Source organism: Protopterus annectens, chromosome 1.part0 (genome assembly GCF_019279795.1).
Source record: "Protopterus annectens isolate FY-2018-M chromosome 1.part0, PAN1.0, whole genome shotgun sequence".
NCBI lineage: Eukaryota > Metazoa > Chordata > Ceratodontiformes > Protopteridae > Protopterus > Protopterus annectens.
The window spans coordinates 740,842,826-740,914,914 of NC_056725.1; positions in this window are offsets into that span (position 1 = coordinate 740,842,826).

Consider the following 72,089-nt stretch of genomic DNA (forward strand, 5'->3'; position numbering starts at 1 on the left):
TGATACATTCTGCATGTCACAGTACAATACAGTTGTATAAGTTGAACTTACCATAACAGTAGATGTTTGAATGATCCCTAATGCAGTAGTCTTAGCTATATGGGATATATCCTGACAAGGATATAACAACCAGACAACTTATAAAGCTTCAAGGCACCTTCCATGTGCCCAAACTGTTAAGCAGTTTGAGCTGAGCTGAGCTGACTAAAAGATAAGTTTAGTTGGGAAGCCCTTTATAGCTTTCTTGCCAACAGAGAGAGAGAGAGAGCAAGAGAGAGAGAGAGAGAGGGAGGCTAAGCCTTGAAAGGATAATGCTAGGACCGACAACAAAAAAAATGTCCACTCTTTGGCATTAAAAAAAAACACAAAAAAACAAGGAGGAATGGAGAGAAGGAACAGCTACCGCAGCAGTGATCATTCAAACATCTACTGTTATTATAAATTCATCTTACACAACTGTACTGCAATAGCCTTAGCTATATGAGTAGATTACCTCAGCTTACTACGTTTGGGAGGTGGAAGGAGAAGAGTCCAGGAACCCCTGTAGAATGGTCCTATCAAAGTCTGATCTGGACCTAGAGAAATAATCAAGCTTATACAGCATTATAAAAGTATGTACAGGGAACCAAGTAGCAGTTTCCAGAATACTTCTAGAATCCATCACTTTACAAAAATTATAGATGAAGTCAATGCCCTGGTAGAGTGGACCTTCACCCTGCCTGGAATAGTTTTGATATGCTAAGTATAGCAAAAGGTAATAGCCTTAGACAACCATTTGGAAATAGCTTTAACACAGGATGTCTCTTTCTCTTACCTTGACAAGAAATGAACACTTGATCTGAATATCTGAAAGATTTAGTTCTGTCAAGACAGTACCTGAGTTTTCTGTGGAAATTTAAGGTATGGAGTATCCTTTCAATCTCATTTTAGGTCCAGAAAAAATAGGGAGATGGATACTCTGGCTTAAAATAAACACAGACACCACTTTAGGCATAAAAGAAGATTTAGTTCTTAAAGTAGCCCTATCCCTATGGAAAATGAGAAAGGGTTGAGACACTGTAAGAGCTTTTAACTTAGACACCCTTCTTACAGAGGTCAGAGCAATCAGTAGAACTGTTTTCCATGTTAAGAACCTCAAGTCAACCAGATGACATGCTTCAAATGGAGCAAGTGTTAGTTTCTCGAACACAAAATTAAGATCTCAAGGAAGGGCCACTGTTTTACTTGGAGCCCTCTTATGCAAAACTCCTTTCAAGAATATTTTGACATGTGATGGCATTGAAAGAGGAGGACCAATGGACAACCATGCTGAAATGGCTTATAAATGAACCTTGATATAGGAGTTAAGAAAGGCCACAGTATAGTAACTCACACAAATATTTTAAAACCAGAAAACAGGTAGCTTCAAATGAGTGATGATTATGTTGTTGGCACAAACTAGAAAATCTTTTTCATTTGCTAATATATGATTTTCTAGTAGCACACTTTATTGCCCCCATTAGTACCTGTTGCATGTCCTCAGTAAAAAGGTGCCTAAAAGGAGTTAAGACCCTAACATCCAGGAATCAACTGAAGATAATTGATGGTGTGTATCAAACATACCTCTTCATGTGAGTAGATTCAATCTGTGAGGAAGCTTGTGGTAAGTTCCCTTAGCCATTTCCAAAAGAAGGAAAACCACAGATGCCTGGGACAGAAAGTAGCCCCCACAAGGATCTTCGGGGATCCCTTCTGAATCATCAGAAGTACCCTGGATATCAGTGGAAAGGGTGGAAAATCATACAGGGACATTCCTGTCCAAGAAAAAGAAAAGGCATCTATCTGTCTGGCCTTCCTGGATATAGTCTTGGAACAGAATCTTGCCAGTTGATTGTTCAGAGAGAAGGCAAAGAGGTGTACTTGAGAAACTCCCCACATATGGATCATATCTTAAAATACCCCCTGATCTAGTTTCCAATTGTGAGGGTCTGCACTGGTCCTTCTCAGTTTGTCTGCCACACAATTTTGCTCTTTCAGAATGTAGGATGCCTGTAGAGTGAGATTGTGCTGTGAAGCTATATCACAAGCTAACATGGCTAGTCTGCAAAGGGGTTATGACCTGGATCTCCCTTGCTGTTTGATGTACTACATGACTGTGGTATTGTCTGTAACTACTTAAAAAGCTCCCTGGAACCAAAGATGGTTCAGAGAGTTGAGTGCCTTGATCTCCCATACAGTTATTTGCTTGCATCTGTCTTTGCTATCCCCCACCCCTGCACTTTTATCCCTCCTGAAGCTTCTCCCCAGGAAAACTCTGAAGTGTTTATAGGTACTGAATGTTTTGGAACAGGGAGGGAGAATGGAACACCAGGGTTTAAGGATATATGCCGTTTCCACCAAAAGATTTCTCTTCTGACAAACTTCAGCAGTGGGATTTGAAAAGATAAAGGGTATTGCTGTTGGGACCAAAGATATTTCAGATATCACTGTATATTTCTCATACGTAGTCTTGCTAGGGGTATCATGAGAAACATAGATGCAATGAGACCCCAAATCTGGAGGTAGTCCCTTGCAGTGACCAAAGCCAGAGTGGAAAACCTTAGAAATAGAGTTAAATAAGGATGTATTTTTCCCATAAAAGAAAAGCGCTTTGAACAGATGAGCCTTCTTCACATCCCAGGGACAGAATCCTGTGTAAAGGATTAAAGAAATACTTTTGAATGTTCTCTTGGAATCCTATCTTGTGTAACAGATGTTTCACCCAAGAGAGAGATTGCTGACTCTTTGAAAACAACTCTGCAAAAATAAGCAAGTTGTCTAAATGTGGGAAAATGTTGATACCTTGTAGACTGCAATGAGCTATAACTGGAGCTAAATACTTTGTGAACAGTCTTGGTGCAGGAGATGGTCTAAAAGGTAAGGCAGAGAACTGATAATGTGACCTAGACCCACAAAACTGTAAGAAATGTCTGAAGTCCGGAAGAATAGAGATGTGATGATAAGCATCTTTTAAGTCTAGTTTTACCAGAAAACTTGAAATAGGAGGAAGAGGTAACAGGTTGTGACGTGACATTATTTTGAATTTGGGCACTATCACAAACTGGTTTAGGAAGGAAAGATCCAGCTCTGGTCTCCAGGCATTTTCTTTCTGTGGCATTAAGAACATCCTTGAATAAAAACCCTTCTCCACCTGTGAAGGAGTAACTGATTCTATTACTCATTGGGACAGCATGTGATGAAGAGCAGGTGGAAACAAAACAGTCTGATCTGCAGGATGAGGAATGACCCCTGGAAAGGAGGAATTTCCTCCCATTGCCATCTGTAACCTTGCTGAATGATTTTCAGAAACCATTTGTCTGAAACAATCTGTTGCCAAAGAGAAAAATGGAGATTCAGACTTTCTGGAAGTAAAAAGGGGTCAAGCTGGGAGGGGGTCACAAGGTCTCTTGAATAGTTATTCAGACATGCTAGACTGTCCTTGGTTTTGGGAGGTCTGAGACATCTTTTTGGAACATCCTTACATCCTTGCCATTTCTTAAACATCTGTTTACCTGTATCATGTTGAGACTATTTATTTATTTTTTTGCCAAAAGTGGATGAGGAGATAGAAAAACCCTTGAAAATCAGATTCCTTGGATCAGTTTATCCCTTTCATCAGACTTTTTGATTACCTCTGCAGCAGATGGGCCCAAACTCTAAATCTCTATCCAGGTGAGAGTTTTAATCTCATTTTTAAAATCATCTGGCAGGTTTTGAGAATGCAGCCATGCAGCCCCCCTCAAAATAGCACCAGTGGTCATAGCCCTTTAAGAAGTATCAATGTAGTCATACACACTGCAAACAATGAATAGTGACATGTGCAATAGAAAAAATTAAGTACCTCCCAAGAAGAAACTGCAGATAATACATTCCTTATACTTTCACAATTTCTCAGAATAAACCTTAACACATGAGCTTGGCAATTCAAAATTCTGAAAAAATCAAAGTTGCAGAAGTATTCATTTTTTCCCATGCCTATCAATTTTCCCATCATTATCAGAAAGATTGGGGTTAGAATTAACAAAGTGCTTAGCAGCAGTGGAATCAGCTAAAGTTATAGCTGCTGGGTCAGGTTTGGGGACTGTGTATAAAAATTTAAAAGACAGAAGAACTTTATATCACCTATTAGCCTTTTAGGGGGCAGGTGACTGACTATCAGGAAAATTGCAGGCAGTAATACACCCATCCTTTGAAGCAGATAGAACAAGAGGAATGGATGTAAGTTGTAGAAAACCCTATAACAATTCATAGTATTTTCTTTTTTTTTTTAAAACAAGTTTATTGTTTTTAACATACAAAAGAAATATCATAACACTTTTATACAAGTAATTAAAATAGATATGATTATAACATTCAACAAAACAACCAAAGTATTTACAAAGACATCCACTACAATCAGATCAATTAATTAAACTAAAATACCATGCTATTGAAATTAAGATTTTTTTAACAAATTTTGTAAATTATCCCATACAATATAATAAGATGTTTTTCTAGTAGTTCTTGACTTTACAGTATTTAATTCCATATGGCACACTATATTCATAACATTTTTAAATTCATTGAACGAAGGAGGTGTATCTGAAACCCAATTTCTGGTTATTATTTTTCTAGCCACTGCTAGAATAGACCATAACAAGGGAAGCTTAACCTTTTTAACACTTTGAGGTACAGGTGTGTTAAATAATATAAGAGATTTAGAAATAATGAAATTATCTGTAAAAAGAGCCTGCAAAAATGCATTAATTGACTTCCAATATTCTTTCAATTTTATACAGTCATAAAACATATGAGCCCAATCAGCATTAATTTCTACATTATATCTTTTACATAGATTATCTTTATTGTTTATTTTATTCATCATCAAAGGTGTATAAAAGGATCTATGTAAAAATTTCCATGTAAAAAGTCTCCAGACAATGGAAGACGTAGTTTTATAGGCAGATTCCAATATGTATTGTTTATCTTGTAGATTTGGTGGGTCACCATTAATGGAAGTGAAATAATTCCAGTAGGTATCTACACTGTAAAAAGTTTCTTGTCTGATAATTTTATGTATGTATGAAAGCTTACCTTTATCAGAAACTTTATGTTGTAAATTTAATATCAAATAATCAATCAGCGTTGGAATAGATTCTTTAACTGTTATAGACATTAGATCTATTTTATCAATGAGATGTTGTCTAAAGGTCTGAACCTCAAACCAGCAAGTTTCTCTTAGATCAAATTCTTGTTTTAAGAAATCTAGATTTTTAACTTTATTATCAGATATCAACTGATACCAGTACTTTAGATCATTATCTATAGCTAAATGAGTTCCTTCAGAAGTGGATGACAAAAGCATACCCCGAGTATACATTATAGGGAATATAATAAAATTCCATTCCCTATATTTAGGATGCATGAATATAAAGTTACGATAGCTAACAATAATGTTTAATGGGTAACTAACTATATGTTTAGGTGTAATAGGTGAAGTACAAAATTCCTTTAGTAACCATAACATGGAGTTATTTAAAATCATATTTTTATGTGTTAAGGAGAATTTCATGAAGTGAATATTAATTAGCTCCCAGTAATCTTTCCATTTTGCAATATATGACTGATCTATTAATAAAGTAATAACTTTTACAATAGAAGAGATAGTATATAAATTAAAGTCTGGAAAAGAAATCCCCCCTTGAGACCAGCTATTAATATGTTTCTTTAATGCAATCCTAGGTCTATTAGGTGCCCATAGGAAATTTAACATTAGTGTATTCAATTTCTTGATAATTATTTTTGTAGGTGGGAGTATTATTGACTGTATTAAGTATAATATCTTGCGGAATATTATCATTTTAATAATTGTAAGTCTCTCTTCCATAGTAAAACACATATTATTCCAGGTATTGAAAAGGTTTTGTATATTAAGAAAACAGGTATTATAATTATTATGTATAATAGATTTAATATCTTTAGATAATATTATACCTAGATAAGTTATCTGACCTGAATTGGGTACATATTTAGTAAAATCACTAATGAGAAAATTTTTTTCGTGTATATATAGGTAGTATTTTAGTTTTTTCTTCATTGAATATTAAACCAGAAATACTTTTAAAATTCATCATTTTATCAAATAGAGACTGCATAGAAGAATTAGATCCTGCTGATGTAATTAGAACATCATCTGCAAAAAGTTGAATTTTAGATGTTGTATTTTCATCTATTTCAAATCCCTCTATGTCAGTACTGTTTCTGATCAAATTAGCCCAAGGCTCCATTATTAAAGTGAATAATAATGGAGAGAGTGGACACCCTTGTTTTGTACCTTTAAAAATGGGTATTTTTTGTGAGACATATGTTCCTACCTTAATATAAGCCAATGTTCCTTTGTATAGATGTTCAATTAGATTTACAAATGCATCTGAGAAGTTTGTGCACTTCAGTAAGGTAAACAGGTAGCCCCAACTTACTGAATCAAATGCTGAACTTATATCAAGACTAATAAGTGTTAAATCTTTATTTTTCCTATTTGCAGAATCAATTAATGTTAGAGTTCTCCTTATATTATCAAAGGTATTTCTATTTACAATGAAGCCTGTCTGATCTATATCTATAATGCCAGGGATGATTGTCTTCAATCTATCAGCAAAAATACTCATAAACATTTTATAATCAACATTAAGTAATGAGATAAGTCGATATGAAGTACATCTAGTTGGATCTTTATTAGGTTTTAAAATTGGCGAAATAAATGTATATTGCCAAGATGGAGGTGTTATTAGCTCATTTTGGGCCAAAATAAAAACCTTATGAATTAATGAGTATGTACTTTTAGAAAGTATTTTATATATCTCTGGTATAATACCATCATTACCTGGTGCTTTGTTTGATTTAAGCTTGTTTATTTGTGTAACAACCTCTGTATATGAAATACTTTTATCCAATAGTTTAGTCTGTTGTTTATTAAGCTTTTTATTCATGTTTGTGGTTATAAATTCCTTTATTTTATCTTTAGGTTCCATGTTAATGTTATTATGATTAATTTTGTGAAAGTGATTTCTAAATTCATCTAGTATTTCTGGTAAACTAGAAACATTATTCTTTTTCCTTAGAGAAAAGATTTCTTTGATATGATTTTGTTTATTCAACCTTTTTGTTTTATTTTTAAGTCTATGTAAGCATTTGGGGCTTATTGAGTAAGACAAAAACTTGTATTTCTCTAATGTTATTTTAACTTTATGAGTTAAAATTTATTTGTATTTCTCATTTAGTTTGTTTATTTCTTCAATGACTTTCTTATCCATAATATTTTCTTTATTATTATGTTTATAAGAGTCTAGTTTACTTTGAATATCTAACAATTCCTTATCCCAAGATTTCCTTTTATTATTATACCATCTGATACTTTGTCCATATAGATATGATTTTAAAGCATCCCAAACATAAACAATGGAGACTTCAGGAGTATTATTTATATCTAGAAAATGTTGTACTTCTGAAAGTATATATTCTTTATAGTCTTTTAGCTGAGTTAAGTATGCTGGTATCCTTTTGATCTGAACATTGTGAGTATTTTTTATCATGAACTCAAAAACAATTTAATTATGATCAGATATAGGACAAGAAATGATTTTAGAGTTAATTCTGTTACCATCTGGTTTGAAATAAAGACTATCTATTTTTGAATAAGTTTTGTATCTGTTAGAAAAAAAAGGTGTATGGTAATGATTTTGAGTCTATCTGATTATTAATATCATTTAAATGATAAGAATTAGCAAAATCCTTTAAATGTTTTGCATTAGATGTAATTTTCCTTTTTCCTATAGTGGTAGTGTCACTTTCATGCAGTATACAATTAAAATCACCAGCTAAAATAATATCTCCTATAGAGAATGATATGATCTTATCAAGATGGTATTTCACTGTATTGATACCAATTCCAGGTATCCAATATACATTAATTAATGTATAAGTCTTCCCATTAATTTGTATTGTAACCATACAAAACATTCCTTTATCATCTTGATAAGTCTTAATAGTTTTAGGAATGGGCATACTTTTATTCCATAAAATAGCCACTCCTCTTTTTTTCTGAGTGTGCTCTGAACTAACCAATACTGTATATTTGTTTGTGGCTAGTTTATCAATATCTTTTTTCAAGAGATGTGTTTCTTGAAGGAAAACTAAGTTGGCCTTATGTAAATTAATGTATCTTATTAGACTTGCCCTTTTACACGGATTATTCAGTCCATTAATGTTTAAAGAAATTCCTTTTAGAGAAGTCATTTGGCATTTTTAAAACATAAAAATCTTATGATCAAAATAACAATTAACAAAATAAGTAATGTTATACCTCCTCCTTTAGGTGTGTCTTTAAATATAGCTGTGTTTATTGAATCTCTTATGGGATTTTGTATAAGATTCAATTTTGTTTGTAGTGACAATGAACTTACAAAATGTATTGTGGATGTCAGAACTATATACATACAACAGTGAACAAGAGAAAATGATGTAAGGATTAAACCTTGCACCCAGCCTGGAGTTAAAAACTCCAACTTAGAGTAGTACATACTACTCAAGTTAACCCCCTACCCTAAGCAGCAGTACCTCAGCTACCACCTTATCAATTTAATACTAGTTATATTTAACTTAAATTAACAACTTTCAATTAGATTATCTGATAAGACAAAACTACACATTTGATAGAACAGCATCATATAAACTAAAAGAAACTTTTTTTTAAAAACTATTCATACTACTATATACATCTATTTAATATAATACATTTATATTCAAATAACATTTAAATAAACTTGATATTAGGAACCAAGAAGAGAGAGAGAAATAAAAGACGTGAAAGAGGGAGAGAGAGTGAAAGGAAGAGAGAGAAAAAAAAAAAAAAGGGAGGGCATATTTACATATTAATTTATTCAAAGTTTGTAAAAACAAGTTCTAATGTTCATTCAAATCAACAGCTTTGGCTAATATGGTTCAGACATTACATATATTAAGATGTATCTATTTTCTGTCATGTAAATGCAGTTAACAGCTTCCAAAAGACTTTAAATTACTTGTATCAGAGCTTTTTCTCATACTTATTATTGTCAGTAAAATAAAATATTAAATTTATAGAAATTGTTATAAATCATACTGCATAGTTATGTAAATTCTCAGAAACACTTGCATTATTGTGAAGAAAGCCATCTGTAATTTGTATATCTAAACTGCTGCTTTAAAATATATCACATGACAACTTCTTCCAGAATAGAGTCATAAAGTTATTTATGCTTGTCAATCAGATAAATCAAAAGAATTATAGCAATGTATATGCTTAAATCATACGTTTTTAACATACTTTAATATGCTGCAGTCAAGTAAACTTTCAAGAACACTTGTATAAATGTTTCACTTCCTATGCCTTCTAAAATATCACATTTGCTTACTATGAGAAACTGCATCATTTAAAATCATTATAACTTACATATTTTATAAATTATAACATAAATAATTAAGTAATTATATAAAATAACTCACATTTAAATGTTAAAGAGTTCATTTTCCATCGCAGAGTCGCATTTGCAGCAGTTCTACTTCCTGGTAGAGTGTTCTTCATGAATCTGCGATGTGGCAGTGTGAATTCTGGGGTCAAAGTTCAAATTGACTGCTTTCAGCTTCTCTGCGTGAATTCTGAGAGTTGAAGCTTTTAAAACAACTCGAGGACACTGTTCTCGAGGTAACCCACATCCCAGATTGTCTCCCTTAACATTTTGGCGGGAATTTTGTTAAAAACAAGTGACTAACATTCATTTAGCAGTATAAATGAAGTTAAACATAACAAAACCTTCGCAAAGTATTTTACAAGTTATTACAGCCTCTATGAAAGTGAAACTAAGCCCAAAGTTATTAATATGTAATAGAACTCAATATTTTTACTCCAATTCAATTTTTATACAAATCTTATTATTTACTGTACCAGTATGATCAAAAGCATGTCTATATATTAATATGAAAGAGAATAAAGAGAAAGAACAGAGAAAAGAAAAAAAGAGAGCAAAAGCAGAGATAAAAAAATGTAAAGGGAAGCTATAAAAAGTATTTACAATGGAATATAACTTGCTGCTTATATTAATAAAGATGAAAATGAAACATACTATTTACTATTACTTAATTCTAATTATTATTAATTAAAGCATGACAGATTATATGTAAACAATCATAAACAATATAATCAAGGAAGTATAATTAGCAATAGCATTTAAACAACATATAAACTTTTTTTACAAGGAATAAATAAGTTATTATTCCATTTATCATATTTTCATTACACTTCTCTCTCTGCCCTCCCCCACCCCTTACCCAGCGCATAATCTAAATAGAATGTCATTGTTTAAAATAAAGAAAGGAAAAAAAAGAGAAGAGAAAAAAAATGTATCAAGTTACTAACCTTAATTCTCTTTTTCAGAAAGAGAAACATATTGAATGATAGTTTGTTATTTGTTCCTCAGGTATTTTGACTGGTTATGAAACAAAACTGTTCTTTACACACAAAAAATAACTTTGATTAAATCTTTTTCAGAATATTTGTGGCTTTCTGAAAATGCAGTAACTATATTTAAAAAGATTAATAATGAAAAAAAATAAAGAGAGAAAAAAAAAGAAAAAAACATAGAACAAGTCATTTGTTTTTTAGTCTCTTCTTCTTCTCTGAAGTCTTCCATGAAGTTTCAGTTGCCAACCTCTTTAATGAAGGACTAGCCCATTCCATTTCCTCTATTTTATCCAAAATCTTATTTTTTTGATAAACAGCAACGCAGAATCTAAGTCATCAAAAATTTTTGGACCATCAGGAAGGAAGATTTTTAGCTTGGCAGGAAACATAAGGTAGGTTTTAAACTGTGCTTTTTTTAGCTCCCTTATTAATGGCAGAAAAACTTTTCTTTTAATTATAACTAAAGAAGAATAGTCATTGTCAAAACGCACAGTTGTCTCATTGATTTTAACAGGAGCTTTAGCCCAAGCAGATTTAAGAACCATCTCTTTATCAAAAGATGATAGAAATCTAACTATAACTGATCTAGGATACTTTTTGTTAGAGTTAGTATTAGCTATAGATCTATGGGCTCTTTCGATACCAAAAGAGAGTGCTTCTGGTAAGTCTAAAGTTTTAGGGAGCCATGTTGTTAAAAAAGAAGTAATATTGTTACCTTCAATATTTTCTGGCAGTCCAAAAATCCTAATGTTATTGCGCCTAGATCTATTTTCCAGGTCATCAAGCTTTGTTTGTAGATGTGTATTTTGTTTCAGCAAAAACTCAATGTTGATTTCCTCTACTTGGATTCTATTTTCCATGTCATTTACAGTCTCTTCTATGCCTGTAATCTGGATCTTCTGTTGTTGCAAGTCTATATGTAACAAGTCTATTTGTTTTGTAGTTTTTTCTATGAAGGTATCAATTTTAGCATCCAGTTTATCCATCTTAGCAGTTAGTTGCTGGATTGTAGATATCAGAGACTGAAGTTCTTTCTTGATGCTGGAGTCTTGAGAATTTGTCTTACTGGAACTCATTTCACACAGAGAAACTGACAGGAAAATTTCCAAGGTGATTTCTGACAGGAATATTATTAAAATTTCCTTTCTTTTTTAGATATAGTTCAAGGAATAGATAAAACAAACATATTTAGAAAGAAAATTACTTCATAAAATAATTTTTAAAGTAATTATTTCCTGTCAGTGCAGTGAAATTGGTGGAGCTGAAGAAATCTGCTGCTATCCTGTGTTCATCCTTGGCCACGCCCCCATTCATAGTATTTTCTGAGGAACTGAGAAACTGCAGTGTTCTCTTACTGAAAACACTGGCACATTCTAGAAAAAATCTCAGAAGAAAAATGAGTTTCTGTGCATTTTCAAGGAAATTAGTTTCAGTGCATTTTCCAGGAATTGTAAGCTTCAAGGGAAGAAAAGTTTACTGCTGCTCATGCTAAGCCTGTGTTCAATGTGCAACAGAATTTAAAAGCAGTGTTAATAGCAAAACAAGTCGTATGCTTGCTTTTAATTCAGAAAGCTGTGGGTTCTACTCCCACAACATATAGGTGGATTGTTGATACTGTAACAGCAGCCTCCTATTTGTACAGTAGTTCAATGCAATATATAACTTTGCAGTGGAAATGTTTTTAATTTTTTTTTGTTTGTTTGTCTGCTTAACTGAACCCAGCAAACTGGATTAATCACAGCACAAGTGAATCAGTCGGGGCATTGTGGAATATTGGACAGAAGGTAAAACTTTTATTTTAATATGAATATAATCAGATGTTCTTTCTTATTTTTGGAGAGGGGATGGCTTGGCTAGTGTGTGTGTGTGTGTGTGTGTGTGTGTGCATTTGTTTAAATATTTTTTTCATTGCACTCTTCTGTCTTCTTTTTGTTTTGGTGGGGGTGGGGACAGCTAGTTGGGCTGTGGATTAAAGTAACTTACTCTTTCACTGGCTCAGCTTAAATTCTGCCATTAAGGCTGGAAATTGAATGTTTGTGTTAATAAATTGGAATATTTTCCCCAGGATTCAGCAAGCTCTGCACGATGTGCAGGAATAGTGCAAGAGCTGCTGCAGGCAATATGGCCGATGTACAATCCAGGAATGAGCTCCCTGGACGTGCACAAGCGCTCCTGCACTATTCCTGTGCAGACACAGACCTTGTATGCTAATTACCTCATTTGCTGGAGAAATCCATGCAAATAAGGTGAATTAGCAATCCAGGAAGCAGGGAGGTGTCCATGCAGGAATAGTGTAGACTGCAGAAATGTATTCAGCCAGTAGATGAATACATTTCTGCAAACTACAAAACGGAGGCATGACAACTTTTCAAAAAGCATGTATTGTAAGGGTTAGACATGCCAGTGGCCAAATATATGGCCATAGGCATGAAAAATAGTTTCAAAAATATAAAAAAAAAACTTCATTTTTTTTTGCCAATTTTGGCCGTTTAAGCATAGGGCAGCAGTGTGCAAATTGGATCGGCCTGAAAATAAGAAAAAAGCTGGAAATAAGCTTTTAAACCAAAATCATAATTTTGTCATAATAGTCAATGGGACACATAACACAGCAAATTCATGGAATAGTGGTTGCTAAGGGGGAAGGCTGAATGTTAGTTTTATAACCATGCATTAGCAGTCAATTCTATGCAAATGAGGTGAATGATACTGAATCACAGATTGCCTCTCAATGCTAGCTTGCACTCAGCCATGTAGGTGCAATAACACTATGGTCTAAGCTTAAGAGCTAGATGACCTCATGAGGGGGATTGTCATGACTGCTGTAAGCTTATTGGAGCACAGTGGCATGTGTTTGCCCTTGGATAAGCACAGCTAAGGAAGGGGGAGTGTCTGAGGCTGCCTAGCACTGTTTACTTTGCCTAAATGGATGTGCACACTGCGCACCAGGTTTAAAAAAAAAAACAGGAAATAGCAGCTCCATTCACATCTGAGCAGAGAGTTTGCGCGGCGCACTTCCGGGCTTAAACGGAAAGGCAATGAGAAGGGAAAACAGCAGTAGGAAGGCAATCAAGAAGAACTAGCATAGGTGGCAGGTGAAATGTATCAGAATCAGCCAATTACACAGGCAGCAGCCCAGCCCAGCACACCACTATAAACTGTGCAAACACCTTTTACTCTGTTTTTTCCCACAAACTCTACACTACTGGTGTATACAAATGGGGAAATTTTACCTAACAAAACTAACAAAATGATAGGGGCTGCTGTCGCTCTCATACATCAATATGTGGAAAAGGCTGAGGGTGGTGAGGATGAGAATGCTGATGACAACCCAAAGTGAGGAAAAGAAGAAGAGTGTACATACCCAGGGTAACCTACCAGGGTCTACATCAGCTGGAGATAGTGGAGTGCTATAAGGTGGACAGGGACCTCCTACAACAAACTGTTGAGCTGTGCCAGCCACGACTCACACACAGAAATAACAGAGGGGAACCCATTGTAGTGGATACCAAGGTATGTGTAGGCTTAAGAATATTAGCCACAGGTACCTTCCAAAGGCCAAATGGGGATATCTTGGGGATCTCACAGGCATCAGCATCCAGGATGCTCCACCAGTTCCTGGATGCCATGTCAGCACATGCAGGTGAGCACATATATTTCCACAACACCCATGAGGCATTGACCAGCAATATGCATCTCTTCCACCAAATAGCAGAATACCCTGAGGTAGTGGGTGCTATAGAGTGCACACACATACACATCAAAGCACCACCCGGTAAGCGGGGTAGCGTCCACATAAACCACAAGGGCTTCCCCGCTATCAACTGCCAGGTCATGTGTGATGCCCAGGGCATTATAATGAATGTGTGTGTGCTGCAGCCCTGGGAGCTATCATGACTCCCACATCTGGCATATGACGCAGCTGTACCAGAGATTTACCAGTGGGGAATATCCCATATGGCCACCTAGTGAGGGGTGCTGGTTACGCACTGGAGCCATGGCTGATGACACCCATCAGAAATGCACACTCACCTGAACAAGAACTCCATAATGAGGCACACGCACAAACCAGAATCATAATAGAGCATATGTTTGGGATGCTCAAGTCACAGTTCTAGTGCCTGAACATATCCGGTGGAGCCCTGCAGTGCTCTCCAGCTACATGTACACAAATTTTCATTCTATGTGCCATGCTATACAATATGATCCTGTGGAAACAGCTGCAGCAAGAACAGCACGGGGCAGGGCCACACAGCCCCCCCCCACCATTGCCAAGGCCAGCACAGGCACAGAGTGACTTTTAGGAGGAACAACCTGAGCCTGCCCCTATAGGCAGAATGAGGTGTGCCCAGCATGCCCAGGCTTTGGCAAAGAGGCAATGCATAGCACATACACTGACACGGTAGGAACCCAGGGAATGACACCTCTCTCTGACACACACATACAGTAAAAGGGATGCCAAACATGATACTACCTGTATTTTACCATGTATAGGGAGTGTACTATGTGCAACCAACATAGCCCTCCAGCACCATCCTCAGTACTGGCACAGCCACAAGGTATGTCACTCTCCCTATCAATTGCTGAATGGAGTAGTATGTTCTGCTACTTGTATCTGTGGTATGGATGTGAGCATGCAAGGGAATCGGGTGGCTGAATGGGATGGCAGCAGATAGTAGACACCTATATGGGCAGCATGAAATCCATAACAAATACTGGTGTCAACAAAGTAGGCAGTACCAGACAAGGTGCCAAATCCCACTGCAGGACATGTGGTGGGCCAAATGTGTGGCCATAGGACACACACATGCATGTCAGTGAGGCTCACATACCCAACAGAAATCTCAGCCAGCAGAAAAGGTGTAGTTGACCACAAAGAAAGGCTGTGCTAAGGCCTCCAATTGATGCCAATGGAGAACAGCCCCCCTCCAGACATACACAGACAGACTACAACAGGTCATGCAGTTGGATGTTAGTTCTGAAGGGTAAGAAGTCTGAAACTGAAATGTAGGTCAATAACACCTAAGATCTGTACTTCACTGATATGCCTCTATTCTGCATGATAGGTCAGACTAGAGAGGAAAATGGAAGCCAACAGAGTACCTGAAATACCAGAATAGTCATAGCAAATGTTTACAGTTGTCAGGTGTGCCTCCCCTCACAATCCTATGTAGAAATGTAGTAACATGTACATGTGCATTTAATAACAGTGGAGCACAGATTACCTGAGCTGGCCCAATTAGCAGGTTAGATTGTTGCACGTGTACAATATGCAGGGCTCTGCGTGTTAGGTTGTCGTGTGTTGTATATTGTGTGGAAGGTGTTCAGCATGTAGGCATGGAGGCTTGTGTCCCATTGGCCTATGGCCAGTACTGTTGATGACAGGGCCATGTTCTGACAACTGCAGTGCTAAACACAATGCATCCCAGCAAGACCCAATACAGCAGTCATCCATACTCATATTGTTCAGATGTAATATCTGTTACCATCTGAAAGATGGACATGGCATGAATGTGGGCCTAGACATACAAACAGTACACAGATGGAAGTACCCTAGACAGAGAGTGTATGAACTGTTACTGTCAAATGGACAAACCTTTTGAATTGGTTAGCAGCACATTAGTTGTCTGTGTAGTATGGAATACTGATGTAGTCTGGCCAATCACTGGCAGACCACACAAAGTAATGAGAAGCTGATGATGTCCCTGCACAAGCCAGCATAAGGGCAATGTCCCAGGTATATCTGTGAGTCAGCTGCAAGAAGCTTCCATAGGACACATGCACTCAGCTCACCCCACCATCAGCCACAGGTTCATCACAGGTCATATCCCTGCTGTTGGGAATGAGTACAGTATGACCCCCACTTCTGTATGGGAATACCCTTAGAATGCAGCATGCTGATGAGGTGTCCCATGCGGGTGTGTCCCTAGCTGTAAGTAGCACCCTGCCAGCATCCACACCAGTGGATTAATAACAGGAACTATTGCCGTTAACACCTTGCACTCCTACCCTGTCACCCCAGGGGAATCCAGTGGCTTGCAGCATGGGACTGTAGGAGTGACAGAATGCACTGGCCTACTACAGATGGTCTGCATCACTACCAAATGCCCTACAGTCCTCTGTGAAAGGCCTGTGCCTCACCCGTACTGCCAATGTATGTTATTGCATGGGGTCCCAAACAACAACATAACACAGTCCACAGAATACAAATGCAAGGCCATGTTGACAAATCCCAGTAGCATTCCCACCATGCCCTACTGCATGAACTGTGGGACAACCCCTAAATACCACTGGGATGAAGGGATAACTATAGGGACACTTATCAGATATCGCTCGCATAATGTTAGGAAGAGGATAGAATAACAGAGGGGGTGTAGAAGCATGGACGCCATAGAATGTGTGAAGTCTGAAACTCTGATGTGTGCCCATACTACTCCTGCCTGCAAACCCAGTAATGGGTGGCTATAAATCTGCTCGTAAACCACAATGTTAATGGGAACTGACCAAATATATGAGCCCTGCCTCTGGGTAACCTGTGTGAATCTGTACATCTGAGAGGTATGGCCAACAGGATATGGCCATTCTGTCACATTGATAGATGTACAAGCAGGGGATCCTCAGCCACCACAGTACCAAGGTGCTGGACCATTTACACAGACCCATCAGCAAGTGTCTGCAGCTCCCGCTCTAGAATGGCATGACTGTGCAAGAATATGTAGGCTGCAGACCACAATAATGGACACAGCTTTATTCATCTTGTATTCCCCAGGAAATTACTGTGAGCAAATTAGTATATCTGTCAGTAGCTGATGACATAATACATCACAGTGTACAACAGTACATATGCCTGAATATCTCTGCTAACACAAAAACCATGTAGCACAAGCAGCACAGACACAATTAGCTACAGTATCCCTCTATCCTTTGCCCATTCTGACTCAATATTGTTAACCTATCTACATATATCCTGCATAAACAGGTTGCTAGCTGTAGGTGTAGAACACAAATTCCTGCACTGGAGTACAACCTACCAGTAATGGATTCACACATTCAATACAGATGGTCATACTGAGCATGCTGCCACACTTAGAGAAATGAAGCCCATGTCTGACAACAACAGTGGACTATACATATCTGTCAGTCACAGATTTCTGTGCACACACACCGCATTGCACACCATTTATGCTTTGCACACACATTGGATAGGAATACACACACACACACACACACACACACACACACACACACACACATATATATATATATATCCAAGGACAAAACACTTTAATAGGTCAAACATACACAAAGAGAGATGTGGGGATGAGAGAGATAGACAGTGACAAAGAGCTTCCCATCATGAGGCCTGTCCCACCCACCACACATCCAATTGGCCAATATCATATGATGTGCCGATGTCTATCAATGTAAACATTTGCTTCTGGTAGACCTCAGTAGTGTCTGTGGTGCTTGTGATGACTGTGTAATATGACAGTACAATTGATTATTCATCTAGCAGTCATATACCCAGTCCTGTCAAATGTAAAGTTGTGTGTGACTGAGTGTTGTGTGTGTTTCCAGAGGAATGGTCTATGGCCCATTCACACACTGCAAGCCTGCTGATGTCAGTCACCTTGAAATAACTCTTTAGAAAGCATTCATCTATATAACCTCTGTGGCAAGTGCAATAACTGCACAATGCTATACTGTGACATACTAGTTAGGTAGGAGTTCTAATCCCAGACATGGAGACTGCGTGTGTGTTTGTGTGTGTAGGGATCAATGATTTTGAGGGCATTCATGGTCACTACACCTCCCATTGCCCTACTTTAGCAAGCCTGCTGATGTCAGTCACCTTCAAATACACTTTTGGGGAAGGACTAACCCTATAAGTTCCATGGCATGTGCTAACTGTGTAATGCTATAGTGTGATGCACTAGTTAGGTAGGAGTTCTAATCCCAAACATGCCAAATGTGAGACTGTGTGTGTGTGTGTGTGTGTGTGTGTGTGTGTGTGTGTGTGTGTGTGTGTGTGTGTGTGTGTATGTGTGTGTGTGTGTGTTTGTGTGTGTGTATGCATGAAGGGATCAATGCTTTTGAGGCCAGGTACAGTCACTACATTTTCCATTGCCCTACTTTGGCAAGTCTGCTGATGTCATTCTCCCTGAAATACACCTGTGGGGAAGAACTAGCCCTATAAGCTCCGTGGCATGTACAATAAATGCAGTACACTGTAGTAGCAATGCATAGCTAGGTAGGGGTCTGAATCTCAGTATTATCAAATGAGTGTGTGTGTGTGTGTGTGTGTGTGTGTGTGTGTGTGTGTGTGTGTGTGTGTGTGTGTGTGTGTGTGTTTGGCATTAGTATCCTGTGTGGAGGTAGCTGTGATTGTGTAATAACAGGACTCATTGTGGCATGAGTTTTGCAAATTTCTCATATTGAGGACCTACTATATGTTACAGTGTCCACCTTATAAGGAAAACAGATGTCAAACAGCAGAGAGGCTGGTGTAGACAATCCATACCCCTCCATGTGACATTATGGATTGGGGAACAATATAGGCAACCCTTGTATTACCCAGAGAACACTCTCCACCCCCCATGTCTCATACACAAACACACTTGGCTAGGCAACAATCACTATATTGGTAGTTCGTAAAAGGAACACCACTTCTCAGCCAAAGACGTAGCTCACCAAAAAGTTTACGATATCAACCAAAAAGAGAGTGAGAATAGTCACCACGATCAAGGGTACTCCCAATATAAATTCAGCCAAAGGTCTCCATATACATATAAAAACACTTTATTGCAGAAAAATGGATCCATTTTTCTGCAATAAAGTGTTTTTATATGTATATGGAGACCTTTGGCTGAATTTATATTGGGAGTACCCTTGATCGTGGTGACTATTCTCACTCTCTTTTTGGTATATTGGTAGTTCCCTGCATATTCGATTTTACTATCTTACTGCTTACGAACAAAAACTTGACTGAGGTATTCACTACCCAAATGGTCAAACAGCCACCCACGACTTCACACATAAGAACAAATAGTTTACCACCCCCAGCACACCGAATTTGCCATCATCAACAAAATATCACCCCTGTAAAGCCACAAAACATAACCCTAAAGACAAAGACTATATAAAACTTATAAAGAAACTCCTAAAGCTTAGAGTATCCTGTCACTATAACCTTATAATACATGGGGACATTCATCCCAACCCTGGCCCACCCACCCTGGCTGGCCCACCCTGTCCCACCCACACCCAATAACCTTCACTCCCCTACCACAACTCTCACAGTCAAGCTACCCCTTTCTATTCCCACTAGTTTCCTCCTAGCATTTCACCTAAATATTAAAAGTATTAACAATAAGATTCCCAACCAACACGCCCTCCTAGCAACCCACTACTCAGACATTATGTGTCTTACAGAAACCTGGCTAAAACCTAATACTACTGATAATGAGATACTACCTCCAAGATATAATATTCAGCGGTTAGACTGCACTACAAGGAAAGGAGGTGGGATAGCAGTCCTTTACAAAAATACTTTAACTGTTAATAGAGAAACCATTCAACCACCCCAATAATGCAGAACTCCTCATAAGCAAACTACAGATTAATCATAGCAAATGCTTGAACATTGTCTATACATATATTCCGCCAGGCAACAACTTAAATACCCTGGAGGATATCATTTACTGGTTATCCACTACCTAACCACAAGAAACCATAGTTCTTGGTGACTTCAATACTGACTGGCACCCCTGCTCCTGTGAACCCCCCTTACCCCTATAAACTTATCTGGGTTTAAACAGATCATAACCTCTTCCACCAGGATAAACAAACCAACCAACAGGGAAAGTATCCTAGACTAGATCCTAGTTAATAACCAACCCCAACAGTACACAGCTGGCACTCTCCCTGATGACCTTGGTGACCATATACTAACCTATATCACAAAACATAAGGCAGAAAACCTCCACCAGACCAAATATAAAACACTTAGAAACAGGAAAAACTTTAATGCTGCTATTTTCCTAAATGAACTAAAAGCAGTTGACTAGTCAAAACTAAAATATCTACCTCTAGAAGTGGCTATAGCTCACGTTAACGCTAAATTCCTAAGCATCCTTGATTCCCATGCTCCAGCACGTACAAAACAATCTAGATCAAACACAGCACCATGGCTCACAAAAGATACCAAATCTGAACTTCTGGACAGGCCTAAATCAACTGCTACATCCAGGTCATTCTACCACCCCAACCCCAGCTAACCACACTCATAGATCCCCTGCGACCATAGCTGCCACTTATGATAACATTTTCACTGAAACAATCCAATTCCTAGAAAATCAACTAACCCCTACAAACCTAAATCACAACCCTAATCTACCCACTAATCACCCCCAATTTAGCTTCCAACCAATATCCACTAGTTTTATCAAAACACTTATAAAAAAACTAAAACCTACCACCCTTGCTGCTGAACTCCTCCCTGCAGAGTACCTACAAATAGCGACAAATGCCATTGCATATCCCATATCTATCCTGATCAACAGAACCTTATCCAAAAGTGCTACCCCCTCCCTCTGAAAAATATCCCATGTCATCCCACTCCACAAAGGTGGAAGTTCTACAGACATATTCAGCTATAGACCCATTGCCATTCTTTCCCCACTAGCTAAAATAATAGAGGGATGTGTACCCAAGCAACTAATGCAGTACCCTACACAGAATAACTTACTATCCAACTCCCAGCATGGTTTCAGGCCACACCACAGCACTACTTTGGCCCTCCTTTCCTTTACTAACACCATAAGCCAAAACAGGAATGACAATAGGCTATCCTCCATCCTCTTTCTTGACCTATCAAAAGCCTTCGACATGGTCAACCATTAACTTCTCATTCTTTCTCTCAAGTCTATTTCCCTCAATAAGCATGCAACCCAGTGGTTCCAGTCCTACCTGACCGGTAGACAACAGGCGGTATTATGGAAGGGCAAACTCTCCAGCCAGCCACCTCTCACACTCAGTGTCCCTCAAGGATCCATAATAGGTCCACTACTCTTCTCTATTTTTATCAACAACCTTCACACTGCTATCCCTAAAGCTACCTGCATTCAATATGCAGATGATTCCACTCTTATCTGCTCAGCCACCTCCCCATCCGAACTGCATATTCTAACCCAAAATATATTCAACACTATTGAGACCTGGCTCACCAACCGCCTACTGCCAAACCCCATTAAAACTAAACTTTTACTCTTCAGCCCCGCAAGTAGATCTGCCACACTTTCATTCTCTGTCACATCTAACAATGGTACCACTATCTCCCTAAATCAACATACTAAGCTCTTAGGGGTTATCATAAACAATAATCATAAATTTGACCTACAGGTCAACAAAACCATGCAGGCCATCAATAAGAAGCTTGGATCACTGTATAGAAACAAGACATTTTTAACCCCACTGGCTAGGACTGCAATCGCCCAGTCACACCTACTCTCTACTCTTTTATATGCCTCACCTGTACTCTCAAACCTCAACAAATCTGAACTAGATAAGCTCTCCCATAGCTGCAACCATATTGCCAGATTCGCCACCAGCTCCACTTACAGAAATCACCACTGCCAGAACCTGAAACAACTAGTGTGGCTAAAACTACCCAGCTTAATTCAATTCAATCAACTCTTAATAGTGCACAAAATGTTGTACCATCCGGAGGACACCCCACTCACTTATAAATATCATTAGCCATATAGCAACTTGAGATCCCTACGATCAGCCAACAAACTACTGGTCCAAACCCACAAAGCTAATAATGCTGCTGGTGAATCCCTGCTTGCCAGCTTTGCTGGCAAAACCTGGAGTTTGTTGCCAAAATCTATAACCCTAAAATCCTCAATAGGTCTCTTCAAAAAAAAAAAAAAAAAACTCAAACAAAATCTCAAAGTGAACTGGCTTTGCCCATGTACCAACCCTGATTAAATTATAAATTGAAAGCATAATCTGTAAATATCATAACATGTAACTACTTCACCAAGCTCTGTATCCAATCTGATGTCTCATGTCTGACCATGTGACTTGTGAGTCCCTATTAGGGAACACTACTAAACCATTGTACATAATCACTTTGTTTTATACTTCCTAATGTTATGTACATAATCACTTTGTTTTATACTGTCTAATGTTTTCTATGTAAAAGCAATGTCTTTTGGCTTTTTGCGGTTAGGGGTCCTGTCTGCTAATGATTGGCAGTGGATTTTTACAGTACCGAATTACCAGCCAGACAAGCAACCTTCAAAGAAGGCACACCCATTCACACACACACCTACCGGCATGTCTTTAAACAACACTCAACCGTGAGGAGGATATGCAGACACCACACAGAAGGTGCTCCAGCTGAGAATAGAATGGGAGAACCTCTTGCTATGAGGTGGCAACACTAACCACTGCACCACTGTGGCCATGTTTTGTGTCTATTGTTTTCTATGTAATTTTGTCTATTTGGAATTTTTCTCCCCGGGCCTTCACTGAAAATGGACATGTATCCAGTCGGACTATCCCGGTAAACAAATGTAAAATAAATAAATAAATAAAATATTGGCCACAGATAGTAACCACGGTGTGATTGCAGTGGACTACAGAGGACATAGGACCCTGTTCCATCCCTACAATAGGCAAAAAATTGCTTATAGTGGTCCTTTGCTATGTTCCCCACTGGACACTTGGAACAACTGTAGAGTCAGCAAATGTAACCCACAAAGGAAATACCATGCCCTGCATGGACAGATGCCACTAACACTAGTGAATATCTGTATCATGATGTCAGTACAGGTGCAGGATCAACCTCAGTTCCATAGCCAGTTCTCGCAACACGATGTCAGGAATGTTACATAAGATGATAACAATCTGTCCACACAACATGCCCCAGACACCCCAGGTACACTTCCGCATGTCAGAGAACATGCATGTGGGACATGAGCACAACCCAGACACCGTTCATGTTATGGAATATAGAACACATACATGGCAAACATTGCATAGCACTGGCCACCCACAATAGTACCCCAGATGACTGGATGGTGAATACAATAACCATCTGTGTGGGCCAATCCAGGGACTACACCCCTGAGCCACACTGCAGACCATTGTCATGTGGCCTGATGCCAAGGTATACCCTTTACCTAGCCTTGTACAGCCTTCTGGCACAGTCAACTACTACACACCTGTGAAGCAATGAACCCATGCATGTCAGTACTGGGAAATCTGTGTGTGTGTGTGTGTGTGTGTGTGTGTGTGTGTGTGTGTGTGTGTGTGTGTGTGTGTGTGTGTGTGTGTGTGTGTGTGTGTGTGTGTGTGTGTGTGTGTGTGTGTGTGTGTGTGTGTGTGTGCGTGTGTGTGTGTGTGGAGATTAATGATTTGGAAGCCATTCATACTCACTACACCTCCCATTGCCCTACTGTAGCATGCCTTCTGATGTCAGTCACCTTGACATACCTTTTGCCCATATATCAGCCGATAACCTCTGTGGTGCATGTGATACCTGTGTAATACTGTATTGTAGCAAACTAGTTAGGATTTCTAATTCTAACCCTGCCAACTGTGATAATGTGTGTGAGTCCCTGAGAGAGTGTGGTTGTGTCTTCCTTGACATCTGATTTTGTGGACAGGCACATGTACTCCACTTACCTTATCCCTCCTTTATCACTGTTGCTGATGTCACTTATCTTCAAAGATATCTTTGGACAGTTCTCCAACATGTAAGCTCAGTGGTGCATGCAATAACTGCATAAAAATGTAATAGCAATACATAGTCAGGCAGGGGTTTGAAACCTTCTACTGGTAAGTGTGTGACACAAACATGCTTAGCTCTTATTCTCCTACCCCCTTCCTTTCTTACTTTGTCTCTGTCTGTCTCTCTCACTCCCTCTCTGGTGGATGTGGAAAATTACACCTGCTTTGCTTAGGCAGCAGCTTGTGTTTTATAAGTGATGCTCATGATCAGCTGATGGCCTGTGCACGAATTGCAGTCCCCCACTAGCTGATTGCATGTGGAACAGCTGTGGTATCATTCCCATAGCCAATTGCATAATGAAAACTCCAGCAAAGCTAGAACTTCCACTGAGTGACCTCCCAAACCTCTTGTATCAGAGGCACATGGGATATATGCAAATGACCCCTATGAACATCAGGTGATTCAGGTAATTGTCAATTCTGAATGCCCACAACATCATGTGGGTGTTGGCCCTTTTCATTCACTGTGAGCAGGACTTCATGTCGGTGTTTGGCAAACAGCATCACTGAGGGTCGTGGGATATACTTCTTACAACATAGATTGTGGAGACAGGCCAACAAACAGGAGGGCGATGTTCCAGACATGAGGACAGAATGTAAGTCTTGCTCTTCTACATTTGAAGTAATGTTGGTTTAACAGGGTTTGTGTGGATATGGCTTGTCTACATGATTTAATATCTGTAATGACAGTGTTATGTGGTTGAGGAAACTCTCACTTGTAGGGCTATCTGCAGACTGGTCAGTGTTTGGAGTCTTACATGTGTTGTGTTACTCACATGTGTCCTATGTTTATAAATGCATAACATACTCTGAGGATTGCAGTCAGTACATAGCGACAGCCATATGAGTTACTGACTTCATGACTCTCAGAAGACATATGTCACAACAAACCCTGTTACACCAGTAAATGTATGAGAGTATCACAGCAACATGTCAATATTGGCCCTGTGTTTGTGTCTCCAGCCACAACTCTGTCAACCTTTGTACATATGCTATGCAGTAAGAGCTGCATATGTTTAGTACATCATTATTTACTGGCATCATACCTGATAACAAGCCAGTGAGATATCAGACTGCTAGATGTTATGTATAGTAGGGCTTATATTTGAGGACAAAACCTGGACATTCTGTTGTAGTGTGTACAGTAGTGAGGTCTATGTACTTATGATGATTGTTGACAGAGTGTGTATTGTGAATATGTACCTTGGCCTGTGTACAGACTGTGGTAGATGTCATTGTTCTTGTTCTATCTGATGTTGCATGCTGCTCCAGGGTATGGTACCCTATTGGCATGCATGTTTGTAGGGCCAGACCGACACATGTCCCATACCACAGTCAGGCATTGGAATACACTGTGTATTGGCCCAGTATATGTAGGGTCAGTGTGTGAGTGGCACATATGAGGATGGTGTTGATCACACAGTCCATATACTGCACTAAAGTGTTCTGTGTATACCTCTGGACTGACCAGTGTGTCAGACTGTCTGCATTTATTGGTCACATCTCTGCTGTATTCCACAGGATCATTAGTGTGATTTCTGTGGTACTGCACTTTGATGATCTTATGATGTGTCCAAAATCTAAGATACAAAAGAACTGAGAAATTAAAACAAAAACAACTGGCAACTTCACTGAAGGCTGAATCTACAAAGTTTAATGAAGCGCTTTTCGTCCAAATACTTCTTTGATCTTCTTCAGATACTAACATTTACAAAAATCAAGTTTAAATAGTTATGTTTAACCATGATTAAAATTAGCTGGTCTCTCCATCTTAAAATTTAAAGGAACAGTAGTTAAAATATCATTGTGAACATAATATGCATTTTCCTGTTCTTTAAAACTGCCTTATTTAACAAGCAAATGAATACATTTATCGCAGCAGTAATATGGTCAAAATCATATATGAAAATTGTGTACAAATATAGAGTCTCCTCTTTTATCTAACCTTACATTATAAACATTTCCAAGTAAAAAATAAGTAAAACATAATTTCTATAATGTTGTTACTACAGTATTTCATCTCATTAAGCTTTTCAGTTTTAAACAGCATGTGACAGAACACATGTCGTCCAATCCTGGAAAGTTATAACCATTGAGATGAATTTGCCAGAGCAATTCCAACTTTTCTAATAATAAGGTGAATGGACCCCCTCTTGGATGACTGTCCACTTGATCAAGTATCCAGAATTTAAATGCAAGTTCTGCATATTGTTCTGTATGCTTTGCTAAAGCATTGCCCAGTTTGTGTTTATTAATACAATATATATGTTCGTATATGCGGTCTCTCATTCTACGCTCGGTTTTAATGATGTAGAATGAATCACAATTTTGACATTTAGCCACATATATGTTCATTTTGGAGTTGCAATTAACTTTTCTTCTGTTACTCAAATGTGTGTTGTTTATGTGCAGTGATGCACCTACATGAATGTATTTGCAATAGGGGCAACTACCACATTGTTTCATCCCTATTGCATATGATTAGATCCTGAACTCACCTTCAAATATATTCTTGAGTGTTCTACACTTCCTAGTAATGAAGCTTGGTTCTGTACCCAATTTGTCCCTTATTAGCTTGTCTTCTAACAGAATATTCCAATTTTTATCAGTATGTTTTTTATGTGACGATAATCAAGGTTAAAAGTTATAATATACCTCAGTGTGAAATCAGTTTGGTTCGTACCTGTCCCAATGATTGTGTCCTGGACCTGATTTTCCATATCAACCTGACTATCATTCATAGAATATTCATTCAACCCAGTAGGGTGTTGTATACTCAGAATGGGTATGTACACACCATTAATTCTTTTCTCCACAACTTCTTCTATTAGTTTGTCAATCAAAGTACTCGGGTATGCTCTTTTTGTGAATAATTTCTTCAAGAACTGGCACTCACTATGGAAGTCCTCATCTGTAGACACCATTCTGGCAGCCCTTACTAATTTGCCCTTTACCACCAATCTTTTTTGATGGTAAGGGTGTGCACTTGTATAGTGCAAGAATGTGTTTGAGTACAATGGTTTCCTGTAAATTTTTGCTTGGTATCTCTTTTCGACATAATTTTTGGTAAGTTGGAATCTAAGAATGCTATTTCACTGGGGTCAAAATTATATGTAAACACTAAGAAGTCTGTAGTCTCATTAAAATAATCAATGAGATTTTTTTGCCTCTTCATGTTTCCCTTTTATTAGTAAAAAGATGTCATCCAAATAGTGTGTAAAATAAAGTATCTTTGAGGCTATTCCTTCCTTATTGTTCCCAGTAACTCATAACAAAATTCGCAAAGCTAGAGCCACAGGGGGAATCTATGGCTACTCTGCTTTTTTGTAGGTAATAGTTTCCTTTAAAATAAATGTAATTGTGGGATAGAACTATGTCTAGAAGTTCTTCCACTAGACTGATGTCATTCTGGGGAGCCCCTTTCTTCCTTAGTAATTGACTAACCCACTCTATGCCCAATGCTTGTGGTATTGACGTATATAAGTCCTTTACGTCTACTGTAAGGAAGTTTTACTGTTCGTCATATTTCAGTTCATTAATTTTGGCAAGAATGACCGTGAATCTTTATATATTACTTCTTTTGTTGTTACATATTTTTTAAGTATATTGTCTGTCACTTTAGCACATGCATATGTGGCAAAATTCCTGTCATCAACTATAGGTCTAAGTGGAGGGTCAAATAAACATTTATGGATTCTGAGGACACCAAACATTGTGGGTGCCACTGGTGTTAACATTATCATGTAGTTGTACATGTCTATGTCTATCTTTCCATCTATGAATAAATCATTAATGTAGATTTTGATACGTTCATTAGCTGTGTTGTATTCATTAAGGGATGCTTTCTGATATGACCTAGAAGCTAACATTGATTCTATTTTAGTTTCATAGTCATCCAAATCCATAAATACAAGGCCTCCACCTTTGTCAGGCTTCATGATGTGTACCTTAACTGATCTTATCAAGTTGAACCACGCTTGCTCATCTTTAGTTGAATTATACTCATAACCCCTGAATCTATTTTCCTTTTGGTATGTTCTCATGTCCAATTCACATATCTTTTCAAATGTATATAACAAATTGTGCAAAGGGGGATTGTATGTACTTGATATTCTATATTGTTACCCAATAACAATTTTAAATTAAGTTTCCTAACATATATTTTCAAATCAAGAATGCTATTAGATATGTCCATTCTCCTAACTGGTGAAAAAGTCATTTCTTTAGCTAAGGTGTTAGCCATCTCAACAGAAATATCCAATGTAGAGAAGTTATAGCTGGCATTTCTGTAGTGTTGTTATCCAAATTCTCTGTTACTTCCATTTGTTGTGCTTTTCCCTCTGGTTCCATCTGTTTTGCTGGCCTCCCCTTGAAAAACCCTATAATTATTATACTGTTGATTGTTGGTAAGATTCTGTTGACCATTCTGGTTTTGTATACAATCCCTTCTTCTAGGACCCTCATACTGGTTACTGGGAGCATCAAAACTGCTGTCCTGTAGTTCTGTAACATCCTGCTGAACTGAGTGTTCAGAACTGCTGTTCGCCATTGCATTTTGTAAATGCCCACCCCTCTGCATGTACTCCTGATTTCCTTTTACACTATGTGGTTGATTGGCATTTGCACTAGCCCGCCCCTTCCACACTTATGCAACTGATGGGTGTAGATATGCTGTACCATGCTGGTATTGCTGACGATCACGCTCAAGTTTTTTACCTTAGTGGCTTTGGATTTGTTCAAATGAAAATCAGTTGACTGGAAAATATGAGAGTACTCATATTTATACCGTTCAAAATCAGCATGATTTTTTATTTGAACACACAGGATAGATGCTATATCCATTAGTTTATAGGTTTCATAGGTTTCATAGGTTCGTACTAGGCTATCTGCCCTAGGGCATTTATAAGCCTAGCCAGAGTGTATGTGGCTTACACCACCCCTTAGGATGAGAATACTACGCCCTTTTAGGGTTTAGTTTACTATGCCTCTGTCTAGTAGTGACACAGAGATGACCCCCGGGGTAAACCTACGATCTCCCATCCACTCGTCGAGATTTCTCTTGAATAGAGTCAGTGAGGGGCTCTGCCTAACATGGACTGGGATTCTGTTCCAGAATGTAGGGAGCCTCTGGGTTATGAATCTGTCCCTCCAGCGCGTTCTATTTATTTCTGTGTTGAGGTTTAAGTCACTTGTTCTCATGGCTCTGATGGATTTGGATCTTCTGAGGTGGAGCATGTCCATTAATTCAGGATTGGACATGGCCTTGTACGTCAGGCACAGATCACCTCTGAGTAGGCGGTATGCGACTGAATAGAGCTGGAGGTTTTTCAGTCGGGCAGCATATGACATATGTTTAAGACCCTTTATCCTCTTGGTGAGGAACTTTTGGGGTCTTTCCAACTGCTGCAGGTGTCGGGTGAGATACATCCCAAACGGGGCATTGTACTCAATCATTGGCCTGATAAGAGAAGAGTACAGGGGCACAATGACCTCTCTTGATCTAGATGTGAAACCCTTCATGATAAGGTGGGCAATATAGAAGGTCTTCCTAACCACTTTGGCAATGTGAGTGTCAAATGAGAGGTTACTGTCAACCTGGGTTCCTAGGTCCCTGATTACCTCTTCCATACTTACTGGATTACCGCCTATGTGGTAATTTGTCGGTACCTTGTTTTTCCCAAAGGGTATGACTATACATTTTTGGCGTTCAGCTTAAGGCCATGGCTCTGGCACCGATTATCCATTTCTATGAGGCCTCTCTGAAGGATGTTTCTGTCCGCTGGAGTATCAATTATGGCACCCAGTTTGCAGTCATCTGCGAACTTTGTCAGCCACAATCCACCTATGTTTGCCTGTACCTCGGAAAAATAAATGCAGAACAAGAGGGGTCCCAGGACTGAGCCCTGTGAGACACCGCTTGTGACTGGCTTAGAGTCTGACATAGCTCCAGCAACTCTGACCCTGTGGGTTCTGTCCTTGAGCCAGTTTGCAACCCATCTTGTGACATATGGGTTTACATTTAAGCTGGTGAGTTTGTCTATGATGCCCGAGTGGGGTATTGTGTCAAAGGCTTTTGCAAGGTCAAGGTAGGCTGTGTGAACTGCCTTACCCTCATCAATGGCCTTAGTGACTGTTTCAAAAAAGTCGACCAAGTTCAAAAGGCAGGATCTGCCCTTGACAAAGCCAAATTGGGTAGGATCCAATGTCTGTAGGTCCCCAATGTCTTTGTTTATGAGTTCCATAATGATCCTCTCCATAGCTTTGCAGACCAGGCTCGTCAAGCTTATGGGGCGGTAATTTCCAGGGTCCGTAGAAGCACCGCCTTTGTGAAGTGGGACCACTGTTGCCATACACCACTCTTTGGGTACGTATCCTGTAGTAAGGCTAAGATTAAACAGCAGCCTTATGTGTGGGTTTAGTTCCTCTTGGAGTTCATGTAGCACACAGCCCGGGACGCCATCCGGTCCCACTGATGCTGTGTTTTTAGCTTTAGAGACAAAGGTCTTTATCATCCATAATGCTATAATGTTTACACATGAGAGCTAGAAGATCCAGTCCTTGTTTATTAAATAATTTTATTAGCTCTTGGTGGAATAAAAAATCAGGTACCAGACCAGTAGGGTATTGATACATTCTCAAACCTTGCAGTACAATGTTAGCTCTTATACATTGTTGGAAGTATTCCACTTCCAAGCTGAGTTTCTTGTATTTAAGCAAGTTCTGATCTAAGCTGTTTAGTAAGTCTGTTATGTTCAGCATATCCCTAGCCGAGTTCCCATCAAAATTAAATTCATTGTTGTGAGAAAGGCCAACTGGACTTGTAAGCCCAATCTATTAAAGTAGGGACTCCAATAAACCCTGGGACATGGTTGTCAGTAGACCTTTGTCTCGGTAAACTGCTATTTGGTAGCATTTGGCTGCCAACCTGAGTGCTGACAACTCAGTTCTGACTTGCATTACCAGAAAATGAAGTAGAATGCTGATTCACATTATTTAGCAATGCTTGTGTAGTAACTACATTTACATTTGGTTCCTTGTTACCTGGATCAATTATTTGTGGCTGCTGAGTGGTGTTACCATTTGTAACAACTCTCATTTGGTTCTGCTGATGCTGCTGCTGCTCATCTTGTGTTAGTAAACCATTAGTAGAGCCATTTATAGAATCCACTTTTTATGACAGGAGTTCTACTTGCTGTGATAAGGCATGTACTAATGCCGTAAGTTGACTCACTGCCTCAGTTTCTTTTGTAGAATCCATAAGCAATTCCAAGGATGAGTCCAGTGCATTGGTTGCAATGTTGCCTGAAAAAACACTTAAAAACTCCACCAAAGTGACCTGTTCAGCACCATGGCATGTACTGTGCACCATACCTCACAGGTGTACACACCATTGCTGAATGTGTATATGTGTGTCAGTTATGTTTGCTCTGCTGCTCACAGCCCTTATGTGTTTGTCCGACACATACCTGGGATGATATGTGGACAGATGCTATTTGTGAATGCCTGATGTCTGATTTACAGATCTCATCATCAACGGTGCAAGTATGGCCAATAAAATACAATTACACTGACAACCTTCAAATCTTACTGTGGCTATGGGGAGTGTACACACCCTTGCTGACATGGCACCCTTTTCCCTGATATGCCATGGGGCCACATTATTGTATATGTTAACATTACACAAACCTGATATGTGACATATGACCTGTGCAATCAAATGCAGTATCAAATAAATGTGTTAGTTGTACAGATGCTGATTAAGATGCATGCAATTTGTATGTGCATATGTGTGCACACCCTTATCATGATGGCTTGTTGCACCAACTAAGTGTACTACAGAAGTCACTATCCCTGGAAGGGGTATATTAGCATGGGCCATCTACCCTACAAATGTTCCCCAACTCTCCATGATTAAAAGATCAACTCATGTGCACAGCCCTTGGAGGTCACACAGCACCGTCACTATTGCTGTGGAGTCAGGGTTATGTCTGCCACAATTCATGACCTTGACTGTGTGCAGATACAGCCATTCTTAGTGAGCTTTGGATCTCTGCTTCAGTGCACTGTTGTGTTTCAGGATGACACCCCCTCCCCATCCTCAGCCTTTTTGCAGATGCTTGACATCGATGGCCTACACATGTGTTATTTTGCAGTGTCCCAAACTCTGAACACCATGTGTACTGGCCTAGTCCCTGCTAATGAATGGTGCCAGCAAGGTACAGGTGGGGATGGTGGGCCTGAGGTGGGGTGAGGTGTTGGTTGTGCACCACATATATCTTAATTGATACTGTCTTTAGGTTTCCAACTTGGTCTTGGTACACCAGTACACATTGCATCACATGCCTTTGGAGGACTTTTGATGTTATGTATACGCTAACTGAACAGAGCCCTGGATGATGTTTCCTGTGGAACAACTGTCCCATCTGATTACCCTAACCCATGGGCCACACTTATGCAGAGTCTAGGTAATTTCCGACACAGGTACTGCACAGCCAGTACTTACTAGACATTCCTGCAAATCCCTCAGTGTTGTGGCATCTTACTAGGAGCCTGCTTGACCAGTTTGCAATATGTGTCATCATCTGTCTCGGATGGCCATCTGTTTATTTTCTACATTAATCCTGTCCCATACATCCTCGCCTCATACATGACTGTCTGCACTGTTTGCTATGGTATATGTAATGGTGAGGTAAGGCTACATGTCCAACTCTTGCGTGCTACCTGTTGGGTATGGGATCCATTCCATGGCTTGTAAGATGTGTGCAAGCCATGGCTGCCTCTGTTGCAGGTAAGTGGGCACATTTGATGGCCAAATGTCTTGGACAGCAGACCATTTTTTGGTGTGACACTGAGGACCTGTACTTGCTGGAATGCCCATATTCATGAAGAGTGCATGCTGTCAGGACCTCAAAAGCTGCTTCCACAATATGTTATTTGGAGTGTATGCACACATATGCTTCCAGTGTTTGCGAAGGTATGTATTCCACATATTTGCTGTCCAAACATAGGATTACATATTACACATGTATTGCTCATGTTAGGCCCACATTAAGGTTGTAAGGGTTGTGGAATGCAGTATTGTGATATGCCGTTGTGTAGATCTGTAACAGTTGCCATTGTAATAGTGGTATATATACTGTTGTAGCACTGTATAAGGGTGATGTTTCAGGCAAGTCCCCACTGTAGACCATTTGTCCCACCATTATGTTCATCTCTGTGCAATGACAGGGTGTTATTCATATTGCAGGACTCTTACATACCCTTCAGATACTCCACCATGGTGACCACTGTGGTGCAGTGCAGATAACAGCAACAATAAGTGAACATATACATAATGCATTATGGGTAGGTGTGTTAAATGTGTGCATGGAATATACCATGGCCATAACATGGCCAGTGTATTGGCAAACCTGAGCAAACACCATACTCACCAGCTACAGGCTGCTGCCCAGGAGGTATACCAGAGGGACCTACATAGTAGTGTGAGAGATGTGATGTCAGTAGGCACATCTGTGGCATTGGTACAGGGAGGGAGCAGCATTACAGTACATCAACAGTTCAAGCCCACAATACTGCAGATTATGCACATCTGTTTATTACTACAACGTAGCAACAGACTATATATATTTAATTTCAAATATGCATGATTAAACTCTACAGATGCAGATGGATATGTAAAAGTGGTCTACTGATGTGCCCTGTGGCCTTACCTGCACACTCCTCATTCATTGTGTGGGTAGCACTTTCCTCCAGAATGGTCTCTGCCGGATCTTGTGTTTGCAGGTGGGCAGGTGCCCCAAGGCTGGTGAAGAGCTCCTCAGCATGTGTCAGGGGGGCTGTATGGCATGACCCCTCCATGGCAAGCTGGTTACTCCTAACTGCAGCAGCATGCCAATGGGCATGGTGGAGTAGATCAGTGCACCGATGTCAGACCTGCTCATAACTGCAGTTATGCAGGCTGACATTGTTTACCCTGTGGACAGGATCATTCCATGGGGCAGTCCTCTCCTGCAGATCATGGGTTGTATGTCCAAACAGGGTGTGGTCGTGCTGCACCAGGTATTGAATGATGATGTCATTCTCCTGGGGGGTATACATTGGAAATCTCTCCCGAGACATGATGCCTGAAAGATATAAAGAGGAAAACAGGTCTGAGGACCTCATACTGCAAGGATATAATAGCTGTTAATACACATCTCTGTCTCCCCCCACCATATGTGCAACAACAATCTGATCACACGACTCAAAGGGTATGTTTACAGCAGACCTACTGTTGGGATATATATCGTATTGTACAACAATTTGTGCAATGTGTTTGTAGTCATGTTCCATGTTGAGACACTATCATTGGTGGCCTGTTACGAACAATGTCACCTGCGTGCCCTTGTAAGGGCCATTATGGCTCCATATATGCATGTGTTCTGTTTGCAATGTGACTGCTGCAAATCTGGTGTTTTGTGTTAATGGGGATATCTATGCATGCTGTTAGACATAATCCTGGAATCTGTGGACTATTACTACCCACATATGTTCTATAACTGTGACACAACTGCATGTTTGGGAAGACAGTTTCCAGCAGAACCACCTCTCCCACCTCATCTGGCCATGTTACTAGGCCACAACACATCTGGAACCCACCCAGGGACCTCATCATCTACTGGTCCTGCACTACCCCCAGGTGGAACCACCTCAGGGGATGGTATTCACCACCCCCTGGAAGCACACACAGACAGGATCCTGTCCCCCGAAGTCAGGTCCAGGATCTGGTGCATAAAGAGCTCCACAGAGACTTCGGGATGTGCTACAGCATCTTGAGGCTCTCAGTACACAATCACAGGGTCTGCATGGTTCTCCTGCTCAGCCCCCAGCCCAGGCACCTTCAAGGCCATGAATATGCCATTGTGACTGCCCATGGGTGGGGGCCTTGGTCCCATTGTTTCCATATGGGGGCTCATGGGTTTCCACATTCCAGATACCACTCCCCATCCAAGGTGTTTACCCACCACATGTGTGATATACCACCACTGTATGATGTCTTGTCTGTCTTCCAACCCAACCTACCTCCCCAAATATACCTACTGTCCTACCCCAAAATACTAATCCCACCTTCACAAACAAGGGCAATGTGTTTGCAACATGGATTTCACACCAGACATAACTGTCCATTTTGCACCCACTTACTACTATATATATATATATATATATATATATATATATATATATATATATATATATATATGTATATATATAGGGTGCATTCAAATATCAGGTCCACACTCTCTAACTCTCCTTCCTTCACAGCTGCATTGTTCTGCCTTGCTACCACACAGGCAGGTGTCACATGTGGACACAGCCTAACATTAGGGGGTATATATAGGGACTGATAGCAGGTAAGCCTATTACACATCTATGGCATTTGTGCATGCTACATTACACATTAACATGACTGTCCTGCAAGTGTCTGAAACTCATGTGTCTGTCATAATGGCATTACTTCCACCACTAGCTATTTGCCAGACTAATATACATGCCTTGCTGTACAGAACACACACTATGATGGCTTACATCTTGTCATTCAGTGCTGAGCGGCACAGTTGACAGGTATGGCCCACTGCCCACAGGGACAGACACTATTGCCCATAGCAGTTGTTCAGCAGGACATCATTACAACAACTCCTGATGGCACATATAAATCTTTCCACATAATCTATCCCATTATTGTAGACTAAGTACTACATTCAATTACATGCATTTATTTTTCATATACCTGTTGTACCTGTTGTAGGATTGTCATCTCTTCTGAATACAGTTTTATGTGTCCCCTTAGTTATGTAGGGTTGTTTGTAGGTTTAGATGGTGTAGATACTTTTTTTCTCTCTCTCTCTCTCCACTACAGGGATGGAGCCACTTTGAATAGATTGCAGCATGGATTTTGTAGGTTATGCACATGATCAGGTGATGGCCTCTGCACCAATCAGTGTTCACCACTTGCTACCTGCATGCAGCCAGCTGTGTAGTACTTCCAATGACCGCTGTCATGTCATGGCAAACCACAACTATAAATTACTAAATCATGTGGGCATTGTCCTTTTACCTTACCTGTATGGAAGACATCCTTCCTGTGTGTGGGCAGCAGTGTTACAGACAGCAGGACTGAGCCTTGTGGGATGCCACTTGTAACTGGTTTGGAGTCTGACATAGCTCCAGCAATTCTAACCATGTGGGTTCTGTCCTTGAGCCAGTTTGCAACCCATCTAGTGACATAGGGGTTTATATTTAATCTGGTGAGCTTATCTATAATGCCCGAGTGGGGTATTGTATCGAAGGCTTTTGCGAGGTCCAGGTAGGCTGTGTGGACCACCTTCCCCTCGTCAATGGCCTTGGTGAGTGTTTCAAAGAAATCGACCAGGTTTAAGAGGCAGGATATGCCCTTAACAAAGCCAAACTGGGTAGGATCCAGTGTCTGTAGGTCCCCAATATCTTTATTTATGAGGTCCATGATGATCCTTTCCATAGCTTTGCAGAGCAAGCTAGTCAGGCTTATGGGGCGATAGTTTCCAGGATCCGTTGAGGCACCACCTTCATACTAGTTTAACATGGAATGCAGTCTGTCTGCATAGCTCTCAACTGTGAGCCTATCCATATGATGGCCAGATGATTGGCTGTTATGATTTTTCTGTTCACCACACAGGTCTTGTTGAGTGCTATCAGTACATGGCTACATCCATTTGTGTTTCTGACTTCATATTCCTGAATAAGGGTATGTTACAACTAATCCTGTAACACCAGCGACCTTTCCAGTGTATAACAACAATATTGCAAATATGGCCCCGTGTTTCAGCCTCTGTCCTCCACCTATATACCAGGCTTTGTCTATATGTCATGCAGTAAAAGGTTGTTAAGTAGTGGCCTATCATTATGTTGTGCTGACATTTTTGCCATCATTCTAGTGATGTTGTGGACCCCCAGACATATTGTGGGGTAGAGTCCATATATATGTGGGTTACAGCTGGGCAAAATGCATGTGTCCTTGTACATTCCAGAGGTCAGTGTATATAACACTGTTAAATGCCCTTGTAAGTCATTCTATGAGGGAGGGGAATGCACTATTTATAACTTAGGCTGTTACAACATGTGAGGGATATCAGTAGTAAAACACTTTAAGGTACATGTCAGTACATTTTCCTAAATTTCACCTTGGGAACATTGGTGGGCTAGTGCTTACTGTCTTACAGACAGTACTGTTTGTCAGTGTGATAGTGATGTTTTAAGTTAAGCATTGTTATGTAACAGATGCATCTTCAGTGTGAAAACTTAATTCTTTTCCTCCAAGGGGTTGAGCACAGAGCGTAATTGGAAGCTGCTGAACTGCATCTGCATTAATTACTATTGATTGATTCTTATCTTCAGGGCCAGTGTTTCTTTACTGTTGTACTACTTGAAGGCCTTGACAGCAACATATGTTATACTTTCAGATTACTGTACAAAATGTTTTGCTTGAGAGGTGCATTAGTCAGTTAGTATGCATTTCAAACACCTAACTGCTATATGAAATTGCATATATAACTGAAATAGTACACAAATAAACATTTCTTATGTTCACAGGTTAGTACTAGGCTACCTGCCCTTTCAGGCCATTTTAAGCCTAGCCAGTTACCCCATGCAAGAATCAAACCCTGCACCTTGTGTCTGTAAGGTAAACACCTTAACCATTAGCCCAACCTCCCACCCTGCAAACCTGTGTGTGGTGTCATATGCTTTGACTTCTCTGTGGGTATATGTTTCATGCAATAATTGTCTTTTGTATGATAGAATCAAACACTGTCCATTTTAAAAGGTGGCTACTGTAGGAATACTGGGAGTTCAATATGCTGTGCACCCTTTAAGCATGTATCTTCCTATGCATATCTATATGTAGTAATATATGTATATGTGTATGTATATGCATATACATATATATATATATATATATATATATATATTTATATATATATATATATATATATATATATATATGTATGTATGTATGTATATATATATATATATATATATATATATATATATATATATATATATATATATATATACTGCTTCCGCATTGTATATTCCAAATGGTAGACAGACTTTTCTGCATGATATCTTATTGATACCATCCTGACATCATACAGGTGAGATGGATTACTGTTAAATTCTTGTGGCTCTGTTGTGTAGGGTTCTGGGTATGAAGCTTGCAAGTGTTGGTATTATGTTGCAAGGCAGATCTGTTTGGCTGTGGAGGAGGGGATGATATCAATAATTATAAATTGGGCCCCCTCATCTGCATTAATGGTGCCATCGGTCATATATGTATTTTATATATATATATATATATATATATATATATATATATATATATATATATATATATATACATATATATATATATATAGACATATATATGTAGACATATATATGTATATATATATATATATATATATATATATATATATATATATATGTGTGTGTGTATAGATAGATAGTGATATATATATATATATATATATATATATATATATATATATATATATATATATAGAGAGAGAGAGAGAGAGAGATATGTATGTATATACATACACATACATCTACATATATAAATACATTTCCTATACTGTTGAATGACTGTGCTGGATGATATGTTTGAGAAAACATCCCATTTATTTATATCTGACATGGCTTAGTGGTAAATAGCTGTGTTGTGCAGTCCTGGGTTTGAGACCTACAAAGACTGATTATTTTGTTGCTGGGCAGAACAAGGGCTTTTGGATACAGAGTGATTAAGGCACTTTTAAGCAGTTGTAAGCAGGTTTGTGTGAATTTGCGTGACGTAAGCAATGCTAACTTCCAGTTAAATATTCTTATAGTCAGTTATCCTCTAAATTGCTATACCTGCTTATTACTGTTTAAAAGTGCTTACTCCCACTTACCCCCACGCTAATTTCTTTAAAAGAAAAGAAAAAGGGGTGATAGGAAAGTGGTGAAAAAGGGGCACAAAAAGGGAAAGACAATAGGGAAAATGGCTCGGGATGTGCAGGACAGGTGTAGGGATGGTCCATAGCTGCCCATTTCTTCTACAGCAACAGCTGTGCATATACACTGAACTTGGAGGTAGATTTGGACACTCAATCCCCTGGAGAAGGGTGAGGACAACAATAATATGCTGTGAAGCCAGTTACACCAGATTACATGTGTCCAGTGGATAGCTGCGCAAAATGGACAGCTATGTATTGGGCGTGATTTTTTTTTGGAAACAGATTGCTTTTTTTTTTTTTTTTAAGGTGAGAGTGAAATGTTGGGGAAGGATAGTAGGTATATTTGGGGAGGTAGGTTGGGTATGATAGACAAGACAGCATACAGAGGCAGTATATGATACATGTGGGGGGGTAAACACCTTGGATGGGGAGGGGTGTTTGGAAGTCAGAAGCACATGAGCCCCCAAATGGAAACAGTGGGACTGAGGTCCCCACCCATGGGCAGTCACGACTGCACCTTCATGGCCCCAAAGGTGGCTGTGCTGGTGGCTGGGTAGGAGGGGCAGGCTGACCCTCTAAATGTGCCATGCAGCCCTCAAGCTGGCGTAGCTGATCTCCAAACTCACTGCAGAACTCGCTATGCACCAAACCACAAATATGATGATGGGTGACAGTTTCCTGTCTGCGGCAGCTCCCAGGAGGGGGAGAGCCCCATCCCCTGAGGTGGTTTCACTGGAAAGTGGTGCAGGACCAGCGGACGAGGAGGTCTAGGTTGGGCCCCAAACATGATGGCATCCGGTGCCATGGCCAGATGAGGTGGGAGAGGTGGATCCGCTGGGACCGGCCTTCCCAAACATGCTATGGTGTTGTAATTTTAAAACATATGTGAGATAGTAATAGTCAACACATTCCAGGATTAGGTATAACAGCATACATAGATATTCCCCTTAACCAAAAACATTAGATATGGAACAGTTGCATAGCAAACAGAACACATGCATATATGGAACCACAGTGGTCATTACAATAGCATGCAGGTTACATTGATGGCAGCATGCCACCAATGTGGGAGTATTTCAACATGGCACATGCATAGAAACACATTTCAATATTTATCATACAATGGGACATATATCCCAACAGTAGATAACATACCTATTGAGCTGTGTATTTAAATTATTGTTGGAGATATGGTGGGGGGGGGATGTCAATTAACAACTTGTATATCCCTGTAGTTCTCACTACTTTCTTAGTCACTGCTGTAATCTGTACCTTACAGGTATTATTACACTACCCTATAACCTTAGTTTGGACAGTGGTATGTTTGCAGACAAGTATATGCGTGAACTGTGTTTTACCTACAGGATAGACTTCTTACCTGGTATACCTGTGGAGGTATTGTTTGTTAACACTAGCTGACTATTTCTACACATATTCCCAAATTCCAGGTTGATGTTATGTACATACCTCTCAATCTCTTATTGCAAACACTGTGGTCAAGGCTTGACAACATGCAGGTGGAACTGAAACATATTTTGACAAATGCCCTCATAAACTTTTGGTGAGTTGCTGCAATGACAGGTTTGTTTTCATATACATTTTCTGAATATTTACAGGTCTGACAATCAGTTGCATGTCATTAAAATGTGCCTATATTTCAGACATCATCACACTGATTTGCCAGGGAGGAACAGAGTAACAGGCAGTGCATATGGGCCAATTATCTGGACATTCTGAACAAATCTGTACAGTCGAGGGGTATGATTATGCATACAGCTTACTACCACTCCCAGGATTTGAATCATGGCTGTGTCTGCTTAAAATAAAACAGTGTATGTCACAGTTCAGTGTGCTGTTTAGATATTGTTGTGTATTCTTTCACTGTTTTCTGTCTATAAGTCTCCCGTGGCTTTGCAATCTGACCTTGTAATTACAACAGTCTTATACAGGGATTCCTAGACAGTTTTATTATGTAGCACAGTGTGAGTGACACTGATGAGTAATACGTTATTATTCAGATAAACTACAATAACCATGCCATACAGTACCAGACTAAACAGTACCAGTCCAGGATTTCAATCTTTATTTCCAGGCGCATGTTTCTTATCTGACAGACCTGTGGAAGAAATGTTTATTAACACTACCTGAATGTTGCCACACATATTACCAGATTCCACGTTATTATTATGCACATACATCTCACTCTGTTACTGCACACACTCTGGTCATAGCTTCACAACATGGGGATAGAGATGGGACATAATTTGCATATTACTCTCATAACATTTTGGTAAGTTGCTAGAGTGACAGGTTTGTTCTTATAGATATATTTCTGATTGTTATGATGTCTGACAATCAGTTGCATGTAATTATTTGCAGCCTAAACTTCTGGGATCATTCCACTGATTCGCCAGGGGAACAGGGTGACAGGCAGAAAAAGTAAGCCAGTTATCTGAACTTTCTGACAACATCTGTACAGTTAAGGGGTATGATTATGCATACAGCTTACTACCACTCCTAGGATTCAAACCATGGCTGTGTGTTCTAAAAATACAACAGTTTATGTCACAGTTGAGTGTGTTATTTGGATTTTGTTGTGTATCTTTTCACTGTTTTCTGTCTAACTCTCCCTCAGTTGTACAATATGACCTTGTGATTACAACAGTCGTATACAGACATTCCTACACATTTTATTTATGTAGCACAGTGTGGGTAACAGTGCTTAATACAACAGCACTATTAAGAGAATGCAACACTACATTACCATATGATACCAGAGTAAACACAAGCAGTCCAGGAGTTAGACCTTTATTGCCAGTCTGTTACACTTTTATTTACATACAACCTATATGAGACTCTTCCTGCCATATTGTCTGTTTATTTAGTACATCCCATACACAATACAGGTTTTATACTGGCAATTAACTTTCTACTACTTTTAGATTTATTTCTTGTGACAGTACATGCAAGATTATTACTAACCTGCCTCACAATGCAGCCTTTGCAGCATACACTCATGGGCTTCCTGATTCACAGCCTGCTCTGCTGCAGCTGTCAGAGACATAAGGGTAATATTTAGCCATACCTATCCATAATGTACATGAGCTAGGCAATTATTAAACGGTTAGTAGAATGAGTACTTACACACTGCTGGGACATCACCCTGCCTAGCTTCTTGGATCCACTGATCCAAGAGCTCCCTCTTCCTCCATTTCAGGTCAGCATAGTGATGCCTAACCTGTTCACCAGTTCAAGGGATTCCAGTGGCACTGGTGAGGTCACGGGTGAGATGGTCCCAGGCTTCCGTAGTGCACACAGATAATACTTGTAATTGCAATCCTTCCCCAATACCGGCAATTGTGCCTACAGCAGAAAGCTGCAACCAGTTATGAGATGTATTCCTGCCTGTGGCATTCAAATAGGGCAAATTTCTTGCACTTTGCCGTGATTGAATGGTTTTGAAAATGCTAAGCTATGGGCAAACCTGCTTACCTAAGGTTGGCATTGCTTAAAGGGGCATACCAATGGGCAAATCTATTTAGCTGGGCTACGCATTGCTTAAACCTAGTAAGCGGAGGTGTGCAATACTTAGCATTGCTTATTTTTAAAATTGTATGCTATTTGCTGTTTGGCATTGATTTATCATTCATTACATGTTATAAATTTGTTTAGTATCCATGATTCATGTGTACATACACCATATGGGGTACTTGTGTTTATTGGGGGATTTCACCACTTTATTATAATGACACCTCACATCTGGACTTAATGCAGTACTCCAGTTCACAAATATATGTTATTTAGTAGGTTATACAACAAAAAAATGTATAAATTCCTTTCACATGTAAAATGGGATTTTGCTATAGTGAGGATCTGTTTGTGTATACCTCAGTTTTATGTACAGTTCATATGGTGTAGTGGTAAATCACTGTGACTATGGTGTGCAGGCTTCTGGGTTTGAGAATTGCAACGGCTGATTATTTTGTTGCTGGGCAGAACAAGGGCTGTTAGATACAAAGTGATTAAGGCACTTTTAAACAGTTGTAAGCAGGTTTGCATGATGGTAAGCAATGTTAACTTCCGGTTAAATATTCTTACAGTCAGTTAGCCTATAAATTGCTTATCCTGTGTAGGCATTATTTACCCCTGCACAAACAGGATTAAACCCACCTACTACTGCTTAAAAGTGCTTACTTCCACTTACCCCAACACTAATTTAGAAAGAAAAGAAACACGAGTCATGGAAAAGTGGTAGATTTGGACACTTTATATAATTTTTTACACTATTTGCTGTATGGCATTGATTTATCATTCATTACATATTATAACTTTGTTTAGTATCCCTGATTCATGTGTATGAATACTATATGGGGCACGTGTGTTTATCTGTGGATTTTACCACATTATTACAATGACACCACAAATCTGTATTAATCCAGTACTCCAGTTCACAAATATATGTTATTTAGTAGGTTATACAGCAAAAAAAAAATGTTCATGAATTGCTTTCACATGGAAAATGGAATTTACTATGGTGAGGATCAAACCGGGAATGACTGCTCACAAAGCAAACTCTCTAAACACTACACTATTGCAGTACTATTTCTACTGACTGTATCTTATTATTTACCTTCTTGTGCCATTTAAGATAGAGTATGCGTAGCTAAGCAATGGGCAAACATGCACAGCTACAGTTAAATCTAATCAGTTTGATAAAAAAATATTTCTACTGCTATTTTCTCTAAGAAGGGACAGGTTTCACGTATTGCTGTGGATTTCTGCATGCATCTGCACATTTGACATAAATCCTGGTGCGTTTTTGTTGCTATGAGTGTAGGGTTTTACTGGAAAGTGGGGATTTGACCTTTGCAATCGCTGTGGGTGTGTTTTGTCCTGCAACATGTCATGTTTGTACACTAACAGTCCCACTTTGAGCATTTGAAAAGGTGGAAACCCCCTATATGAGAATTCCCGCTCATTATAATTGCTGAACAGCAATTCTTGAGTGCAAGGGCATGTATATTGTAAGAGCTCTGCTCTCAGACACACCCCCTGCACTCGTCCATGCTCCATGTCCGTTTAGGAGCAAAGGCAACGCGCCTTCATAACTATGCATGGCGTGCTGCTCTTAAATGGTCGTTTTCATGCAGGAATAAGCTATTCCTGCATGGAAGTTTACTGAATCCTGGGGGCTATCTCATAATTTACAAAATAAGTCAGCTTCTGTCAGTAATTGTTTATAGTTTTCAGACATCAGTGTAAATGCTACAGCACATGTAATTCAAGATACAGAGTTAAGTCACAGTACAATTTCAAATACAAATGTTTACAATGTAATAAATTCTAGTTTACATTTAATTCCAGGTACAGAGTTAAATCACATTATGGTAAATATAGACATCAACACAATCAGTGTAATGTGAACATTTCCAGACCAAATAATTTTGTAATGTTTCAAATTCACATTATTTCATATAGTTTCTTGCTTTCAAAAGTCAGTGCAAATATTGCACTCAGGGGGGATAAGAGGGATCAGAGTGCAAATTTTGATCAGTCTTATAAAGTAAATGATATACAAATTTCATTGTAAAGTAAAAAGCAAAGTTCTATAAGAAAGGATTTTCAGCTTCTCTGTAAAGGGCGTGGCATTGCAGCACCAGAACAGAGCATTTATCTATTGTTTAAGGCTAAAAGAAATGACAATATTTAATTGTTTGCAGAAAACTATGGAATAATGTACTGATTAATACAGGCAAATCAACTTCAGTTACAAATAGATATTTATTAGAGGACAAAAATGCAGTTTTGTCAGTATTTAAAGGGCCAAAGATTACAGCAGCTTACAGTTCCAAGTGTAACAGCTCCATACTAGGTTTGGCCATATCATCAGAGTTATATGTTGTTTTACACTTCAGTAATAAGATGTTATGGAAAAATAAAAATACTACATAATGTACAGTAGTGCACACAGACAATACTTGTAAGAATTTGCATGGAGTAGTTTGCACAAATGTATATAATTTGAAGGTTTGGTTACTACATGGACATGCAGATTTATGGGTTAAAGATAAAATAAATTCCACTTCAGCTGACACAGCTAAAGTGCTCATAAAGACATATTGGGTGCAGCCAGTTAGAAAAAAAGGGAATCATACACATTTAAGTTGTGTAGGGTATACCAGAAATGACAGTCATCTTAATTCAAAGAATAAAGGGGTTGCAGTTACAGATTTGGCAAATTATTTTTTTTGTGTTATTGTTTTGTTTAGCAGTCATTGTTAAAAGCTTTGTATTATGGTTGTAAAGTGTTAAAAGTGACATTTTGCTACTTTACAGAATGTAAACTTTAAAGTCAATGCTACATTTTAAAAGTGACAGTACTATCAAAAGTTCAGAGTCCATGCATGAAAACAGTGCATCATAAAATATTGTGTCATTAAAGCCACATGTTCAACTCCTATGTTATATTTGTAAAAAGGGCAGACAAGTAAAGTTCCAGAATTAGATCAGTTTAACTGTAATAATAAATGTGTATACTATATAAATAAACTTCATATACTTATATAAAGGACACACAAGTAAACTTACAGATAAAAAACTTCACATACTTGTATAAAGGACTGACAAATAAAGTTCCAAAATCAACTCAGTTCAACTTTAGAATGCAAATGGTACAAGATTGCATATATTTCATGCAGAAATTGCAGTTTACCAAGCACACTAGTAACTGAGTTATATGCCAGTTCAATGTGATGAATTAAAGACAGTACTGTATGCCATAAGGCAGTATGGTAAAGATCAATATAATAATCTTAGTGACAGTTTATGCAGTTACAGTTCTTACTATTTATCCAAGAAAATTTTAGACAGTAATGATAAATTCCTGCAGCATTCAGTAGTACTGAAAAGTTAAATGACATGAGGTAAAGAAATAGCTATGGTAAGACAGTGGGTGGAGTTTCACTCACAGAACAGTATGTTAGGACCTGAGGACCAAGAGAGTACTTTAGTTTCATTTGAGGTTATGACAGGAAAACTGAAGTTTCTGTTTAATTTAATAATAAAGTTACAGCCTTTCAATTTCACAGTAGTACATTATCAGTTCAGTTACACACTTGAAAGAATGTATTTATTAGTTACATCAGTTTAGGTGATTATGCTACATTATCAGTTTGCTTAAAGATTTACAAGAATGTATGTTTATTTCATGCAGACAAATTAAAATAAAGTCAGGGCAATAAGCAATGCTATCAGTTTAAAATTATTAAAGTTACAAAAGTTATTTTAAAGACCTGATACTATCTTTGTGCTTTGCAGTAATTTTAAATGCAGCCAAAAACAGTCACCAAGCCCTGCACAGAGAGGTTTTCAGGGCCAAAGAAAAACAGCCTCCAGTACTTCAGCAGTGTCTGGGACAATGCAGAGTAAGATGTAAACTTGGCAAGAGCTGTGGTGCACAAGTCAAACAGAATTTATATAAATTAGAATTAAAGCAAGTATATAAATGTTCTCATGTTTTCAGACAATTGTATAACAATACTAGTTTTCAGTTTAAATAACCAAAACTAATGGACCAAAGAAGAGCACCTCATAGAAATACAAAGTCCTTTATTGCCAAAAAGTATTAATGCTGAACTCATTACAGCCAAGTGACGTCTCCAGGCATTTCTGCAGTTACCTCCTACTGCGCTTCTAGGCGTCAAATATTGCCTGTTCATATTTGCATTAATATTTCCAAAACCATGCTACATACAATGTATCAGAATATTTTATCTTGAAGCATGCTTGATGGCAAATACAATTGTATTGATGTATGACCTCTATCAGTTAGCATTTGGTAGAAATGTAAGGTGATATGTTCATTTTTTCATGGCTGAATCCACACCCACTGGGAGTTACAGGTGCACACTTAAAAGAACTCTACTGGAGGGAATGAATAGTGTTTTCATCCAAGTATGCCTCAGTTTTCAGTTTACCCATAGTCTTTAAAGTTAACATGTATGAGTTAAACTATCAAACACAAATCCCCTGACTCTGGATAAAGTAACCAACGATAAAAGTATAATGTTCCAAAAAAGCCTTTTTTGGAACATGTATGAGTTAAAGCAAGTATGTAAATGTTTTCACGTTTTCAGACAGTTATATAACAGTACTAGTTTTCAGTTTATATTTTTATCTATGTTCAGACAATACTGACAAAAAATTTATTAATAGTTTAGTCTCCAGAATATAACATTATCAGATATCAGTTTATTTTTATCCATGTTCAGGTAACACTGTCAGAATAGGTATTTCTTTAGCATTACTTTAGTTAATCTCCAGATTATAATGTTAATTTCAGTCAAGATTTAGAATATGACATTCATACTCAGTTATGTGTTCAGTATAGTACATTTTAGTCAAATTTCAGAATATAAGATTAATACTCAGTTACTTCACATTATTAAGTCAGTTTTAAGGGTAAAGTGACAGAATTATTCATAACAGGCTTATTAAGATAAGTTATCTAAAGAATAGATAGTAATAGTTATTCGATATAATCAAGGCATAACAGTACATACCTAATTTGTTTATTAAGTTACTGATTCCAGTGCACTTTACATGATTATTGTACATTAGTCAGAAAGTTAAAAGGGCACTAACACAGAATGCAAAGGCATACACCTGAAATACAGACAGCAAATAAATATTTAGCGATATTTAAGATACATGTTTAGGAGGATGACATCTATTATAGCACATAGAAATTTAAAAAGGTAAATAGAATTATATTATTCAGGAAAAAAAAATCTAGCTGAAAATTTACAGACACGAGTTCATACAGTATATGGTAATTATGCTCAAGACCAGTTATAAAGGTATCCCTTTAGTGCCAATTTCAATTAGTCTTCAAAAAAGATCCATCATGCTTGATAGGCTATATAATAAAAAATGGACTAAACAGTACAATGTTTGAAAATTTAAATATGTGGACAACAGGAAGAGATTTCATTTGCTACATCATGGTACAATAAAGCACCAGTTCATAACATAGAAAACATAGGCAATAGACATTGCAATGTTACCATTACAGCATACAGAGATAGGGAAGAAAAATAGACAGGGTTAGCAGTTCATAGTCTGTGTAACTTAACTGAAGACTTACAGAGACAGGTTGAGGATGTGTAAGGCATTTTCTCTATGCTGTTTCTGGAACAGCAAGGTTAAAATAATTACCTGGCCTAATCAGTTTTAGAAACAACAGACATCCATTTTCATAATAATGGGCAGGTTTTAGATATTGCACACATACAATAGAACTTAGACTTAAAGATTGTAAAGAATATGGATCTAGGTAATGGGGTAGTCAATAGAGATGGTATATTTCCTGCATATGGAACTGTTAAAGCTATTTGGGAATTGTATAAATTAGCCAAGTTGCTGGAGGTATTAGCTAATAGTACCTTTGAGACCATAAAGAACATCACTATCTATCAGGACACAGCTGCAGAATATAAGTGAGGTGGCATAAAGCCATATATTCAAACCAGATTATAGTCATTATCAAAACAGATATGAGGTAACTACAAAAGTAGGTCCCTGTAAACTTTCATTACGGACTTCAGCAGGAGCTGTTAGAGTATGAGTATTCTTAGTGAATTCACTATCGTACATTAAGGTAGAATAATAGGCCTGGATATATTGAGTCAGATGTGTTTTTATGTATGCATCCAGTTTCAGGGAAAGAAAGTTCATTAGAAATGAAAAGACAATCTTATCTTGCTGGCTAAGCATGAGATGTGCAGAAATACAGAATACAGAAATACAGAATGTTTCTTTCTCAAGGGAAAGATATGCATAATGTTAGATAAGGCACATGCAAGACAAGGTTTGGGAAACCAAGGTTAAAGAGGCATGTAAAACATTACATGGTTTTTGAATATACTTCAGACACAGTCAGTGAAGTCAATAAGTTAGTTCAGACTGATGTACATACAAGATTAAATATCCATCATTCCAGAATGGAAGATATCTTTTGGACTGCAGAACAGATATTTAAGCCAGAGTACAGAAGCCAGGTTAAATATTCATACTATTTAGGAGGAAATGTTGTTTCAGTTGATATTATCAGAATATATGTGCAGAAACATTGTATATATTTGTCCGCACTTTTACTGTTATCCAGCACTCCAGATCAGTACTGTTATTAAAGACAGTATTTGAATATTGTTAACATCTAATAAAGCATTATTAACCAAACTACCATGTTTGCAGCACATGTTTTATGAAAGTACAAAAGATTTGGCCCATAAAAGAGAGACTGGCACTGTTCAGCACAAGTGTGGGTAATTAACAGATAAAGACTTTCATTCTGTCTCATTTCAGTTGTTTCCTGTTAAATGCAGTATACTACAGTCATATCAATCTTTCATGTTTAATTTGTTGATGTATACCAGCATGGCTTTGCAAAGCAAATGACAACCTTAACAAATCTTGTTGAATGTTACAAACCTGCGAGTACTAGTGTTAATAAGAGCAGTTATCCTAATTTATCTGGGTAGTTCAAAGATTTTAAGGCCTTTAATTTTCTGTGTTAGAAATGTTTGGGGCTTTTCCAGTTGAGTGGTATGCTTGGATTATACATACCACTGCATTTGGTGAACACCTGTATTCAATGATTAGTCTGGTAAGGAAAGAGTAGAGTGGTAAGAGGACACCTTTGGGCCATAAAGATGGAAATTAACTGAGATGTATAGAAGGGTTTCATGATGGGAGAAATATGATGATCAGGAGAAAGAGAGAGAGAGAGTTGTCCATATAAGTACCCATATAGCTTATTTTGGCATCTATTTGAAGAAAAGAACCACTTATAACATATGAGGTGGGAACAGCTTTTTTTGCCAAGCATTACTGTGATGCACCTTCTTGAGACCATTTTCATTACACCAGGTAATAGTATATTCCAGTCCTTGCTGAAGTTGTTACATTTAAACAATGGTAGGAGTTATGTGGTTCAGTTCAGCCTTTGGAGGATAACTTTGAAAGATTTTATGGGATGAAAAGAACAAGAAAGAAATGACAATAAAAGATGTTAGCTTTGGCACAATTTTAACAAAATACTATAAGCATGCAGCTTTTGTGACAGATAACTAATCTTATATTAGAACCACATTACATAGTACAGCAGATTCCTTATTTTGTAGTAAACAGCTTCTACAACATTCTAGTCAGTTATTACATACTGGGTTTCTGATCACAATGCCTTGGTGGTAGGAATAGATAAATATCAGCCTGTCAGGAAGAGTCATTTTATCTTAACTAAAATAGTAAAAAGTATTTGTTTTCATTTTTTTAGTAAAGCTGTGTGAAGACTGGTAAAGAATGGTGAAGGCTGCCAGCCTAGTCAAATACAATTTGAAACATAATTCTGGCATTTGTAAATATAAATATAAAATACAGGCTTGTTTCTTAAATGAAAGAAAATACTGTAAAATGTGAACTTTAAGATTGTAGCAACATTGCCATCTGCTGTAAGAAAAACTAAGCCAAACATTTCAGATGTTCTTTGAAATTAAAATTATATTTTGTATGTCCTTTGAAGTTAGAATTTGGAGTCGATGAGTCTGGAGTAAGCATTCTGCCTATTGTTTTAAGGCTAAAGTTAATGACCAGAATTTACATATGGAATGTCCTTTATTGCTCTAAGTATAAAATAATATAAATGCAGTTCAGTGTGGCCTGGGAACCAGGAAAGTGTAAACAAATGATGTAATATTTTATCAGAACTGCAGTTTCAATTGAAAAAGTGAGAACCAGAGATTATAAAGCATTTTGATCTTGATATTCAACTCAGCACTGCCTTGCTCTATGTAAGTAAGTTATTTTAGAAGTATGTTTTCTTGTAGACATATCTAGGACTATAAAGATTAGACTAAGTGTTTTTTCTGTTATGTCAGAACTGTACTATGGAATTATTTTAAGTTTCTGTGTGATCTCTGAACTCTTGAATAGCACTGTGGTGTAGTAGTACTGTCTTATGTTTTTAGTATTTATAATTAAATATTTTAAAACATTTTACATGTGGCTGGTTTGTGTAGGGATATGTTAAGATCTAGAGTACATTGCATATTTATAGAGTTTATTGTACAAAGCCACTCTAATAAGCCTTAGACTGTTTAGTCACACTTACCATTGTATAATAATATTGCACAGTAATAATTGGACACCCTTCAAGGGTCTTTGCATAGCTGATAATTATTAGCTGATGACGACAGTAATTACTACCGTATAGTCTGGGTAAAGGGGCACAACTGAAGAATTTGTGTCAGCCTTTCCCAGGAGGGTCTGTGAAGATGTATAAATACTTATCTCAAAGTGTGGGTGTGTGTCAGCTACTTGGGCAGTGACACGAAGCACTGGTTGGACAGAGAGAGTACTGGAGGTTAGCTTGCCAGCTAGGCTGAGATCTGGACCCTATAGCTGTGCAGTACAGAGTTTTATTGGGGACCTGGAGAGCAAGGGAACAACCAGCCCCAGAATGACTGTGATATGTGTGCACTTAAGGGAAATTGTACTTTACTGTGTGTATTTGTTATCCTTTTCTTTTATATGAGACACCCTCTCTGGGGTTAGTGGTGAGGACTGAGGCTCCTTGATTGCTGGGCCAGGGCATGGGTATCACATTGTGGTTTGCAGTGGTGGGATCCACTTCACATTTGTGGTAGCGGTGGATATCCACATCACATATTAATTAGTTGGCAAATACTAATTGGTTTGTAGGGGTGTGGGTAGAGTGAATCATGTAGCTTATGTACAGTGATCTCTGAAGGTGTTTTGCACTCTAAAGCAGCCATGCAGTGAATACTCAGAGTTCAGATCACAATAGTTTTATTTCTTTTTGTTAGCTTAGTTAGTCACGGTGAGCAGGCAGCTTGTCAGCAGAGGAGTAAGGAAAGTTGACAAGGAGCCAGCTGGTGGAGATGTGCCAGGCTAGGGGACTGGTGCATGGAAACCTGACTAAGGCAGACCTGATTGCAGCCTTGGTTAAAGCTGCATCAGAAAACAGCATCCAGGAGGACAATCAGACTGGCAGTGGAGATACAATATCCTCAGAGAATGGACACCTTGACCTTTCCACGAAGGACAATCAGACTGGCAGTGGAGATACACTATCCTCGGAAAATGAACAGCTCAAACTTTCTGCAGTGTACTTAAAAATCCAGCTGGAGCTAAAGAAACTTGAGTTGGAGGCTAGGCGTTTGGAGATAGAAGCTGAAGAAAAGGAGCACCAGAGGAGGCATGAGAGAGAAACTGACTCTTCGCCAGAGTCATGGAGGTAATAGGGAGGGGTGTAACTGTACCCCAGAAGCACAACAGGTCAGTAAATTTCTTCTGAAATTTAAAGAGGGGGATAATTTTGATAGTTTCATTCGTATGTTTGAGAGGGTATGCAATCAGTATAGTGATGACCAAAGGCTCTGGGTATGGTTCCTGACCCCCTTACTCCATGAGAAAGCTGTAACTTTTTTATCAAAAATGCATGACTCTGTTTTGATTATACTGCTGTAAAAATGTATTTTAGAATGTTTTAAGCTAACACCTGAAATGTATAGGAAAAAGTTTCATGAGCATAGACGCAAGGCAGATGGAAGTGTGTGTGAATATGTTGCTGAACTGAGCACTTATTTTCATATAGCTGGGTGAGTGGATGTCAGGTTACCACTTTAGAAGGGCTGGCAGACCTTTTGGTGAGGGACTGAGGACATGAGGATCTGGTTAGCTGATAGACAATGTGCTACTTCAGACGGGTTGGGGAAGAAGGGAGACCTATAGCTGGTCAGCAGAGCAATCCTGCACAGGAAGGGGACCCCAGTACTGCTCAGGGGTCTAAAGGAACCCATGGTGGGCAGCACAGACTGCCACAACAGAATCTGCCAGTAGCAGGAAAAGCCACTAGTCCAGGTACATGTCTGGGAGCTAGGGTTAAATGTTTTAAATGCAACCAGTGGGGCCATGTGGCATACAGGTGTCCACGGAGGCAAGGGGGGGGGAACCAAAGGTGAGGGAGCCAGTAAGTGGGAAAGACAAAATGCCACTAGTAGGTTGTCTTATGACAACAGGGGTACTAAACTACCATCCTCCAGATGTCCTGAGAGTGAAGGATTTAGATGAGGCAGTACCATGTACTTATGCAGTTACATGCAGTGAGAATAGGAGACAAGCATGTCGGTCTGGTAGCCTGGGGGACACCCAGAGAGACTGCATACTTGTAGCCAGGACTGGTGAGGTGGTTATTTCAGGGAGTGAGCTATGCTGTAGCAGTGAGACTGAAGGTGAGCCACAGCTGTTTGTGGATACTGATGTTCTCTTAGACGGGGTAACTGCAAAGGTAGAGGTGAGTAGTCATACCCAGGCTGACAGTGAGGCACCACTGTCAGAGGATGCCAGACTTCCTGTGGAAGGGGAGATGGTAAGGGTTACAAGGAGAGAGTTGAGACAGGTTCAGCTCTCAGACCCTACATTGCAAGAACTGAGACAGGTAGCTAGGGAAGCACCTGATTCTCAACCGAAGGGGGAATCTGTATACTGGGACAAAGGATTACTCTACAGAGAGTGGACTCCTGAGGGAGGACTAGAAGGTGAGAAAGTACAGCAGTTGGTAGCACCTAGAGCCTAACATCTGGCACTTCTAGCCATAGCCCATGATATTTTCTTTGCAGGTCATATGGGCATAAAATGTACAAAGAGGCATATTATGCAAAACTTTTATTAGCCTGGAATTTCCAGAGATGTAACAGGGTACTGCAGGACCTGTGAGCAGTGCAAAAAGGTAGGCAAGGCAGGAGACAAGGTGAGAGCTCCTTTGATGCCTTTGCCTGTGATTGAGGAGCCATTTCAGAGGGTAGCTATGGATATTGTGGGGCTGCTGAGTACCCCAAATTCCACAGGGAAAAATTATATCCTAGTGGTAGTGGATTATGCTACATGATACCCTGAGGCTGTGGCTTTGTTCTCTATTGAGGCAGAGAAGGTGGCAAATGCTTTGTTAGAGATTTTCAGCAGGGTAGGTTTCCCAAAAGAAATACTGACTAACCGAGGTGTCAATTTCATGTCAGACCTGCTGGCTTGTCTGTGGAAGTCCTTTGGGGTGAAGCACATGAAGACCACCCCCTACCAACTCCAGTCTAATGGCCTTGTTGAAAGGTTAAACTCTACAATCAAGTCCATGCTACAGGCATTTGCAGATCAATTTAAGAGGGAGTGGGACAAATATTTGCCTCCATCTGTTTGCTTACAGAGTGGTTCCCCAGAAGTCCACAGGTTCTTCACCCTTTGAGTTGCTGTATGGGCATAGGGTGAGGAGACATCTAGATTTAATTCAAAATGAGTGGGAAGGTGAGTGCGAGTCTCACAAGGAGTCTGTTGTGGCATATGTCCTAAACCTCAGGACAAGGCTCAGGGAACTCATGGGCTTTGCCCAGGAAAACCTGGCAGAAGCCCATCAACAGAAAAAGGTGTGGTATGACAGGAATGCACGAGCTAGAGAGCATGCTGTGGGGCAGCAGGTAATGATTCTCATTCCTGTCAGACACAACAAGCTACAAGCAGCTTGAGAGGGACCCTACAAGGTGGTAAGAAAGGTAAGTGATGTTACCTACATGGTGGAACTGCTAGGCAGATGGCAGGGGCACAAACTGTACCATGTTAACATGATGAAACATTACCATGATAGGGAGGCCCTTGTGCTGAGCATTTTTAGTGGATTGCAGGAGGAGTCTGAGGGAGATCTGGTGACTGATCCCCTCAGTGAGGCTTCGTCTGACACCTCAGTGGAAGGGGTAGCAATGTCCCAGCAGCTATCTCCTATCCAGGTTCAAGAAATCCGAGCAGTGTTGCAGGAGTTTGGGGACATGTTCACTGGAAAACCAGGGTGCACCCACCTGGTGCAGCACCAGGTGGATACAGGACCCCAAAGGCCTATTAGGCAGGCCCCTTATAGGGTGCCTGAGAGAGTCAAACAGACACTGAGGGAGGAGGTACAGGAGATGTCAAAACTAGGGGTGATTCTAGACCCCAACAGTCCCTGGGCCTCCCCAGTGGTGCTGGTGCCAAATAAGGATGGCAGCACCAGGTTCTGTGTGGATTACAGGAAATTAAATAGTCACACAGAGTTGGATGCTTAACCCATGCCAAGGACAGATGAGACCCTAGAGCAGCTGAGTGGGGCTAAGTATCTTACAACCATTGATCTTACAAAGGGTTACTGGCAGGTGCCCTTGACTCCCAGTGCTTAAGAGAAGTCAGCCTTTGTTACTCCTTTTGGCTTGTACGAGTTCACAAAGATGCCCTTTGGGATGAAGAATGCCCCAGCAATTTTCCAGAGGCTGGTTGATCATATCCTAGTAGGGGCTGGAGGATTTGCCCTTGCTTACCTAGATGATATTGCCATCTACATTCATTCCTGGCCAAAGCACCTTCAGCATGTCAGGGAGGTGCTCGGCAGACTGCAGAGGGCAGGGTTGACCATTAAGCCAAGTAAATTTCAGGTGGGTATGGCAGAGGTCTCCTACCTAGGACATAGAGTGGGAAGTGGTAAGATAAGACCAGAACCTGCCAAAGTGGAAGCCATTCAGGCATGGCCTGCACCTGTTACCAAAAAGCAGGTGAGGGCATTCTTAGGGACAGCAGGGTACTACAGAAAGTTTGTCCCTAGTTATAGTACCATAGCTGCTCCCCTCAAAGCCTTGGCAAGGAGGAACAGGCCAGATAAGGTAGTGTGGACCCCAGCATGTGAACAGGCATTCCAGAAGCTTAAAGAAGCTTTGGGAGGACCCCCTGTGTTAGCCAGTCCAGATTACAGCAAATAATTTGTTGTGTAAGTGGATGCTTCTAGCAATGGGTTGGGGGCTGTACTTAGCATGATTTCTTCAGAGGGGGAAGAGCACCCAGTGGTTTATTTTAGTCATAGGCTCCAACCCAGGGAGGAATGCTATGCAGCTGTAGAAAAGGAATGTCTAGCCATAGTATGAGCACTGCAGAAACTTCAGCCTTATCTGTATGGAAGGAAATTCACTGTTATGATAGATCACAACCTTCTAACATGGTTAAACTGAGCCAGTCAGCAAAATGCCAAGTTGCTGCGATGGAGCCTGGGGTTGCAAGCATATATGTCAGTGCAGCACCGCAGTGGGATTAGCAATGCCAATGCAGATGGGCTCTCAAGACAGGGAATGGGGTGAGGTACCCTCATAGACCTAACCCTCTCAAGTGGTGTTTCTCAAGGGCACTTGAGAAACTAGCTCGAGTTCTCCAGGGGGGAGAGATGTGAAGACTGGTAGAGAAGGGTGAAGGCTGCCAGCCTAGTCAAATATAATTTGATACATAATTCTGGCATTTGTAAATATAAATATAAAATACAGGCTTGTTTCTTAAATGAAATAAAACACGAATGGGGAAGCTGCTGTGAGGTTGGATTGGCCCTTTAAAAACCCCATTTTGGGCCAAAGGGGGGAACCCCCAAGATAAAGACCCTTTTTTAAAGAAGCAGCGGGGGGGGGAGTGGGGGCTTAAAAGGTTATTTCTTTCCCCCAACCCAAAAAAAAAAATTAAAATTTCCCCTTTTTCCCAAAAAGGGGGGTTTTAAAACCCCTTGTGGGCCGGGGGGGGGGGGGGGGGGGGGGGGGGGGGGGGGGGGGGGGGGGGGGGGGGGGGGGGGGGGGGGGGGCGTGGGGGGGGGGGGGGGGGGGGGGGGGGGGGGGGGGGGGGGGGGGGGGGGGGGGGGGGGGGGGGGGGGGGGGGGGCGGGGGGGGGGGGGGGGGGGGGGGGGGGGGGGGGGGGGGGGGGGGGGGGGGGGGGGGGGGGGGGGGGGGGGGGGGGGGGGGGGGGGGGGGGGGGGGGGGGGGGGGGGGGGGGGGGGGGGGGGGGGGGGGGGGGGGGGGGGGGGGGGGGGGGGGGGGGGGGGGGGGGGGGGGGGGGGGGGGGGGGGGGGGGGGGGGGGGGGGGGGGGGGGGGGGGGGGGGGGGGGGGGGGGGGGGGGGGGGGGGGGGGGGGGGGGGGGGGGGGGGGGGGGGGGGGGGGGGGGGGGGGGGGGGGGGGGGGGGGGGGGGGGGGGGGGGGGGGGGGGGGGGGGGGGGGGGGGGGGGGGGGGGGGGGGGGGGGGGGGGGGGGGGGGGGGGGGGGGGGGGGGGGGGGGGGGGGGGGGGGGGGGGGGGGGGGGGGGGGGGGGGGGGGGGGGGGGGGGGGGGGGGGGGGGGGGGGGGGGGGGGGGGGGGGGGGGGGGGGGGGGGGGGGGGGGGGGGGGGGGGGGGGGGGGGGGGGGGGGGGGGGGGGGGGGGGGGGGGGGGGGGGGGGGGGGGGGGGGGGGGGGGGGGGGGGGGGGGGGGGGGGGGGGGGGGGGGGGGGGGGGGGGGGGGGGGGGGGGGGGGGGGGGGGGGGGGGGGGGGGGGGGGGGGGGGGTTTTTTTTTTTTTTTTTTTTTTTTTTTTTTTTTTTTTTTTTTTTTTTTTTTTTTTTTTTTTTTTTTTTTTTTTTTTTTTTTTTTTTTTTTTTTTTTTTTTTTTTTTTTTTTTTTTTTTTTTTTTTTTTTTTTTTTTTTTTTTTTTTTTTTTTTTTTTTTTTTTTTTTTTTTTTTTTTTTTTTTTTTTTTTTTTTTTTTTTTTTTTTTTTTTTTTTTTTTTTTTTTTTTTTTTTTTTTTTTTTTTTTTTTTTTTTTTTTTTTTTTTTTTTTTTTTTTTTTTTTTTTTTTTTTTTTTTTTTTTTTTTTTTTTTTTTTTTTTTTTTTTTTTTTTTTTTTTTTTTTTTTTTTTTTTTTTTTTTTTTTTTTTTTTTTTTTTTTTTTTTTTTTTTTTTTTTTTTTTTTTTTTTTTTTTTTTTTTTTTTTTTTTTTTTTTTTTTTTTTTTTTTTTTTTTTTTTTTTTTTTTTTTTTTTTTTTTTTTTTTTTTTTTTTTTTTTTTTTTTTTTTTTTTTTTTTTTTTTTTTTTTTTTTTTTTTTTTTTTTTTTTTTTTTTTTTTTTTTTTTTTTTTTTTTTTTTTTTTTTTTTTTTTTTTTTTTTTTTTTTTTTTTTTTTTTTTTTTTTTTTTTTTTTTTTTTTTTTTTTTTTTTTTTTTTTTTTTTTTTTTTTTTTTTTTTTTTTTTTTTTTTTTTTTTTTTTTTTTTTTTTTTTTTTTTTTTTTTTTTTTTTTTTTTTTTTTTTTTTTTTTTTTTTTTTTTTTTTTTTTTTTTTTTTTTTTTTTTTTTTTTTTTTTTTTTTTTTTTTTTTTTTTTTTTTTTTTTTTTTTTTTTTTTTTTTTTTTTTTTTTTTTTTTTTTTTTTTTTTTTTTTTTTTTTTTTTTTTTTTTTTTTTTTTTTTTTTTTTTTTTTTTTTTTTTTTTTTTTTTTTTTTTTTTTTTTTTTTTTTTTTTTTTTTTTTTTTTTTTTTTTTTTTTTTTTTTTTTTTTTTTTTTTTTTTTTTTTTTTTTTTTTTTTTTTTTTTTTTTTTTTTTTTTTTTTTTTTTTTTTTTTTTTTTTTTTTTTTTTTTTTTTTTTTTTTTTTTTTTTTTTTTTTTTTTTTTTTTTTTTTTTTTTTTTTTTTTTTTTTTTTTTTTTTTTTTTTTTTTTTTTTTTTTTTTTTTTTTTTTTTTTTTTTTTTTTTTTTTTTTTTTTTTTTTTTTTTTTTTTTTTTTTTTTTTTTTTTTTTTTTTTTTTTTTTTTTGTTTGAATATTTGATATGTACTGTGTCATTCCATTTGGAATGTTTGCTTTTTAATATACCATTATTTGGGGATGGTAACTGCATATAGGCTTGCCTGATATATCTAGTCTTGTTTAAATGAATTTCCTTAATTTCCTTATGTGACTGCAAAGCAAATTGGCAACTTAGTATTGTATTTTTTGGAGGGTAGCTGGTTTTTAGACATCAGTTCATTAACTTGTTGAAATAAAACACCATCTGATTGGAAGTGGTGTGTCAGTCTTTGTTTCCCATGCTGACATTCAAGCACCAATTTCTATTTTTCATTGGCACATACACTGTCTTCCTTCCTGAGTCAGACTACCACTAAAGCTGGTGCATGATCTGTCTCTGCACATTGTTAAAGTTCCTTATTGGTTCTTAATGCCATTACATTTATCCAAGAATTTATATGAACCATAGTGTGCTCTATACTGGCATCCATTGTTTTGTTTTCTATTGTTCCAGAAGATGGTGTTCCCTACTACATCATACTCTTTTTCTTTCTTTTGCTTTCTTTGTTCATTTCTTTTATCAGAGTGCGTCAATAAATACAAATAAATAGGCTCCAACCCAGGGAGGAATGCTATGCAGCTGTAGAAAAGGAATGTCTAGCCATAGTATGGGCACTGCAGAAACTTCAGCCTTATCTGTATGGAAGGAAATTCACTGTTATGATAGATCACAACCTTCTAACATGGTTAAACTGAGCCAGTCAGCAAAATGCCAAGTTGCTGCGATGGAGCCTGGGGTTGCAAGCATATATGTCAGTGCAGCACCGCAGTGGGATTAGCAATGCCAATGCAGATGGGCTCTCAAGACAGGGAATGGGGTGAGGTACCCTCATAGACCTAACCCTCTCAAGTGGTGTTTCTCAAGGGGCACTTGAGAAACTAGCTCGAGTTCTCCAGGGGGGAGAGATGTGAAGACTGGTAGAGAAGGGTGAAGGCTGCCAGCCTAGTCAAATATAATTTGATACATAATTCTGGCATTTGTAAATATAAATATAAAATACAGGCTTGTTTCTTAAATGAAATAAAACACTGTAAAATGTGAACTTCAAAATTGTAGCAACATTGCCATCTGCTGTAAGGAAAACTAAGCCAAGCATTTCAAATGTTCTTTGAAATTAAAATTATGTTTTGTATGTCCTTTGAAGTTAGAATTTGGAGTCAATGAGTCTGGAGTAAGCATCCTGCCTATTGTTTTAAGGCTAAAGTTAATGACCAGAATGTTTACATATGGAATGTCCTTTATTGCTCTAAGTGTCAAAGAATGTAAATGCAGCTCTGTGTGGCCTGGGAACCGAGAAACTGTAAACAAATGATGCAATGTTTTATCAGAACTGCAGTTTCAATTTAAACAATGTGAACCAGAGATTATTAAGCATTTTGATCTTGATATTCAACTCAGCACTGCCTTGCTCTATGTAAGTAAGTTATTTTAGAAGTATGTTTTCTTGTAGAAATAGCTAGGACTATCAAGATTAGAATAAGTGTTTTCCTGTTATGTCAGAACTGTACTGCAGAATTATTTTAAGTTTCTGTGTGATCTCTGAACTCTTGAATAGCACTGTGGTATAGTAGTATTGTCTTGTGTTTTTAGTATTTATTATTAAATATTTTAAAAACTTTTACTTGTGGCTGGTTTGTGTAGGGATAAGTTAAGCTCTAGAGTACATTGCATATTTATAGAGTTTATTGTAAAAAGCCACTCTAATAAGCCTTAGATTGTTTAGTCACACTTACCATTGGATAATAATATTGCACAGTAATAATTGGACACCCTTTTAAGGGCCTTTGGGTAGTTGATAATTATTAGCTGGTGGTGGCAGTAATTACTACCGTATAGTCTGGGTAAAGGGGTACAGCTGGATAATCTGTGTCAGCCTTTCCCAGGAGTGCCTGTGAAGTTGTTTAAATACTTATCTCAAAGTGTGCGTGTGTGTCAGCTACTTGGTCAGTGACACAAAGCACTGGTTGGACAGACAGTGTACTGGAGGTTAGCTTGCCAGCTAGACTGAGATCTGGATCCTATAGCTGTGCCAGTGGGGAGTCTTATTGGGGACCTGGAGAGCAAGGGAGCAACCAGCACCAGACGGACTGTGATCTCTGTGCGCACTTAAGGGAAATTGTACTTTACTGTGTGTATTTGTTATCCTTTCCTCTTATATGAGACACCCTCTCTGGTCTTAGTGGTGAGGATTGAGGCTCCTTGTTTGCTGGGCCAGGGCGCGAGCAAGGAAGTAATTGCAACAAAGCAAGTAAACAGGCCTAAAGCTTAAAATTAAAAAAAATAAAAAGATTAATTCAACTTGTAGATAAATAAATACAGTATTATTGCTGCTTTTGAAAACTGGGCTAGAAGATATTTCATCTTTAAGGACTTTTGACAGTATAGCAAGCTAAGGGAAAATGGAATGGTGAAGGCAATTATACATGGTTGCCTAATTGGACTTGACCACAGAACCAGGCCCCACTATATCTGGGAAGTATGAATTTCTGTTTTTGCAATTAAATTTTGGTATTGATTTAAATACTCCTCTGTTTTCTTTGTGCTGAGGTAGATTTTCTGCAATTTGAACTGGTTTGACATGTTATCTCCTGGTGAGATTAGGGAGAGCTGCTATTGTTCAGTTTGCTACTGGCTTTAAGGGCAGTATGTTGTCTGACTTCCCTGTATGCTCTAGTTTGTTCTTTAAACTAAGGATGTCTGCCGACATTGTCATTCTGCTCTACTGGGCTGTAGTACACAAGGATGCCTAATGATAACTAATCAAACTTGACCTCAGTAGCAAACCCCACTACATCTGGGAAGTAAGGGCATCTGTTTTTGCACTTAAATTAGAGTGTTCTAGTGCAGATTTAAATATTTTAATTTAAATATTCTTTTGTATTCTTTGGATTGTATTGTATTTCTGCATTTTGAAATGGTTTAATAAGTTATCTTGTGGTGAGAGTAGATGTACTGCTATAGTTCTGGGCAAAATTTAGTACTGTTTGAAAGGCCAATATGTTGTTTGATTGGCCAGTGTAGTCTGGTTTGTTCTTTAAACATGGGTGTCTGTAGAAGTTGCTGCTCAACTCATCTGGGCTTCTTCTTTAAGATGACCTGGTGATATCAAATTGAACTTGATCTCAGAATGAATCCTCACTACATCTAGGAAGTACTGTAGAGTCCACTGCAGAGTTGCAGAGAGTTGCACACTTTTCTGTAAAAAAAAGCCCTGTTAAATGGTGTCACTTCTAACACTTATTTATTAGATACTGTTCAAAGACAACAACAATATCTGGGCATATCTACACATGCCTGTGGGCCCCTCTGGATGACCAAACACAGCTGCAGATATATGCAGATGCCTAAGTGCAGTTTTGTGCACCTAAGAACACTTGCATAGAGCTATGCCACTCAGGGTTCACTAGGAATATTATTATTTTTTTTCTTGCACTTCATTTGCCAGCTATGGGCATTCTGAGTCTATGTCTAATCATTGCTATGATCTGTAAATTTGTAGCAAAATTGTGGTTGTTGCATCTGAGCCAGTTTATAGTTGCTGTCTTCAAGAAACCATTACTTCTTGTATTTGCCCTCACTGTCTTCCGCTCTTGTCATTTGCTGTCTGCTACAGGCATTCTGGACCTAAATCCAATAATAGGTATAAATTATTGATAGTCTCATCACTGTACTAAGCTGTTTTGGTAGCACCAAGCCTAGTTGGTAGTCCCTGCCTCACTTATCGATTAATTGTTGCTTTACTTTTACTGACCTTAGTACCATTTCTTGTATGTACACATATAATTGCAACTCTGGTGCTTTTTGACTTATTGTGCATCCTAGTGTTTTAGTATATAGTCCTTTCCTATAAATTCACTTCCTTATCATTCAGTACTCACAGTTTCATTTGACACCAAATATCATGAAGTCACAGTTTACCTCATGATCTATTGCCAGCCTTATAGCAATAGGAGCACCGAGGCAATTTAAGAACTGTGATGTGCTCACTAATAACTGCTTGATTCTTTCTATAAATGATTCCTAAGTGAGAGGTGTAAATATTTACTATCATTGGAGGCCAACCTCTCTTCAAAGACTGTAGACTGCAATTGGCATATTGTAAGTTCTGATACCCACCTACATAGCCACGTCCTAGACAAACATTCAAGCCTTTTTACACTGAGGTACTTAAAATATTCCTGCCTAAACCATAAAGATGTCCCAGATTAACTTTTGGTATTCAGGGCTCTCACCATCACACTAATAAGTAAACAACATACACAGACGCTACATTAAAACAACTACAAAAAAGGTGTCACTCATCTGGCAAGCCAAAGCCGTTAGGGCAGCAAGGTTGAGTAAATACATGTGGTAATGTCTTAGTCATTATTGTCTCTATAAGACTCCACAGTTAGACACACACACACACACACACACACACACACACACACACACACACACACACACACACACACACACACACACATGGCACACGTGGCACACACCAGGCTGAGCAAGAGCAGGGGGACTGTTAAGTTCCTCTCTGGTGCCAGGATCTGCAGTTTCACTAGGGTACAGAAGTCTCTTTACTATCAGTACACATATGACTTGGTCATTGCACACATGGACATGAATGACAGGAGACATGCCTCCTTGGATCATATGAAGGGGTACATGATAGAGCACTCAGAATATGTAATTGAAATTAGTGTGGAAATAGTATTTTTCAGTATTATAGCAATGGCAAACAATCAAACAAACAAATAAAAGATAATCAAACTAAATTATTGGATTAGCTATTGGTATAATTTTTAGGGGATCCAATATGCATCAACCTGGGAGGAGATGATCAACAACCCTGGCTGCTTTGTTAGGGATGGCGTGCACCCTTCTCATCATGGCTACCGTATATTGGCCAAGACCTTTTCCTTCCCAAAATGCCTTTTTAGCAAGATTACATAGATAACTAATCAAACTCAAACCTATATAAAGGTAGTACTGCTTAATGCTAGAAGCCTAAACAAGTTGTTGCATTCCTTGCGGACAACTGAAAATGTAGATGCTTGCGTAGTTACTGAAACTAACAAGTAAAAAGTCACGGCATTCAAAAGCCATGTAGCTGAGACACTATGTCCTTAAGGTGTAATTTACATGTGTTCTATTTGTCTCCACTACAGGAGGTTTAAGGTATTACACAGGCAATACTCTTGCTTGGCTGGGTCTTTATTGCAATTTTTACTGGATGGTTTGTCTGTGTGACCTTTTTACCCTTTGTCTTGGATGTTAGTTGGGATATTTTCCAGGCACCATAATGTTTATAAACATTAGGCCTAGTTTTAAGCACTATGTTTCTAAAGTATAGCCAAAGAATTTACTTATTCTGCACTGATGAAGTCTAAAGAGGCCAGAACATGGCATATCTACATCTAGGGGGCCTGAATGTACCCATGATAACTTAAAGTTAACAAGCAAAAAAAACATGGGAGTTCAGAATGCATTTAACTTACTGATATGTCCTTAAGCGGTGATTTGCATATATCCCATGGGCCTCCACTACAGGAGTTTTAAAATATTACACAGTGAAGACTCTTGTTTGTCTGGGTCTTTCTTGTAGTTTCTACTAGAATGTAAGGACTGTAGGAAATAATTTATTTCACTCTTATGAACTTATTTATTCCTTACTCCACTGAAAATCAACTTTTTCCTATACAAATCATTGAAGTAATTTGGTAGGTGATTTATATATAATGCCCAGTAGAATTGTCTGCTTAGTTGGAGCATTTAGGATCCATTTCTTGGCTGCATGTATATGGAGTCTGCTGAAGCAACCTTGCTGGTTTGGATGTAGCAAGTGTTTAAACATTAAAGCTGAGCTCTAGAAATTCAGTTTAAGTGGGAAACATTTTGGCAAACACAAGAGTACCAAATGTCTCAGCATCACATACATACATGAAACTCAAACAGTACAAGTCAGTTAATAAAGACTTTAACTGTGTTTGGAGTTATATGTGTTTATTAATATTAGTAGCTATGCAATTAAATACATTTAGTATACATTCTTTAGTATATGTGCATATGTTAATTCTGTGTTTAGGATATAAACTGAAGGAAAAAAAAAAAGAGGAGTCTGTTTGTTGTGAAAGGTAGTAACATCAGACTTAGAGTTTAAGTCAACATTTTCTGACAGCTCCTTTAGAGGGATAACAGTCTAACAGTCTGGAAACCAATGCATAGTTTTAGACATCCTGGATGCTTACCATTTGTGAAATTGTTTGAATATTTGATATGTACTGTGTCATTCCATTTGGAATGTTTGCTTTTTAATATACCATTATTTGGGGATGGTAACTGCATATAGGCTTGCCTGATATATCTAGTCTTGTTTAAATGAATTTCCTTAATTTCCTTATGTGACTGCAAAGCAAATTGGCAACTTAGTATTGTATTTTTTGGAGGGTAGCTGGTTTTTAGACATCAGTTCATTAACTTGTTGAAATAAAACACCATCTGATTGGAAGTGGTGTGTCAGTCTTTGTTTCCCATGCTGACATTCAAGCACCAATTTCTATTTTTCATTGGCACATACACTGTCTTCCTTCCTGAGTCAGACTACCACTAAAGCTGGTGCATGATCTGTCTCTGCACATTGTTAAAGTTCCTTATTGGTTCTTAATGCCATTACATCTATCCAAGAATTTATATGAACCATAGTGTGCTCTATACTGGCATCCATTGTTTTGTTTTCTATTGTTCCAGAAGATGGTGTTCCCTACTACATCATACTCTTTTTCTTTCTTTTGCTTTCTTTGTTCATTTCTTTTATCAGAGTCGTCAATAAATACAAATAAATAGGCTCCAACCCAGGGAGGAATGCTATGCAGCTGTAGAAAAGGAATGTCTAGCCATAGTATGGGCACTGCAGAAACTTCAGCCTTATCTGTATGGAAGGAAATTCACTGTTATGATAGATCACAACCTTCTAACATGGTTAAACTGAGCCAGTCAGCAAAATGCCAAGTTGCTGCGATGGAGCCTGGGGTTGCAAGCATATATGTCAGTGCAGCACCGCAGTGGGATTAGCAATGCCAATGCAGATGGGCTCTCAAGACAGGGAATGGGGTGAGGTACCCTCATAGACCTAACCCTCTCAAGTGGTGTTTCTCAAGGGGCACTTGAGAAACTAGCTCGAGTTCTCCAGGGGGGAGAGATGTGAAGACTGGTAGAGAAGGGTGAAGGCTGCCAGCCTAGTCAAATATAATTTGATACATAATTCTGGCATTTGTAAATATAAATATAAAATACAGGCTTGTTTCTTAAATGAAATAAAACACTGTAAAATGTGAACTTCAAAATTGTAGCAACATTGCCATCTGCTGTAAGGAAAACTAAGCCAAGCATTTCAAATGTTCTTTGAAATTAAAATTATGTTTTGTATGTCCTTTGAAGTTAGAATTTGGAGTCAATGAGTCTGGAGTAAGCATCCTGCCTATTGTTTTAAGGCTAAAGTTAATGACCAGAATGTTTACATATGGAATGTCCTTTATTGCTCTAAGTGTCAAAGAATGTAAATGCAGCTCTGTGTGGCCTGGGAACCGAGAAACTGTAAACAAATGATGCAATGTTTTATCAGAACTGCAGTTTCAATTTAAACAATGAGAACCAGAGATTATTAAGCATTTTGATCTTGATATTCAACTCAGCACTGCCTTGCTCTATGTAAGTAAGTTATTTTAGAAGTATGTTTTCTTGTAGAAATAGCTAGGACTATCAAGATTAGAATAAGTGTTTTCCTGTTATGTCAGAACTGTACTGCAGAATTATTTTAAGTTTCTGTGTGATCTCTGAACTCTTGAATAGCACTGTGGTATAGTAGTATTGTCTTGTGTTTTTAGTATTTATTATTAAATATTTTAAAACCTTTTACCTGTGGCTGGTTTGTGTAGGGATAAGTTAAGCTCTAGAGTACATTGCATATTTATAGAGTTTATTGTAAAAAGCCACTCTAATAAGCCTTAGATTGTTTAGTCACACTTACCATTGGATAATAATATTGCACAGTAATAATTGGACACCCTTTTAAGGGCCTTTGGGTAGTTGATAATTATTAGCTGGTGGTGGCAGTAATTACTACCGTATAGTCTGGGTAAAGGGGTACAGCTGGATAATCTGTGTCAGCCTTTCCCAGGAGTGCCTGTGAAGTTGTTTAAATACTTATCTCAAAGTGTGCGTGTGTGTCAGCTACTTGGTCAGTGACACAAAGCACTGGTTGGACAGACAGTGTACTGGAGGTTAGCTTGCCAGCTAGACTGAGATCTGGATCCTATAGCTGTGCCAGTGGGGAGTCTTATTGGGGACCTGGAGAGCAAGGGAGCAACCAGCACCAGACGGACTGTGATCTCTGCGCACTTAAGGGAAATTGTACTTTACTGTGTGTATTTGTTATCCTTTCCTCTTATATGAGACACCCTCTCTGGTCTTAGTGGTGAGGATTGAGGCTCCTTGTTTGCTGGGCCAGGGCGCGAGCAAGGAAGTAATTGCAACAAAGCAAGTAAACAGGCCTAAAGCTTAAAATTAAAAAAATAAAAAGATTAATTCAACTTGTAGATAAATAAATACAGTATTATTGCTGCTTTTGAAAACTGGGCTAGAAGATATTTCATCTTTAAGGACTTTTGACAGTATAGCAAGCTAAGGGAAAATGGAATGGTGAAGGCAATTATACATGGTTGCCTAATTGGACTTGACCACAGAACCAGGCCCCACTATATCTGGGAAGTATGAATTTCTGTTTTTGCAATTAAATTTTGGTATTGATTTAAATACTCCTCTGTTTTCTTTGTGCTGAGGTAGATTTTCTGCAGTTTGAACTGGTTTGACATGTTATCTCCTGGTGAGATTAGGGAGAGCTGCTATTGTTCAGTTTGCTACTGGCTTTAAGGGCAGTATGTTGTCTGACTTCCCTGTATGCTCTAGTTTGTTCTTTAAACTAAGGATGTCTGCCGACATTGTCATTCTGCTCTACTGGGCTGTAGTACACAAGGATGCCTAATGATAACTAATCAAACTTGACCTCAGTAGCAAACCCCACTACATCTGGGAAGTAAGGGCATCTGTTTTTGCACTTAAATTAGAGTGTTCTAGTGCAGATTTAAATATTTTAATTTAAATATTCTTTTGTATTCTTTGGATTGTATTGTATTTCTGCATTTTGAAATGGTTTAATAAGTTATCTTGTGGTGAGAGTAGATGTACTGCTATAGTTCTGGGCAAAATTTAGTACTGTTTGAAAGGCCAATATGTTGTTTGATTGGCCAGTGTAGTCTGGTTTGTTCTTTAAACATGGGTGTCTGTAGAAGTTGCTGCTCAACTCATCTGGGCTTCTTCTTTAAGATGACCTGGTGATATCAAATTGAACTTGATCTCAGAATGAATCCTCACTACATCTAGGAAGTACTGTAGAGTCCACTGCAGAGTTGCAGAGAGTTGCACACTTTTCTGTAAAAAAAAGCCCTGTTAAATGGTGTCACTTCTAACACTTATTTATTAGATACTGTTCAAAGACAACAACAATATCTGGGCATATCTACACATGCCTGTGGGCCCCTCTGGATGACCAAACACAGCTGCAGATATATGCAGATGCCTAAGTGCAGTTTTGTGCACCTAAGAACACTTGCATAGAGCTATGCCACTCAGGGTTCACTAGGAATATTATTATTTTTTTTCTTGCACTTCATTTGCCAGCTATGGGCATTCTGATTCTATGTCTATTCCTTGCTATGATCTGTAAATTTGTAGCAAAATTGTGGTTGTTGCATCTGAGCCAGTTTATAGTTGCTGTCTTCAAGAAACCATTACTTCTTGTATTTGCCCTCACTGTCTTCCGCTCTTGTCATTTGCTGTCTGCTACAGGCATTCTGGACCTAAATCCAATAATAGGTATAAATTATTGATAGTCTCATCACTGTACTAAGCTGTTTTGGTAGCACCAAGCCTAGTTGGTAGTCCCTGCCTCACTTATCGATTAATTGTTGCTTTACTTTTACTGACCTTAGTACCATTTCTTGTATGTACACATATAATTGCAACTCTGGTGCTTTTGACTTATTGTGCATCCTAGTGTTTTAGTATATAGTCCTTTCCTATAAATTCACTTCCTTATCATTCAGTACTCACAGTTTCATTTGACACCAAATATCATGAAGTCACAGTTTACCTCATGATCTATTGCCAGCCTTATAGCAATAGGAGCACCGAGGCAATTTAAGAACTGTGATGTGCTCACTAATAACTGCTTGATTCTTTCTATAAATGATTCCTAAGTGAGAGGTGTAAATATTTACTATCATTGGAGGCCAACCTCTCTTCAAAGACTGTAGACTGCAATTGGCATATTGTAAGTTCTGATACCCACCTACATAGCCACGTCCTAGACAAACATTCAAGCCTTTTTACACTGAGGTACTTAAAATATTCCTGCCTAAACCATAAAGATGTCCCAGATTAACTTTTGGTATTCAGGGCTCTCACCATCACACTAATAAGTAAACAACATACACAGACGCTACATTAAAAACAACTACAAAAAAGGTGTCACTCATCTGGCAAGCCAAAGCCGTTAGGGCAGCAAGGTTGAGTAAATACATGTGGTAATGTCTTAGTCATTATTGTCTCTATAAGACTCCACAGTTAGACACACACACACACACACACACACACACACACACACACACACACACACACACACACACACACACACACACACATGGCACACGTGGCACACACCAGGCTGAGCAAGAGCAGGGGGACTGTTAAGTTCCTCTCTGGTGCCAGGATCTGCAGTTTCACTAGGGTACAGAAGTCTCTTTACTATCAGTACACATATGACTTGGTCATTGCACACATGGACATGAATGACAGGAGACATGCCTCCTTGGATCATATGAAGGGGTACATGATAGAGCACTCAGAATATGTAATTGAAATTAGTGTGGAAATAGTATTTTTCAGTATTATAGCAATGGCAAACAATCAAACAAACAAATAAAAGATAATCAAACTAAATTATTGGATTAGCTATTGGTATAATTTTTAGGGGATCCAATATGCATCAACCTGGGAGGAGATGATCAACAACCCTGGCTGCTTTGTTAGGGATGGCGTGCACCCTTCTCATCATGGCTACCGTATATTGGCCAAGACCTTTTCCTTCCCAAAATGCCTTTTTAGCAAGATTACATAGATAACTAATCAAACTCAAACCTATATAAAGGTAGTACTGCTTAATGCTAGAAGCCTAAACAAGTTGTTGCATTCCTTGCGGACAACTGAAAATGTAGATGCTTGCGTAGTTACTGAAACTAACAAGTAAAAAGTCACGGCATTCAAAAGCCATGTAGCTGAGACACTATGTCCTTAAGGTGTAATTTACATGTGTTCTATTTGTCTCCACTACAGGAGGTTTAAGGTATTACACAGGCAATACTCTTGCTTGGCTGGGTCTTTATTGCAATTTTTACTGGATGGTTTGTCTGTGTGACCTTTTTACCCTTTGTCTTGGATGTTAGTTGGGATATTTTCCAGGCACCATAATGTTTATAAACATTAGGCCTAGTTTTAAGCACTATGTTTCTAAAGTATAGCCAAAGAATTTACTTATTCTGCACTGATGAAGTCTAAAGAGGCCAGAACATGGCATATCTACATCTAGGGGGCCTGAATGTACCCATGATAACTTAAAGTTAACAAGCAAAAAAAACATGGGAGTTCAGAATGCATTTAACTTACTGATATGTCCTTAAGCGGTGATTTGCATATATCCCATGGGCCTCCACTACAGGAGTTTTAAAATATTACACAGTGAAGACTCTTGTTTGTCTGGGTCTTTCTTGTAGTTTCTACTAGAATGTAAGGACTGTAGGAAATAATTTATTTCACTCTTATGAACTTATTTATTCCTTACTCCACTGAAAATCAACTTTTTCCTATACAAATCATTGAAGTAATTTGGTAGGTGATTTATATATAATGCCGTCCAGTAGAATTGTCTGCTTAGTTGGAGCATTTAGGATCCATTTCTTGGCTGCATGTATATGGAGTCTGCTGAAGCAACCTTGCTGGTTTGGATGTAGCAAGTGTTTAAACATTAAAGCTGAGCTCTAGAAATTCAGTTTAAGTGGGAAACATTTTGGCAAACACAAGAGTACCAAATGTCTCAGCATCACATACATACATGAAACTCAAACAGTACAAGTCAGTTAATAAAGACTTTAACTGTGTTTGGAGTTATATGTGTTTATTAATATTAGTAACTATGCAATTAAATACATTTAGTATACATTCTTTAGTATATGTGCATATGTTAATTCTGTGTTTAGGATATAAGCTGAAGGAAAAAAAAAAGAGGAGTCTGTTTGTTGTGAAAGGTAGTAACATCAGACTTAGAGTTTAAGTCAACATTTTCTGACAGCTCCTTTAGAGGGATAACAGTTTAACAGTCTGGAAACCAATGCATAGTTTTAGACATCCTGGATGCTTACCATTTGTGAAATTGTTTGAATATTTGATATGTACTGTGTCATTCCATTTGGAATGTTTGCTTTTAATATACCATTATTTGGGGATGGTAACTGCATATAGGCTTGCCTGATATATCTAGTCTTGTTTAAATGAATTTCCTTAATTTCCTTATGTGACTGCAAAGCAAATTGGCAACTTAGTATTGTATTTTTTGGAGGGTAGCTGGTTTTTAGACATCAGTTCATTAACTTGTTGAAATAAAACACCATCTGATTGGAAGTGGTGTGTCAGTCTTTGTTTCCCATGCTGACATTCAAGCACCAATTTCTATTTTTCATTGGCACATACACTGTCTTCCTTCCTGAGTCAGACTACCACTAAAGCTGGTGCATGATCTGTCTCTGCACATTGTTAAAGTTCCTTATTGGTTCTTAATGCCATTACATTTATCCAAGAATTTATATGAACCATAGTGTGCTCTATACTGGCATCCATTGTTTTGTTTTCTATTGTTCCAGAAGATGGTGTTCCCTACTACATCATACTCTTTTTCTTTCTTTTGCTTTCTTTGTTCATTTCTTTTATCAG